The 62034-nt window shown below is 43.1% G+C and overlaps 1 protein-coding gene across 1 annotated transcript; it reads left to right on the top strand.

The window, feature by feature from the left end:
• The first annotated feature begins 12601 nt into the window (after nt 1–12601).
• slc7a10a (solute carrier family 7 member 10a) lies at nt 12602–53346 on the top strand. Its single transcript, XM_080729290.1, has 11 exons — nt 12602–12793; nt 26822–27026; nt 29713–29864; nt 45767–45892; nt 46405–46558; nt 47053–47176; nt 47380–47483; nt 47615–47711; nt 48201–48350; nt 48574–48751; nt 49218–53346. Exons 1-11 carry the CDS (start codon nt 12685–12687, stop codon nt 49319–49321), a joined length of 1503 nt encoding a protein of 500 aa, XP_080585416.1. The 5' UTR covers nt 12602–12684; the 3' UTR covers nt 49322–53346.
• Nucleotides 53347–62034: the final 8688 nt, after the last annotated feature.

Below are 62034 nucleotides of genomic sequence, written 5' to 3'. Positions count from 1 at the left end.
ACTCATTCAGAGAAGAAGGAAACCTGTTCCTAGTACTGCTTGCTCCCATCATGCACTGCTACACCAGCCTAAACTCATTCCATTAATGCAGTTCATATACTAGAACTGCTTCCAGGAACACACACTCTCTTATACATGTGCACAGTCTGCACACACACGCACGCACGCACGCACGCACGCACACACACACACACACACACACACACACACACACACACACACACACACACACACACACACACACACACACACACACACACACACACACACACACACACACACACACACACACAAAATACACTCTTTCTATCCCTCTCTTCATCACTGTCGGTTAATGAATGATGCTGGGAATTGAGCTTATGTCAGATTAATGCCTCCCTCTCCGTGCCTCCCTCTCTCCATCTCTCTCCTTTCCTTTCCACTCTCCTCCTCTCCCACCTCTCATCTCTCCGTTACTTCTCTTCTCCCTCCCTATTGGAGTTTCTTTTTTGTGTGATGTCTTAAGCCCATGCTGTATCTACAGGACTTATTCTTGTCCTGTAAATGAAGAATAGCGTTAGTTTATGCAGGACACGTGAGTCTCGCCCGCCTCAGCTGTAATCAGCTGTCAGTCAGACAGCTGATTACTACATCTCATCTTTTCGACACCCGACTCTAACCCTCACCCTAACCTTAACCTCCGTGGAGTGAATCGCTAACCCTCCGGTCAAGATGATGGGTGTTCGCAAAAGCGAGATTTCCCCTCCTACTCATTCACAGATCTTCTAATCATTACATCACTCTGTCTGTCTAATCCAATCAGATCTAGGGGAGGCTTTAAATACGGCTTGCATTCACTATAGCTGCTCGTCTTTCATCCGAAGCTTCGGACCTGCTGCTGCTTAGCTACCTCCTCCACTCCAGCCTCCACCTTTTGATCAGAGTCTGGCATAGGCTAAATTTTATGTCTGCTGATTCAAGCTAATATGTCAATGTATTGCTATTGTAGTACTATTGAATCCCTACATGGGGGTTTTGCTTAGCAAGCATGCGTGTACAAAATTCAGGGAACATCTCCGAACGCAGAGCCCTACAGTCTTACTGTATTCCATTTGTTGCAATAAATGGTTAAATCTACCTTGACGTCAGTGTTCCTGACTAAACTGTATCTTACATGCTGTGCTGCCCTTTTATGACAGAATTTCCCTCGTGTCACGGGATCAATACAGGTCTTTTATTTGATCTCCTGCTGCATGGAGAACGTTTGAATGTCAGGGTGACAGTGACAGGAGGATAGAAGGATAGCAATGATAGAACAGTAGAGAAAGTTCAGATATGGGTGTACATGAATGGAGATGATGAATGCAGAATAATTTACAACAGAAACAAGAGCATGTGTTTTACTGTAAAGGAGCTCAACCACTTCCATAAAGACATGAATAATAGATAACAAAGACAGTGTTGACTTACAGAGACAAAGATCAGCTTCTTGGGCACTAAAATGAATTAAGAAACATTACTTACTTTATTATACTTTCTCTTAAACATCTATTGGCGTTACAGTAGGGACTAGGTTTCACACCATTTTGGAAGCATTTGTTAAAACTAGTTTAGTCAAAATTATAGCCACACTACAGCAATGTAAAACTATCGGCGCAATGCACTAAATGGTGTACTTATCTTATATTGTAACTCATTCCGTTCAATACAAACTATGTGGAATCTACATGTGCCATTATTGGAGGTAATTCCCCATTGTAAGCCGTTAAACTGCTACTGGCTACTGGCTAGTAAGTGGAACTCTGTTATTTCCAGCAGCTGACTACAGATATCCAACACTGGTGAACCTAGCCTATAAACACTGGAACCCAGCATCCCTATCTAGCGGAAACCTTCGCAAAAATTGCTGATCTACAACCTCACAACATGTTGCAGAGATTTGGTGTTGAGTGAATTTGTGAAAAAAGCTATTCAGGTCCATTTTGCTAAGGGTTTAAGTGATTAACTACAGTCACTGCTTTTAATCCTAGTGCTGCATATGATTTTGACAAGACTGGCAGTCATGTGACTTCATACATTATGTGACACTATCAGGATTCTTTCTGGGTTTATAGACCCTTTCCCTGGAACTTACGGTAATTGCTAGACATACTGTAACCTCTGGCTCTCCTTTCGCATTTCTTTTTTTTTTTTACCATTTGTTTTTGAGCTTTTTTGCCTTTATTGATAGGACAGTAGACTGACAGGAAAGGAGGAGAGAGATGGGGAGAGACATGCAGCAAAGGTCGTCGGGAACGGGACTTGAACACACGACACGCTGTCAGGCATCAGAGCCCATGTGGTATGTGCCAGGCCAACGGGCGCCCCTCTTTTCGCAATTTCTTGACAAGATTATATGAATTCTTTCAGGCTGTGCCCCACTTTGAAAACCTGTGCTATAGGAAGCAGCTTGGGCCCAAGTTCATTTTCTGTCAGCTATTGATATTGGCAAACATTGCAACAGGAACTAAACGTATATTGTGATAGGCTGCTAATTGAGCAGTCGTAACAGCAGTTCCAGCTCTTGTGGTTTGTAAGACACATGAAAGAGGTACTTGTTTTCAAGCTCAGCCAGTCTCTCTGCTTGTTCTTCAGTCAACAGGAAAACCTGCTGCTTCTGCTTTGTTTCAACAACGTACTGTAGGTAATTTTGACAAAAGGTCAGCTATTTGCTGGCAACAACCAGTCTTCACCTCCGCCTCGGCCATTATTCAATCAATAATGGGACACCTGATGGCATCCTGCTTGTACACAATAAAATACTCTGTGTTAATTTGACTATAACAAACAATGCACCCAAATGGGGTCTAGTTGGTTTGTTTTTTCATATAAAATAATAGCGGATTTCACTGTGTACCATGGCAAAGATTAGAAACAAGGAAGGATCCCCATTCATGACCTTTTCCCTCTACAGACACCATATCTCCTTGCCACAAATAGTTGATCTACAAGTTGTGATGTGTTGAGAGTTTGTAGATCTGTTATTTTCGCCAAATGTTCGCCCGCAGTAGGCATGCTACAGTTCAAATTAAAGGGCAGGGTATATCCGCAACACAGCCCTGCTAGTCCTGTCCTCTGCACGTACCACTACTCTGAATCCCTCCATCTCATCCTCCCTTCACCTCATCCTCCCTCCTTACTCTATACTCCTGCCTCCTATCCTCCCTTCCCCTCCTCTCACCCCAAGCCTGCCTTCTATCCTCGTGCCCTCCGCCGCCTCCTCTCCTCCCGTGTCCTCTCTTCCTTCCTCCTCTCCTCCCCTCCTGTGCTCTCTTCGGCCCCCCCAACTGCCCCTTCACACTGCGGCCTGTGTTTCAGTCAGCCCGCCTTCCTGCCCCCTCCCTCCCCCAACAAACAATAACAACAACAACAACCAAGCCTCCCGTGTCTTTGTTGGGGGTCTTTTTAAGTTGGGGGAGACAGGGAATTGAGGTTGGGATGGAGGGTGGCTGGAGGGTTGGGGAGTGTAGCAGGGGGTGTGGGGAGATTTCCAAGTTGGGGGCCCTTGCTTTCCTCTCTTTTCTGTTAATTGTCGGTTGGTTGGGCAGAGAAAAGGCACTGCCAGCCTGCCACGACTTAACGACCTGACTCCTTCTACCGCAGAGGAAGTGGTAGGAGTGCGTGTGTGTGTGTGCGTGTGTGTGTGTGTGTGTGTGTGTGTGTGTGTGTGTGTGTGTGTGTGTGTGTGTGTGAGAGAGAGCGCGAGAGAGGCCCCTTAACTCTTGTGCTGCCTTTTGTGCTTCTCCTCTTTTTCTCTTGCTGTATCTCTACTTCTCCATCTACTTTTCTCCCTTCCGGTCTCTTTCTATCTCTCCTTGATTCTCAAGACGCCTGGACTAAACTCTACCCTCGTTAACTCTTAATCGACCAGGCTAGTTGACTAAGAGCACTGTCAGAAACAACTCGACAGTCATACCTGTTGCCAACTTAGCGCCACAATAACATTTTAAAATGCACCTGGGAATGCAAACCCTGTCACGCCAACATGTCTTGTTACATCCATCTGTTCCTGAGATGTGGCAGATTATGTCATTTTGACCTTGTGACCTTGACCTTTTCACGCCAAATTCTCATCATCTCTTCGGGGCAGCTCACTGATTATTCTTCAACAATTTTCACTAAAATCCACCCATCTGTTCAAAGTTCTGACATTGACCTCGATTGTGACTTTGACCCAGGGACGTGTTGGGCCCCTGATTCAGCCCGGGAAAAGGAATTGGAGAGGCCCTGGCCCTCATTGTGCATGGCTATTAGCAGTGCGCCAGATCTTTTTTTTGTGTGATTGCAAAACTTGTCTATGTCCGTGGCCCATTTGGTTTATTTCTTCTCAATGAAAAATATAGTCTATATAAATATTTTCTTTGTTGAGTACCTAATTGTGTTGGGATGACTTTCTCATTAATATGTTGCAGGAGATTTGTGGTACTGTACATGGTACATGATTGCATCAGATGAGAACAAGACAGCTAGAAGTAATATTTGATAATAACCTGAATTCCCTGAGAATAGCAAAACGTGTGTTTAATCCTTTGTTGGAGAAACCTATGTTTTGGACAATGGATTCATATGGTGGTCAGACAATGAAACAACTAAAGTCAATGGGACCGCAGTGAAAAATTGTGCAGGTAAAGATCAAAAACAGATCTGTTCAGAAGGATCTATTTGCTACAAAAGCAAAGGAGGGGCAGCACTGGTAAACCCTTCATAGAAAGTGTTTGAAAGTGTCCAAAAATAACAATATGCTGTAGTAACACTCCATAATCATATTCAGTGGAAACCACTGACCACAGCCTAGTGTCCACATACAATCACCATCAGACCTCCAGCTTATAAATCTGCTCACCTCTGATTAAAGTTAGGAGACATTGCATGAAAGCAGACGTGACACTGCATTTCTTTAAATCCTGCCATGCCCTTTATCATTGTCTAATCACTGGTCATGTATGTCACGTACAGTACAGTACAGTACAGTACAGTACAGTACAGTACATGACCTTTCTATTTCCATTGTTCCACAAATCTTGTACCACAACTCTGCAAGGTCTAGACAAGTAGACTGTCTCATCATGATAGAAGATTTCTCATTAAGATATCACCCCAATGGAAAGAAACCACAACTGTCGAAGCTACTGTACCAAAAAATTGTCCTCACCTCAGCTAACCTCTGACAAGCCAGCAATCTCTACAATAAGTATATGACACGCAGCCACTCACCTCTGCAGCCGTCCTAAATGGCCCTTTGGCTCATGTAATGTGCGATAAGGTACTAAATGTACAGATACGACCCAAATATTGAAATCCCAAATACGTAATAGACTTTCACCATGCCATATTTAGTAAACCATGCCTTTCACCATGCCAAGTAAATAAATAAATAAATACGTAATGATGAGAAACATTTCTGAAAATGTGTTGTGAGCTTGTACATTGGCTTTCAAAACAATGGCTTATTATGTTTCGTTGTGGCTCAGTGGTTAATGCAGACATACTATCATTGTAAGATGTGTAGCACATTGGCATAGACAATAAGGAGTTTATTAAGTATTTTTTGTAAAAGAAAAAAAATCACTTTTTATATTAAATATTTTATTTTTTATTTTATTTATTTAATTTTATTTTAATTGCTGGCCTGGACTGGACGGGAATGGACCGGCCGTTCGGGAGTTGTCCCGCTTTTCCCAATGGCCAGCACGTCCCTGCTTTGACCTGACGATGTGGCAGAAACAGTGGGACAAATGGCAAATGTTGACAAAGGTTTGATATTACACACAAGACTCAATGTCTGATTGAATACATACAGTATTCCTAGTAATTTCTTATTTGATCATCCAGTTACGCACACAGGCCCACTCCAGAGGCCCTCACGCGCACCACACTGTTGTGCCTGATGTGTCGTTTTGCCAAGGCATTTTTAAAGTGCCTCTGTTTGACCACCCCTTTATCCCTGCACTGTTTTTTTTAAAGATTTGATTTTGTGCATTTATGTCTTTATTGATAGGACAGTAGACTGACAGGAAATGGGGGGAGAGACAGGGAGTGACGTGCGGCAAAGGTCGTCTGGATCGGGAATCGAACCGGCGCCGCCGCCAGGCATCCATATCTATGTGGCAATGCCTAAATGGTATGCGCCCGGACCAGTAGGCCACCCCATCCCTGCATTATTTGAAATAAATCGACATTCAGCCACATAAAGAAACATACTGTACTTAACCTAAGATGTTCGGCAGATTGGGTTATATAACTCTGTGGTGCAACAAACATACAAACATACAACAAAAAGCTGGCTTTCTTGAGTTACAGTTTTTATTTTTTTCACATGTTACTTCCATGATGGGGGAGGCGACCAACTGAGTGGCAGCGACCGCAACCAGGTGTCGGGTTACACCTCACAGGTGGAGAGATGAAAATAATGAGAGCTGGAGGGACAATGAAAGGAGAGAATAGGTGTTCTCACGTTCGTTCCCCCCAGGGATAGTCAGTGACATGTTGTTGTTAGCACTGTTTTTCTCCTGGAGGGGAGGGGGACACTTGAATTATTTCAGTAGAAGAGAGAGGGAGGATGCGGGGGTTGGGTAATCAGAACCAGGTGAACCTGTTCACATGATCTGTGATAATATTATTCACTGCACTGGCCTGCTCACTGTGACCAACAGTAAAAGTGGTCATGCTGGTCAGCTCCCAGTGGCCACAAGACTGTGGTGTTGTTTGGCTGCTCTCATGTGTATACAGTAACTGCATGAATGGTAAGCAACCAAGGTCAGCTTAGACCACCTTTTTCCACACAAGTACAATATACACTCAAAAGACACAGATGGCTTGATATTTGGGGATGTTGTAATCGATTGCAAGTGAGAGAGAGAGTCACACACACACACACACACACACACACACACACACACACACACACACACACACACACACACACACACACACACACACACACACACACACACACACACACACACACACACACACACACACACACACACACACACACACACACACACACAATAATGAATAACCAGTAAAATGCCTTGGATTGCCTTGGATTTTAAGCAATGATGATCATCTGTGGGCCCAGAAAGCACCTGTAGAGGACACATTTGATTTTTAATTAACGTATACATTTAATTTGAGTAAATTGTCAATGACCACGAGCCCAGTTCCCCCAAGGCCCCCTGAGAGACAAGGGCCCTTGACAACGGCCCCACCGGCCCAATGGTTAATCCAGCCCTGAATTCGGCAAAAAGACATCTACTTGAATAGAGAGTTGTTGTTTCTGACACCAGCAGTGGGGAAACAGCAAAACTAGCGGCCATTCATCATGTGAACTGTCTCTTCCTATACGTATGGCCTCAACTCCACTGCCTGGTACAGAAGATGTGTCAACCATGCAAAGCACCAGGACTGAACGTCTAAACCCAGAGGAGGAGATGAGGCCCAGAGGATCATCAATGATCCCAGTCACCGGAGCGAAGAACTGTTCACTCCGATACTGTCTGGTGAGTCGTAACGTAGCATCGGTTGCCATTGCGTTGATTTAGGGACAGCTGCTCTCCTCATGCCATAAAACCTTTAACTCATAAATTCCCCATACACCCAACTTGGGCACGTACCAAACTACAGATGTTCTATGGTCACTCCTCAATTGTCAGCTGCATCACAAATGACAACAAGAAGGGGGACAGAGCCCTGGTAGACTTTTGAGAGTATGTTGTGTCAACAGGGGGCAAGTGGCTTCGTAGCCTCAGAGCCACTGGCAGTAGATTCTTCCCTTGGACAATTAGCCATATGAGCAAACAGGCCATCACACAAATTGCCTGGACTGGACTGACAGTACATACTGTAGAGTAGACCCTATAAAAGAGTGTCTTCTCCTTTGCCATGGTATGTGGAAACTGAACAAGCTGTTGAGGAAGGCTAGATCTATAATTGGAGTTGGACTGTACAATCAAACTGCAGTAATGCCAGTGGCCTTCGCCCAGTGCTATCTTAGGGGGAGTGAGTAGTTGTGTACAACTGTTGACATGGCAAGAGCTGTTGGTCTGCCTCTACTTACAGTTCAGTTAGACCAGGGGTGGGCAACTTTGATGATGGAGAGGGCCACTATATTTTCACATTCACTCCAGAGCCTGAGGGCCACATTGGATGTACAGTCAAAAATAGCAGATCTACAAGATCAAAACGCGCCGGATTGCGACACGTTTTATGTTAACATATTGCCACAGGGAGGAGGCCAGGGAGGTGGATGGAATTTGAATGCAGATGCTGTACAACTGTGACAGCTGAACATGGACTGCTTAAAAGAACCGCCTGAGTTGCACTGTAAGAATGAAGGTGTGTGTGAGTTAGCTTTAGCGAATGATAATATAGAGAGGTTGAACGTGGAGAGACAGACTAACTTGTGTCAGATGTATGTATGAATTAACTTGTTAGCCTTCCGTGGCCGTGCCTACCTGAACTATCGCTACGCTGGATTATATGGACACACAAGTTCCTGCTTTGGACCACACAATCGTGACCAGGAACTACGGTAGTAGTGATGGACTATTTGAAGTGGCCAGAGGCATATGGGTTTCAAGACCAGAGTGGTAAATGCCACACCAGTAACCTCGTTCACCGGATTTTCTCATCTTATAAGGAGAAAAGCCTGTAACGACCTTACGCGGATAATGTCTGTAGGGCTGGACTTCCATAATGTTCTTCCCACGGAAGCAGTTTTTTTCTCCCTGACCAGTTACAACACATCGACATATTTTCCTTGGGCGGTACTTCCTGTATACTTCCGCCATTCTCACCCAGAGTGCCACAGCAGCACAACTGGCGGGTGCAAGGGCTGAGCTTCGGGTGGGGGGGCAAACCCCTGACCAGGGACACCAACCTCTATTTTCTATCAGGACTGCACGGGCCCCTGGCACGTTGGGCGGGCCGACCAGGTGTAATACGTGTCCAGCTTGATTGGTTGAAGAGGGTTCCAAAATGACATGATCGCTGTCCGTGGTGCTGAACTACCACCATGTGCATGTGTGCACTGTCGTGCACGATTTGTGCTCAGCAGGCACTCAGGCAAACATTGTAATTTTAGTTAGTTATTTGTTTCCCTTTGTTTATCGGTTTTTAATTCATCAAACTACATTAAATAAAGAATGGTCTAAATAGCATTTCATTCACTTATACGGCCCAGAGTATTACAGGTTAGGAGAGTAACATCACGCTTTGATCTCGCCGCAGACAGGAAGTGTCGCTGGTGACATTCCTACAGCTCTTCAGCCCCGTCCACCTCCATTTTATTTCACTCGCTGGTAAGTAGACTAAATCACAACTTTTTCACCCTTTTAACGCATTCACGGGCCTCTCCAAGGTAGGCAACATTATTATTTCACGTAATCGGCTCTTGTTAATGTTTAATGTAAGAAATTTGACTTTATTGACTTTAAAATTGACTTAAATTAACTTGGAGAGGCCCGTGAATGCGTTAAAAGGGGGAAAAGACGTGATTTAGTCTACTTACCAGCGAGTGAAAATGCCTTGGTTACAATGGAGTTGGACGAGGCTGAAGAGCAGCAGGAATATCACCAGACTCCAGTAGGCTAAATAGTGACGTCACGTCCGCCTTCCACGCTTACAATGGGAGTCGACATAAGTGTCAGAACTCTCTTTTTCTATACGGGTCTGATATGGCCTACGTACATGTTTTGCCATGATGTTTCAAATACTTTGAATTTGTGTGAGAAATTTGTAATAAGGCGTGTGCAAGCCCTGCTTATGTGGAGGCATGCGTTTGTTTGTGGAAAGCGACGTAATATCAAGCTTTTAAGGGTTACAGCACCACACCATAATGCAACCTTATAGTGCTTTCCTGTATGGTCAATTTGGTTCCTACCTAATTGACCCCCCAAGACCCCCCAATACCCCCCAAGACCCCCTCAAGGACCTCTTAGGTACCTTGGAAACCACATTTTTTTTACTGGATTACCCTACTGCCTCTGGCTTCTCTACTTTGCTTGCTTGTTCTGACTGGCCCCTGGTTTTGACCTGTTTTGTGTCTTGGATCAGTTTAAGTAGACTCTTGCCTGTTCTATTCTGTGTTTGAGTTCTTTTATAAACCCTGGCACTGGACAATGTACAGTGTTGGCCAAGTAGTCAGGCATGGTTTACAGGTGCAGCTGGTAGGGGGTCATGGGGTGATCATACTTCAGGAAGGCTGGCACCTTACTGGCTCACAGTTTGTGTGTGCCTGACTGCACAAAGTTGTAAGCATGCTTGATTACTGTGGTTGCCAACCAGACTATTAGTAGCCTGGTTTAACCAGACAATATCCACGCTGCGAGGATATAGGCTGGGGCTCAGCGATTTAGAATATAATTCCATGAGCGGTTACAAAAACGATTCTAACGGACTCTATTGGCTAAAAATAAATCACAAGAAATAATGATAAACGAGTTATTCCTTTCCTTAAAATTTTACTTTCACGCTTTCGCTACCCCCTCCCCTCCACCTCCCCGGGTCCTCGCGACGCACACAGAACAGCAGAGCACACTCACAGCCCCTCCCTTGTGTTAACATGGGTGGATAGAGTTTAGCTGTGCTAGGCTAGACTATTAGTACTTGTCCGAATTATTAGTACTTGTCCGACTTTCTTTATTCCATCTTCCATCTTTCCAGATAAACTTCATTTTGCAGCGCTACTCCTCCTACAGTTTTGGTAGCACGCAATATATGTTATATATTTGAATTTATATTAATTTACCAGTAAGATGCTTAAGGGCGAAAAGCGACCTTGCCCGCGCAGGACGAAATTCGCACAGGACAGAATTTATTTGCAAGCGTGACTCGAGTTGCGGTTGGTTGGACCAAGTTGGACAAAATGTGGACAAAATATTATTTTCCCAAATATGGATATGACTGACGTCTGATATCATAGATGTCTTACAGACCACATGAGACTCACACAATATGTCCATATATGGGCATTCCAAGCTATGGGCTTAATATTGATGACATCAGGGATCTCCATATGGGCATACTAGCCTTACATTAAGACACTCCTTGCTGAGACGTTGGGGCAACAGCAGGTTCGTCTTAGCGACTTGTCAGACAGTTCGGGGAGATGGTCAGCAAAAGTGGAATAGCGGCTCTACACATGCACAAATGAGAAATATAGAACTCCGTAGTAGTAAATGTTTGCGACTGAGTAGGAAGCCTTGTTTAATGGGTTAGGGTTAGGTGTTGCAACCAACATTGTAGCAAACGTGGAAAAGCAGTACACTTGGTAAAAACTATTTTTATTTAAAAATACGGACTAATACATTAAACAATGCTACTCAGTCGCAAAAAAAATTCAGAACTACAACGAAGTCCTATATTTCGCATTTGTGCATGTGTAGAGCCGCTATTCCAGTTTTGCCGACCATCCCCCCGAACTGTCTGACAAGTCAGTAAAGACGGCTCTGCCGTTGCCCCAACGTCACAATGCGAAAGTCCCGGCAGGATCATCTTAAAGGCTATGGACATACAAGGGACAAGGATGGAATGTGATGTCACAAGGTAATGGAGTTTGCATGTTCTCCCCATGTCTCCTAGGGTAGATGCCCTCACAAAAACATGCAGTAGTCCTGGTTTCTATACTACCTCCCCCTAGCCAGCCAGGTGCTCCCCAATTCCCCTGGCGTGGCAGGGGGAGAGCGGAAACCAGGACTACAGGTTAGTTAGTTGGCACTGGGTGAGAAAATGGGTTGCAAAAAAAAAAAAAGAAAAAAACTGACATGGAAGCCAAATGGGAAAACACTGATTCAACCAGTATGTCCATACATGGGCATTCCAAGATAACTTAATAGGGACATGGACTGACACAGAGATCTCCATATGGCCAGTGAATACATTTCTCCCATTGACTTGGATGGGGAAAATTCAAATGGTTAAGAAGAGTGACTCACCACAGCAACCACACTTGCAATTTCCCAGAATCTTTCTAATTTCAATCTGTCATTTTACTATAGTAGGCTACTAAACAGAACACACAGGTTATGTTAGATTAACATATAGGCCAATCATCAGGCCTGGATGAAACAATTATATTCACCAGAATTCACCTGGCAGTCAACAGTTTACAGAAACATACATAGGCCTACTTGCAGGGAAGAGATGTAGAAAAGTCTGAGTGTCTAATCAATGGCAGGTGTGGGGCATCATGTGGCAGGTGCGGGACTGGGGAAATCCCCAAATCAAGTATAGGCTGGGGTTGCCAAGATCAGTTGGATCGTTTTCTACACATTTTCTTCACAAACACAGCGCACGTGTTATGGCTATGAACAACTTCAATTTTAATGTATTCCAGTACCATTGGTGTAATACTAGCCAACTAGGCTACTGGACTGAGAGGAGAGAAAGAGAGGAGAGAGAGAGAGAGAGAGAGAGAGAGAGAGAGAGAGAGAGAGAGAGAGAGAGAGGTAGAAGCAGAGAGAGGGAGGGAGTGAGAGGAAGAGAGGAAGAGAGAAAAAAGCGGGGAGAAACAGAGTGAGTGTGTGAGAAAGAGAGAGAGAGAGGCACAAAGTCAGTCAGAGAGAGAGAGAGAGAGGGAAAGAGGGATCAGTCCTCCAGTAGTCTGTCAGATGGACTAACAGCAACAGGAGGAGAAGCAGGGGAGAGTCGCCACGCACAACAACCATGACGGCCACGGAGAACGAGAAAAGCCCAGGCTCTTCTTCACCGGGGAACGACAGAGTCGCGTTAAAAAAGGAAATAGGACTGATGAGCGCCTGCGCTATCATCATAGGTGAGTTTTATGTATCCATAATAATGACGATCTACAGCTAGGATGATATGATCATAACTTAGTTAGAGTCACTTTATTATTACCAAGCACGCATGAAGATCATTAAGGTGTTTTATTTTGGTATAATATAATATTAGGCCTTGCAATGCGATTATTAGCGTACTGTGTAGGAAACAGCGTGCATGGTCTCAAGGACATAGCGTACATGATACATAAATCACTCCAGAAGTGACTCCAGTTCAGTGAAGACTCTTCTACTTTTATCGGGGACCGTGCAAAAGACCTGTACACGTACTGTAGACCTACACATGCAGCCTTCAGGCGAGCGCAGTGGAGAAGTTTTAGGTTAAGCATAGTGGGTGAATGTCGCTACTGTACTCTGTCCAGTGGTGTAACTACATGTACTCACTGTAATTAAGTACAATTTTAATTTGAAAACTTGAAATGGGACATTGTGATTGTGCATATATGAGTAGGTCTACTTTTACTTTTGGTAGGCTACTTCAAGTACATTTTGATGCCAATACTTTTGTTTTTGTAGTATCACTCAATTTAAGTAGTATAAAGTACTGCAGAGTATTTCTTGCAGTGTTGATACTTTTACAAAATGCTTTTTTTTTTTTACCACTAGCATAGCAGGAAATGTGAACGGTGAATATAGCTACTGTACTCTTTCCTGTGGATGTTGGTGTCGCGCGTGACAAAGCGCCCACACACAGCTTATAGTTCTAAGATAGCCTACGTTTTAAAAATAGTGCTGACTTTTTGTGAGTTGTGAGGAGACTATCAACAGCCTAAAAACACAACATGCATTCATCAATGCTTCTTCCGTCTATAAACGACTGATTCAAGCATGGACTGATAGCGTATTATTTTAAGTTATGAAGTCTAGCGGATTTCATCCACATGTGCTGCCATAGCTCATGATGACGTAGCTGCTACAGTATGTGGAATGGATGAAAATGAAAACCGCTGGCTGGGTTGCATCATTTTCAAGGGGGAGCTCTGATTACAGTATAGGCAATGTCAACGTGGCTGAACTTTGTGATGTTTGGAGATGGCTACACATAAAATGTTATCATTATTATATTCTTAATGTATGTGTGTGCGTGTGCGTGCGCACGCAGGCAGGCTATAAAATGAAAATCTCTGCATAAATGTATTTTATGAAGTTTTCCATGGCACCTTAATTTCCTTGCCATTTGTCTTATTCTATTTTTTTTAATTTTGTCATGGTGTTTTGTGTCATGTGGCCCAGGTTGACAACAACTGGGTCAATTAAATTACCAGGCTAAATACAGACCACAGAAAGCACAACTACAAAAGCACACTTAAAAGTATGCAATTTCTTACCAAAGGCACTGAACTGTTCGTTAAAGAGGAATTAGAACCATATTATCCAAATTATATAGACTACTCCCAGAGTGGTCTATAACTTGTCCCCTACTTTCACAGAAAATATATAAAATGTTATTTTTGCAGAATGTCCGTTGATCGCTCAAGAATAAAGATCGTAGGGTTCATGTGGTTGCCACAGTTTTAGCCTTGGTTTTAGCATTGCCTCCTGCCAGTGCCAACATGTTGGAACACTGGTTGCTGAGGTCTGTACCCCAACATCTAGAGAGAGATATGACAGTAACCTTGAGTCACTCATGGATAATGTGCAGGAGAAGGTTTATGGCAGGGTTCTATACTTGGACCCCTCCTTTTCCCCTTCTGCTCACCAGATGTTGTTGATTTACAAACTCAGATCTACAGACTCACCGCTAGGGTTCATGTGGTTAATTATTTAATTAATATCAAACTGAGTGTATGATTGGCTGACTGGCTGGTTGGCCCGATTGACTGGTTAAGTTGAATGGATGATAAATCATCTAACTAGAAGCAGTATGTCCCATATCCCACACATTCCATACACATTTCACATTCCAGTAAAGGTGAAGTGACAATGGAATTCTCCCTACAGACAAATGGGGTTTTGTTTACCGTCATAAATAATCTCACTCAAATATGCACAGTATGATGTTGTTGGAGCCCTATGATAAAAAGAAATTCATATATTTCAATGTCCCAAAATATTGTCACTGTCGGCTGTCGGGCAGAAACCTTGTATCCAAGTTTCAAATTTGTACGTTATTTTGTAAAGTTCTGTCCCATGCAAGGCAAACCTGGACTTGTCCCTTGGCATACAGCTGAACTCGACTTGCTCAGTACCATCATAGTGACCAAAAGTTCCATCATAAACGTAAATCTGTAATTGGTACTGGACTGTGTTTTATAGGGTTATAGCATCAGAAACAGTAGGTGAAATAAATTGCAGTCATCTCTAGATATATTCTAGTCTAGGATCCATTTTTTTTCCTATGTGGGGATTTAATAGGGCATAATCTAATTTCTTACCAGGCTTTAACCCATTGGGCCCGCTGCCACAGTCCCTGTATAACATCATGAAGGACCTGGCTCCTGACCAATAAAGGTTTTAATCTCATTGCATAGATCCTGCCATGAATACATCTATTCTATCCTACTATAGAGGACATCCTAGTGCTGGGGTTTTTTGTTGAATTTGTAATGGTTTTGTTGGCTTGCACATCTGTTCGATTTTATATTTGATTTGAGATCTATGTGATATTATCTTTATTCACATTGTGTGTCCTATTTTGGGGCATGTATAGTACTACTGCCATATGTTGTGCAGTGGGCAGGTGAATTGACAATTTCCTGATGCTCACTGCTGTTTACCGCCTGACCGTCTCAGTCCCCACAGTAGTTGAGTATGTTTGTAGTTAAGCCTTTTAACACACATAGAATGCAAGGTGTGGGTGTGGGTGTGTGTGTGTGTGTGTGTGTGTGTGTGTGTGTGTGTGTGTGTGTGTGTGTGTGTGTGTGTGTGTGTGTGTGTGTGTGTGTGTGTGTGTGTGTGTGTGTGTGTGTGTGTGTGTGTGTGTGTGTGTGTGTGTGTGTGTGTGTGTGTGTGTGTGTGTGTGTGTGTGTGTGTGTGTGTGTGTGTGTGATCAGAGGGTAAGGTGTGAGAGGTGTTTGGGCAGCAGAACAAGACAAACAGGTCAATGCTAGTACTGAGACCAGATCAAACAACTGCTGCAGGTTGGCATTCGGGGTCAGGTGATAATGGATACTTTGGTGATTGCAACTGATGCCCAAGTTCATTGATTAAATGGTTATTTCTGTATTGAACTAATAGTAACTCAGTGCATTACAATACTGAATCTTTTAGTGATCTTTTGCCTGCTTTAGATTTACACTTATTAATTCAAAGAATGGTATAAAAGTTCAACACAAAGAAAGAAGTTTGGGGAGATAGTCTTTAGTAGTGACATTGATGCAAGGACATTGGCTTATGCAGAGAGCGCCTTGTTGGTTTCGCAGTTTACTGTCAGAACCGGCACAGCTTGTCCGTATACGGGTAACACCTGACACTGTGGTTCCCCTGACACATCACTGTGACATCACAGTGATGTCAGATACTCAGAGCAGGGATAACCCCTGACACTGTGGTTCCTCTAACACATCACAGGTGACATCACAATGGTGTGGCTGGTTCAGACAAGGATCTCCATGTATGGGCATAAAAGGGGTTGTATGTTGTGATGTCATGGGAACCACTCTTAACTCATTGAGTGCCAGCCTATCACCACTAGAGGGCGCCCAGTGACCAGAGAATAATAGAGATATGCTGGTAATGCATGCCCAAGCCCTGGAGCCATGACTTGCCTGAACACTTTCCTTTGTGCATGTACAGGAAGAGGATGAAGTTAGCTTGAAGTTAGCTATTGGCTACCAAGCATTTTAGAAGCCTTATTTTCGTCAACTTAGCCATGATTAAACCTTGCACACCTCATGCATGGGAAAAAAACAGAGAAGAATGAGCTCTAAAAAATCCAATGCAATCCTGGATTGCATTGGAGTGGATTTGTGCAGTTTGTTCACAGCTTTCAAACAAAAAAATCAGATTGGAAATCCGTTCAGGCATTCTTGAGATAATCGCCATTATGTTTTACATGTAATGTAAACAAAAATGGCTGCCCTGTATGTTAGATGGGGTTGTATGGGGGTGGAACATGCAAAATCGCGATTGAAATCATGTTCACCAGATTTGATGGGGTCCAAAAAAAAAAAAAAAAATTAAAAAAAAATTTTTTCAAAAAAAAAAACTTTTTTTTTTTTTTTTTTTTTTAAAGCCGAACTTGTTCGGGATCGGCACTCTACGATACGCTAATAAAGCCGAACTAGTTCGGGATTGGCACTCAAAGAGTTAACAGGATCCCTTTTATGCCCATATATGGAGATCCCTGATGTCATCAATATTAAGCCCATATCTAACAGGACTTCATATGGGAATGCCCATATATGGAGGAAGACAGACCATTATCAGTGTGGCTGGTACAGACAGGGATCTCCATGTATGGGCATAAAAGGTATTGTATGTTTGATGTCAGATATGATAGACGTCATAGGACTTTCACATAATGAATAACTGGGTAAGCATATTTGGGGTCTTACAGCATACTGTATCTCCATATACAGTACATGGATCTCCATATATGGGTACCAGGGGTCTCCATATATGGGTAACTGGTCCGATATACATCACTGGCCAGACGGCCAAGACATGGCGCGACCTCGCCCTTGTCGCCCTGAGGCATCTTACTAGTAGATATATATGACTGCTTGTCCAAATACCTTGGCAGCTCATCGGACAAAAATGTACAATGGGGGCAGTTAAAATAAATTGCAAGCAACAATACAACATGCAAGAAAAGTATTTCTGCTAAGTTTATTTGATTGATGAATGTGGCCTTACATAGAGAAACATAACTCAGGAGCACAGTGCCAGACAATTAATTGCTTTTATTTCACATTTAGTTATTTTTCAACTTAAATCATTTTATAATTTCAGGTGCTGTAGATTTGACTCTGCAACATTGGTTTGCCCTAGGGAGAAATTACATTTCTTACATGACACTGTGAAAATGTGTTTGCTATTGCAAACTTTAAGAGCAGGTCACTGCTCTTAAAGTTAAAACAATAATTTGATTGGTCATGACTGAATCCACTTGCAAAACACCCACTGACATTATATGATTTTCTTTTGTTGATCTACCCTTCACCAGTCTGTTACCCCGTCTCACCCACCAAATTATTAACTGATCTTCATGGTTGTTTGCCTCCTCCAAAATAAGGCCCTATGTGTTTGTGGAAAATTTCACGGAAACATGGCTGCATGGAATGACATGGCAATAAAGTCATGAAAGGTGAGCAGTTGTCCCAAGATTTCCTGATGATATAAAAAACAAAACAAAACAAACAAACTGTAAAGTAGCTTCTATCCTATCATAAACATGTTAGTCATGATGCAATAAACAAACCACATGGACAGCACACCTCCTTCTACATGCATGGATTGGTGAATGGTTCAGCACCACCGCCATTGGACAGCGACAGGCCATGGCATGCTGTGACCCAGCACAATGCCTTTTTTACACAGGGTTAAAACAGTATAATGTTGACTGACTGTCTCAGTCTCCATAGAGGCAGTGTGTTTGTTCTATCTCTTTAGTTTATTCCATTTGTTCTCATCGTGGTGTTCATTGCATTATCGTCTGCACTGCATGCAATCTTACACAAATGAATTCTATTTGTGTTGTCATCTTATTGTCTAATCAGGCTTTTGGGAACACCCAGGACAGTTTTTGAATTTCTTCATTCAGTATTTAGATCTTTGATATTCATTTCCCCCCATTTTCCCCCTTCCAGGACATTCCTATCCACCTGTTTCCGTGAGAATTTACTGTAGCATTATTTGCGGGACACTTCCAGTTAACAGCAGACATACAAGCTCGCGTCGCAGATGCAACCATTGTGAGCTTTGTAGATCACTCTCGGCTGCAGCGCCGGAAGCCGCCTGCACATACTGCGCAATGCACGATGGGATGTTGGAAAGTTGTGGATACAAACCCATTATAACTTCAAACTCCATTTTAACTAGGGATGTTCCTAGCGACTAATTTCACTGACGTGTACACGACAATTTTGAAACCGAATATTCGGATATCCGAAAATTAATTGATGAATTTATTTATTGACATTAACACGCATAAAATAGCCAAAATTTAGCACATTTCAATCTATTAGGCTAAACCTCATTTGAAAAAGATATCAAGAGCATATGAAAGCCTTTTAATAATGTTTATACTATTGGAATCTGCTCCAAAATAATTGATTACATCACCAGTGAAAGTAGGTCAAATACCAATTAACTCCCCATGCAGCGCACCGCACCGCAGCACAGCTGCTGACTGGACTCGTCTCGTGAAGCGACCTGCTCATCTCTCATCAATGTTACGTTTAACCATATGGCATTCGCAACCAACTTAGTTATGATTGAGACTACTTTCTCCATGTTCTCACCTCAAAATGGATTATTCTTCAGATGAGCGGATCACACTGATGCAGCAGGCAATAGCCTACTCAAGCCGAGGTATTAACGAGTGATTCACATCCAGTCGCCTTTATTGGATTTGATTTCTCCATCAAAGCACTCAGACAAACTTCTCATCGTAGCATGTTTAACTCATTCCCTGCCAGGCCCGATAGTCCCGAGATTATTCCAATGTCTTTCCCCGCCAGGCCCGATAGTCCCGAGAATTTAAAAAAAGAAAAAAAAAAAAAAATTCAATTTTTTTTTTTGACCCCCAAAAATGGAGTAGGCATGATAGCAATCGCGAAATTGCATGTTTAACCCCCATAGCAACCCCATCTTTCAAGCATGGCAGCCATTTTGGCAGCCATCTTTGTTAAACATAGTGGCTGTTATCTCATGAATGCCTGAACGGATTTCCATTCGGATTTTTTTGTTTGAAAGCTGTGAGCAATGTGGACACACGTGGTGCATTATCTAGGCATGGGTGTGCATGATCCGTGCACACCCAATTACATGGAAGTCTATGGAGACGAATGGCAGGTGGGAGTACGGAGGTATGTTAAAATGGCGGTCAATGTGTTAAGAGTAATGAATGATGAATAATGCTGCTCAATCACTCAATGTAGGACTACTCATGTTGAAGCAGCAGAAAGACAGACAGCCTGCTGCTGCTGCTGCAGCATTCAGTGTGCACCCGCTAAGGGTCATCTTGAGTCGTGACCACTTACCAGTGTGACAGTCAGGCTCCGCAAATCACCCATGGTAATTCTTAAGTTGCTTATTTTACTTGTTAAAGCAACCTTTTATTATAAAGAAATGACATTAATATGGGTGCAAGATGCAAATGTTGAATAAAGTTCATATCTCAATAATTAAAAATATATTTAATAGAATAACCGAATTTTATTTACAAACCGAATAGTGGGATCAGCCCCGTTTAGTCGGATAACCGAATAATCGCGCACATCCCTAATTTTAACCTTGATAAATTTAATTAAAACACCTTTCCTTTTTTTCTGGTGACTCCTGACACCCTCCGAATACGTGAGCAGGCCGTGTTTTTTCGATAACATTTTTCATTGATTTCTATCCACGAGTTTCCTACGCCCCATAGTGCATTGCGCAAACGTCTGCTCCGAGGTTCCGCCGCCGATTTACAAGCTCACAACGGGTTGCATCTGCGACGCGACGTGAGCTTGTATGTCTGCTGTTAAACCCGGAAGTTTGGTCCTGATAGTCTCCAGTAAACTCCCGCGGAAACTTGTGGATACATTTTTGGGGTAAATGAAAATTATTAAATACAAAAACTAAATGAAAAAAGTTGTCGAAAAAACATGGCCTGCTCACGTATTTGGAGGGTGTTAGGAGTCACCAGAAAAAAGGACAGTTGTTTTCATTGAATCTATCATGGTTAAAATGTAGTTTGAAGTTATAATGGGTTTGTCCAGGAAGGTCCTGGAAGGGGGCAAAATGGGGGAAATGAATATCAAATATCTAAATACTGAATGAAGGAATTCAAAAACTGTCCTGGGTGTTCCCAAAAGCCTGATTAGACGATAAAATGACAAAGTATTTTTGAAAGTGAACTATCCCTTTAACTTCAAGTAAGCAACACAAGGTCAAGTTGATTTCAGGGTAAAAAATAAGTATCACAAGGCAAGCTCAGATTGATTCGAAGAATCCAAATTTTAATTAAATCAAATTACACATATGTTACCATGCGTTATAGTGTTAAAGAACATTTATTTTCTTTCACTGAAAAAATCTCTAGCCCTAAGACCTGGGGTGCCCCCGTGCTAGCTCTGCTACTGGCCAGTACCATGCAATGGAAAAGCGCTGTTAAGATGGAAAATGATCCAGCTGTATTTTGGAATGTCTGTCTATGTGTAAAGTGCGTGTGTTGGCATTCACGGTTATCTGATAAGAGATTCATTGGGGATTTCAATTGATGCCAAGGTGTAATTGATTAAAGATAATGTTCAATGTTTTTTTTCCGACTGTCATCTGCTCTTGGCAGTCTGTTTGAGGTGCTGTAGATTTGTTGATCTTGACAAATCGTGATATTTCTTCCATGGCACTGTTAAAATCAGTACACAGTCTATAGTGGCGTTTCCATAAAGCTACTTTTTGCGCATTAACGGCTTTTTCGCAAAATCTTTTTATGGAAACACTTCAAAATGCGAATAAACTTTCATTATCCGCAAAATAAATTATCCGCTTGGAGGAGGAGGATTTTGAGGCTTAATCGAATAAACTAAGTGAATGGAAACGGGTCAGACAATAAATGCGAATAAAATATGACGTTCTGGTCCATATCGTCCTCCTATAACACTTTCCCCCGCCCCGCCGCTTAATTAACGTCCATTGTATAGCGTTAGCCCACAAAACAAACCGGTTGTTACACACGGAGTGACCCTTCGTCATCACACCGCGTTGCGCGTGGAAAAAGTGGCCGTACAAGCTCGCATCTGCGACGCTGCAGGATGCAGTCTGCCCGGAGGACTCAACCAGGCGGGGGGGCGGCCGCCTCGGCTCGGGGACTCGGGGCGCCCCGGCCGGGGTCGCTTGCTCTGTGCTCCCGCCGGCCGCACTTTCTCCGCGGCGGTGCGTCGCGACTGACTCTGGGTCGGGAATCGGGATGCGTGTGCAGCGAGTCACAGCATCTCTCGTCTCTCGGTCTGAAAAATTCAGCCCCATCCCAGCTATGTGCACTGTGTGCAAGCCCGCGGGAAGTGTTTACAGCAGGTCGGTCAGACGGACCCAGGCAGGATCTCCCAAGAATCGCATTTCACCAGTTTAATGGAAACGGGCTAAATTCGCTTCGTCTTAAAGCGCATTTCTGATAATTCGCTTCCCTAACTCGAATAAGTTTATGGAAACGCCATGGAGACTATGGCATCTTGGACCTTCAAAGAGAATAATTCATTGCAACTTAAGTGTTAAACTAGCCTGGCCTCAAGCCATGCTAACTGCAGGGCTCCACTAGAAAGACGGCATTGTGCCGGCGTCAGACGGCGTAAAAAAATCAACTGGGGCGAATTGGGTGTCCAACGCCGGCACCGAACGCAGCTCAACGTCGCTAATGGAGCACACTTCCTTGATTAAAAAGTTAACAATCCCAGTGCTGACGCGACGCCCGATGGCTGCAGTGGAGCCCTGGCGTTAGGGATGATACAGACTAGTACCTGTTTACAATTACCAAATTGTTTTGATAGTGACATGTTGTAGTAGTAGTAGTAGTAGTAGTAGTAGTAGTAGTAGTAGTAGTAGTAGTAGTAGGTGACTAGTGTAGCAATTGAAATCAAGCATTATAAAACAATAATGTACAGACTAGTGAAAGTCTTTTTTTGGAGAGTTATATTGAAGGCTGGGAAGCCTGGGATAATACGAAGGGTGAAATCATGTCCCTTGTCAATGCTAAACTATAAATAGCCTGGGTGTGGATAATATCACGTTTGTCTTCATATTACATTTCTTCTTGCCTTCCAATATTTATATGAATACAAAATGTCCTGTCCCTGTCTCTAAATCAACGATTCATTGAGTACTACAAAGAGGTAGACAATGTTCTGTTGTCCATTATATTCTATTATCTATTGTATTGTAGTGATGTGAGTAGTGTGTAATAATGTAACGTGAGCACAGAGATCATACAGTAGTGAGTGGTCAGGCTCATTCATTATGATGCTTCAGTTTGTTACAGCACAAACACAACACATTACATGCACACAATACAACGCCAACACAACACGAACATGCAACACATAACAAACACACACAAACACACGCACACACACACACACACACACACACACACACACACACACACACACACACACACACACACACACACACACACACCGTAGCACTGAGCAGAGCTCACTGATCTTTGAGGCAATTAAAGGCGTTGGTTTTATTGATTGATCATGATTGAATCCACCTACAACACTCCCACTGATGATAGTAATATTCAGCCCGATTTTAAAACATCGCCACAGGTGCTTTTTCTTTGGTCGCAATATGCACTTCTCCGGTCTGGAAAATGACAAAAGTCTGTCACCACGCCTCACCCGCCAAATGATTAACAAATCTTCATGCCAGTTTGCCTTTCCCCGAAAAATAGGGCCCTAGTTTTTGTTCACAAAACACAGGAAAATGGCTGCACTGAATGAAATGATGCTGTCAAGAAAGGTCAGCAGTTATCCCTAGATTACCTGATGACCTGAAAGAGAGTTCAGCCAAGTGGAGGCAGGTTCGGTGCATCACAGGCATCACAAGAAGACACCGGGGATACACATTATATTAATTATGAATCACTTGTCTTTTAATTGTAATATTTCTTTTTTTCTAAAGATGTTTTTATTTTGTATATTTTTCTACCAAATTATTTTTATTTTTGTAAAACATTTATTAACTCTGTTTATAGGTAAGGGCTTAAATATGGCTTCTCTGTGAGGTTACAGCAGGTCCCAGAATGTTTAATCATGACCTTATCTTTTTCACCAGTTTACCTCAGCGACAAGTCAAGGTCAAGTACTCATTTACAAAGCTAACACTGGCTGCTGCTGCTCAGTGCTCACACACTAGACAACATAATAGTAATAACACCCAGTCTGCAGCACCAAGCGTCTACTAAACTCTGACTCCTCTGTCTTGATGGTTATTGGTTAATCATTTGATTTGCCGTCATTATGAAAATACAGCTCAGTGAATTAAAGCAAATTAGTTAACACTTCTGGTGCCAACCCAGAGTTTCCCGAGTTTGTATAGGTACCATCCCTGTGCCAACCCCGAGTTTCCCGAGTTTGGGACTTTTTTGAAGATTTTTTTTTTGCATGTTTAACCCCCATACCAACCCATTCTTTCAAACATGGCAGCCATGTTTGTTTACATCTGAAGAAAACATAATGGCTGCTAAATCATGAATGCCTGAACGGATTTCCAAGCGGATTTTTTTGTTTGAAAGCTGTGAACAGCGTGCACACATGTGGTGCATGATCTAGGCATGGGCGTGCACGATCCGTGCACTATGAATTACATGGAAGTCTATGGAGACTATGGCATCTTGGACCTTCAAAGAGAATAATTCATTGCAACTTAAGTGTTAAACTAGCCTGGCCTCAAGCCATGCTAACTCCAGGGCTCCACTAGAAAGACGGCATTGTGCCGGCGTCAGACGGCGTAAAAAAATCAACTGGGGCGAATTGGGTGTCCAACGCCGGCACCGAACGCAGCTCAACGTCGCTAATGGAGCACACTTCCTTGATTAAAAAGTTAACAATCCCAGTGCTGACGCGACGCCCGATGGCTGCAGTGGAGCCCTGGCGTTAGGGATGATACAGACTAGTACCTGTTTACAATTACCAAATTGTTTTGATAGTGACATGTAGTAGTAGTAGTAGTAGTAGTAGTAGTAGTAGTAGTAGTAGTAGTAGTAGTAGTAGTAGTAGTAGTAGTAGTAGTAGTAGGTGACTAGTGTAGTAATTGAAATCAAGCATTATAAAACAATAATGTACAGACTAGTGAAAGTCTTTTTTTGGAGAGTTATATTGAAGGCTGGGAAGCCTGGGATAATACAAAGGGTGAAATCATGTCCCTTGTCAATGCTAAACTATAAATAGCCTGGGTGTGGATAATATCACTTTTGTCTTCATATTAATTTTCTTCTTGCCTTCCAATATTTATATATGAATACAAAATGTCCTGTCCCTGCCTCTAAATCAACGATTCATTGAGTACTACAAAGAGGTTGACAATGTTCCATTATATTCTATTATCTATTGTATTGTAATGATGTGAGTAATGTGTAATAATTTAATGTGAGCACAGAGATCATACAGTAGTGAGTGGTCAGGCTCGTTCATTATGATGCTTCAGTTTGTTACAGCACAAACACAACACATTACATGCACACAATACGACGCCAACACAACACGAACATGCAACACATAACAAACACACACACACACACACGCACACACACACAGCACAGGCCTTTATGTAACTGCTCATCTCTTCAACCAGGCCCCCAAAATCGGTACTGACAACTACTATCCAGGGCCTCCTCTCTCTCTCACTCTCTGTGTCTTTGTCTCTCTGTCTTTCTGCCCTCCCCCTCTCTCTATATGCATCTCCGTGCGTGCATCATTATGACAATCAGTAAGCAATGATGCTGTGTCCAGTGCTTGCTGTAATTTTACAGTGAAATGGCCATGGCCTGTTTCAGTGATGCAATTGTTGTCTCACATTGTCACAGTACATTTTCTTTTACTGTTCTTTTGCATTTTTTAATGATGTTACTGTAGTCTTTGTGGCGAGGTATGATTGACCTGCAGGGGCAGTAAAATTGGGCTTATGTCACATTCTCAACTTATCCAAACTTGTTGCTGCAACTGCTATAACTGATAGATAACTGTTTGATGTTTGTGGGTTTCTCCATTCCTGTCCAGTTTATCTTGTGTGTCTTTTACCATTGATCTGTTAATTTCAGAAGTGCTACACACTCCATGGCTCTGTAGTACAGTGGAGCAAGAGAGAGACACGAAAGCGATTGGACAGAGATGGTATGGAGAGAGATGGGCAGAGAGAGAATAGAGGGGGTAGGCAGTGGCACTGGGCAGAGAGAGCCAGGACGGAGAGATTAGAGAGAAACAGGAGGACACAGAGATTAAAAAGCGACAGGACACAGGACCGATGTCATGATACAGGTCATGGGAGAAAGCAAATGTTTGTAAAGTGTGAACCACCAGAGTCCTGTGGGAGACTGTTGTTTTCACAGGTGTTGTCCCAGACAGAATACCAAGCTAAGCCTAGTTTTCCCCATAATCTGGGCCGACCAGGGCTAATGCTAGGCAGGACCTACATTACAGTACACAACACATGTATCCAGTGTAGTAGTCCATGTCTAATTGTCTTCCTCCGCTTTACACTTTATTTTGCCCCGTTAGCAGCACTGCTCTAAGGGTGATGATGTCGGTAATCTGTCTGTCTCTCTCTCTCCAACACTTTGGTCCCAAACAAGACACCTTGAACACTACTGGCAGGATTGCCATGTAACAAACATGCTGGTGGATGAACCCCACTGATATTTCTAGAGAGGCTTTTGATGTTTTTAGGATCACAGGAATAATGTGTGGTGTGGTGTGGTTCTGCTGTCAAATTCCACATCAAATCACTCCAGATTGCTTTAGAAGGTCAGGTGTCTTTTTAAAACATACAACAGTATCATAAGCTAAGTTAAAATGACGTGGTGCTGGAAAAAGTACACTCCAGATGTATTATATATGAAATGCTCCTAGGTTTTTATCATTTGTGTGCATAAAGCTACATGTTTGCTTTTTGCTAAGAAGAGATAACGCTGCAGACAGACAAGCAAAGAGAGGAGAGAGCGAGAGGAGGGTGACGAGTGACACAAATTATGTCACACTCCGGCTTGTGCCAGATTTAAACCATAATATGATAAGCTCAGTCCCTATGTGGTCCATGCACATAATGAATAATAAAAACGGTGCTTTACAAAAAATACAAGATAGTAAATGCTTTTTTGTACATCAACGTCTTAAATGTGGCCTTGTATGTCTCTCCAGGAAACATCATTGGCTCTGGGATCTTCATCTCTCCTAAAGGAGTCTTGGAGCATGCTGGCTCTGTGGGTCTGTCTCTGATAGTGTGGGTTCTGGGCGGTGGCATCTGTGCCCTGGGCTCCATGTGTTATGCTGAGCTGGGAGTCACCATTCCCAAGTCAGGGGGAGATTATTCCTACGTCACTGAGATCTTTGGAGGCCTGGTAGGGTAAGTACTACTACTATCCATTTACACCATCATATCGGTGCTGTCGGGCAAAAGAAAACTATTTTCACTACTTCTTAAAAACATATATTTTTTCTAATTTTGGGTATTTCTTTGATTTAAAAAAATATATAATTATTTATGAATTTTCTTGAGATTGTGTGATTTTCTTTTGTAATTTATTTTAAATCTTTTGAAATTCTATTAATTAAAACTAAAATGGGCCCGACTCACTATTTTGGGTAACAAAACCCAGTATATTATATACTAGTATAGTATGGTATAGTACAATCACTACTGGACAGTAAGCTTAGTAGACAGAACACATTGCTGTTGGTGGCCAGTGCCACACAGACTGAAACTCAACCCTGTGACATTTCTAAGCGCTAGAGCCACCCTGCTACATTACATGAAGGACTGACCCTTTAGGAAACTATTATTTGGACCCCTCTGGACCAGCTTAGACCAGCCAGGGCTGGCTGTTGATGGTGTAGGACAGTCATTCAGTTTCCCAAGCTGTGGGCTGGGGCCCATTGATGGGCTGTGAGGACTTTGCATGTGGGCTCCCAAATAATTAGCAAAACATTAAGATTTTGATTATAACATAAATTACAAAAATGTATGTCAGGGCTTCCTGCAGGAAAAAGCCTTGACCAGGGGGGGATCTCATGGCGCACGCGCAAAGCGCGTGCGCCGAAATTTTTTGATAATTAATTAATGAATTCGAGTAATTAATTCATTTAATTTTTAATATTAATTCTTATTTTTGCCCTATAAAAAACACATGAATGTGCCCATGATGACGGAAAACACAACTACATGCTATCATCCACATTTATTCAACATTGAATAACTACGTTTTTCACAGGACAGTGTAACTTGTTTTTTTCCCCCAGGTTAATCAACCAGCACTCGTGCCATATAAATAGAAGTCTACAGCACAGTAAAAAAACAACAACATTGGTGTAAAGTAACTAAGTAGATTTACTTAAGTAGCCTACTGTACTTATACTGTACAAAGGAGATTTTCAGGTATTTGTACTTTACTTGTGTCGTTGTGAGTAAATGAGAAGAGCTCTCTCTCTCTCTCTCTCTCTCTCTCTCTCTCTCTCTCTCTCTCTCTCTCTTTCTCTCTCTCTCTCTCTCTCGACGCAATCTACGACTCGCTGTGCAGCTGTGTCACTGTCAAGTTGACCTAGGCTAGGCTCGCCTCTTTTTTCTGGCCGGGCGGGGCGCCTGGCCTGTAAAGTGCTGCAGGAAACCCTGTATGTAAAAAGAATAGGATCTTCAACTATACTGCGTTAGTTCCACTGATCCGAGCTGGAACGCAATTAAACTAGAAAGATGCAATCCTGGGAAATTGCAAGTGTCGTTGCCGTTTTTGCATTTTCCCATTCAAGTCCATGGGGAAAATTAATTCACAAATAAATTATCTCAACAACAACGTATCTCTTAGCAAAATGCAAGCACACGATTCCCGATGAAGCTGGTCGTTTTGACATATGACTCGATTGTGTGCCGCTAAAACTGTGCGAAAAAAAGAAAATAAAGTTGGACAAATACTATAGACTGGTTGCTAGGGCAACCACACAAAATATAATAATAATCTGAAACTGCATGTGGGACAGAGATTTTCAATTCATTCCTGTTGTAAAGGTTGAGAACAACTCATGTAGGAGTTAAGACCCTTTCAACATCTTACCTGCAAAATCTCTCTCTCTCTCTCTCTTTCTCTCTCTCTCTCTCTCTCTCTCTCTCTCTCTCTCTCTCTCTCTCTCTCTCTCTCTCTCTCTCTCTATACAGTCTCACTCTCAATGTAAACATCCCAAGAGCAGACCACTCGCCCTATTAGAACTATGTACTGACTGTATGACTCATAGAGTCGAGTAACTCTGGCAGGCTCATGAAGCCATATCGTGAATAGCGACCATACATAAGGCACAATTCTTATGGTCTCACAAGATTGATTAAACAGGCCCCGCTTTAAGAACCACATAATCAGTTTATCTATTAGCACATAGATTGACAAAACACAGAATGAAGGCAAACACATAACATAAACCACATTGGTACTCATGCACTCCAACTCGGTCCATTAATCATGAGGTCACAGGTTCATATCAGTGACTCTGCCAACAGCCATGTGCCCAGCTGCACTGCTCAAATTAATAATGAGGCTTTGTTCATACAGTACATGGAATGCAGCCTCCGCTACTGTCACATAGACGGCGACACCCAGGACATGATGGATAAAACACAACAAAGATTTAATGTTTGGAACAAATACTGCCAAGAGAGACAACATTAGCCACTTCCAGTTCCAACCCGGCATCCCCATAATAGGTGAAAATCATGAACCGTCATACGGTGAAGTATGAATCAGGTGGTGGTCATTACATTTTTAGGATCATTAATATTCAGTCACTTTTAATGAACCACTTAATTCCTATAGGTGGAGCAAGTACAGGTGTCTGTACTTGCTCCCCTCCTTTTTTCCCCGCTACACAAAATATGTTTGCCAAAAATGTTCAGATCTACAAGCTACACCTTGTGAGCTTGTACATTGGTTATTGGCTATTTTCGCATTATGTCATGTCCAGAATAGGGATGCTTGGCTTCATGTGGTTACTTATAAATGGTATGCTTGGTACACAGTAAGATGGTGGGTGTTGATTTGACTGTGTTGCAGGTTTCTGCTGCTATGGTGTGGTGTGCTGATCATGTATCCTACCACACTGGCTGTCATCGCTCTGACCTTCTCCAACTACGTCCTCCAACCCGCCTTCCAGAACTGCATACCTCCCTACGTGGCCACCAGAGTCCTCGCTACCGTCTGTATCTGTGAGTCACACACACAGACAGACAGACAGACTGACAGACACCCTTGACCAAGGTTTTTAACCCAAGGTTGGAGCCAGAAAAGGCTCTGTCCCTTAAATGCGGTTTTTGGTCCGGTGACATCGTGTCAGGTGACCCTCCGGTTACCCTGGAAATAATTGGCGACCCATAAGCTAGTCGATTCCCTGGACCAGTAAGGACAAGTGGGGAAGTAAGTGAATGGCAATGACTTGCCCCTTTCCCCAACAGTGCTGAAGTGCCCTTGAGCAAGGCATAACCTCCGACTACTCCAGTGGAGCTATTCAGTGTAAGACTGTGGTTGTACTGGTCAGCTCCCAGGGTTGGAGCTATTCAGTGCCTAACAGTATAAGACTGTGGTTGTACTGGTCAGCTCCCAGGGTTGGAGCTATTCAGTGGCTAACAGTATAAGACTGTGGTTGTACTGGTCAGCTCCCAGGTTTGGAGCTATTCAGTGGCTAACAGTATAAGACTGTGGTTGTACTGGTCAGCTCCCAGGTTTGTGTGCAGGATGTTACTGAACATGAACGTCTGTGCTGCTCAGCAACTTGCCCTGGGTAAATGAAGCACAAAAAAAGAAAACATCTTCTCAAACCCCCGTAGCCCTACGCACAATTCCCAGATCACGACGAGCCTATAAAGTATCAGGGACAGAGCTGTAAACAGATTAGAGTTGATCGAGTTCATAAGGTGTGGTTGTGATAGTCTGGTGCATTTATATAACCACGGCATCATTGTTATATCCAACACCATTAATGCACATAATTTGAAGATGGGAGATAATCTGATAAGAAAGGCTGTTGCTGGCATGAGATGTCACTCTTCTTTTTCCTGGTTAATGTTACAGCTGGTTTGGTAACCTTTATGTTAAAACATTAATATTTTTTTTGAACAGTGACCAGTATTAGGTTTTTATCCCTACTAGGTTAGCTATCCATTATCTATGCCTGTGTGACCATCATTTGAAACCGAACACTTTGAGTTGACTAAGGACATTCTTAGTTGAGGATGGCCCTGCACTGTGCTTCCAGTGGCCAACAGGAGAGACTGGTTATACTGGAGTGTGGTCTGCTCCCAGTAGCCAAGACTGAGGTTATAAACATGCTGGCTGCAGTCTTGATGTGTTCAAAGAGACAATGGGAAGCTCAGTATAGACATCTATGTATTTTGTGTGTGCGTGTGCGTGCGTGCGTGCGTGTGTGTGTATGTGTGTGTGAGATGTACAGGTTGGTGGTGGCCTCAGAATGTTGACTGGTTTGGTAGTCTACACCAGCCTGGCACGGCCATCCCGAGCTATACGTCATCACAAATGTGATTCCTCTCTCTGTCTGGGGTCCCTCCCATAGAGTCTCATTACGAGAAATTATTTTCTAATTTCCAATCAAATGGCTGCATTTGGAGAGACCCGCCTCACACTGCTCCTTATTGGTTGAGCTGCTGCTGCACCTCTCACATTTTGAAAACAAACATGGCAGCCACCATGTCCGAAGCGAGTTCACAAATCGCAAATAAATGCTGCATTAAGCGAAGTTATCTGAAATCAATGGCAAATCAGAACTTAAAAAAGAACAACAGGGTTAGCACTTTTGGAATTTCTATCTGGAAAAGACGTATTTGCGATGTTTTGATGCGCTGATGGCTACGGACTGGATGAAGGAATCTGTCTGTCAAAGTGAGTAACTACGTCATCGTAATGAGTTGTCTATGGCCGGGTCCCAGACTCTCCCCTCAGGAGGGTCTGGCTGTTGCGAGGCTAAGTCTACACACCACATCACCTTCACACTCACTAATACTCTGTGTCTATAAGGATACATGTGCATGGGTAGATTTATCCATATGTATGTATGCATGCATGAATATGTCCGTTTGCATGCATGGCTGTATGTGTATGTGCATGCGTGCGCGTTTGTGTGAATTTTCATAATGCAGATGTCAGGACAGAATGGAGACCAGATCATTGGAACTCATCACTTGACGTGTGTGTGTGTGTGTGTGTGTGTGTGTGTGTGTGTGTGTGTGTGTGTGTGTGTGTGTGTGTGTGTGTGTGTGTGTGTGTGTGTGTGTGTGTGTGTGTGTGTGTGTGTGTGTGTGTGTGTGTGTGTGTGTGTGTGTGTGTGTGTGTGTGTGTGTGTGTGTGTCAGACTACATAATGGTGCCAGCCTTTGTGCCTGCCGCTAATGAGAGGGCGTGTCTCCTTTGTGTATTGTTTTCACAATGGTTGCCGTGACGCCTACTGTCACTGAGTGACAGGCGAATGGGGAAGTGGGTGGGACAGAGGGCGGGACCAGCCCAGCGATTTAATGGCGGAGAATCCCATTCGACAGCTGACATTCGTTTTGACAGTTTGTTGCCGCTATTGGGTCCTTGGTACCCCCTTACACACAAACACACACACACCTCATGTCACGTGTTGACGGATCCTTTCACCATGGAATATGTCCCAGATGTTAAGGCGATATACGTACTTATTAGAGACTTGCAACCTCTTCAGTTACAGTAGTCGGTCTGCTTTACTTTGACTTGACCAGTGTACACCACTGTTTCCCAAACACATTTTTATGGTTCACAAGTAATTTATCTGTTGTAATATTTCAAAACATTTTCTAATTTTTTCCCCCATTTTTCACAATTAAAAAAAAATCTAAATAGTGAAAATGGCTGATCTACAAGCTCACAACGCAGACACATCTCTTTTGGTTCTCAAGCTAAAACGTTTAAGAACCAATGGTGTACCGGTACACAAGTTACTGTAAGAGTGCATAGTGTTAAAAGATTGCTTAGTGTTAGAATATATCATTTCCCAGACTCTCTAGAATAATTTACAAAGTGCAAGGTGTAATGCAGACTACTCTCTTTGGAGTGAACAGGAAGGGCTGTCAGTGTTGCTCAATGATGTTTTGCTTTTGACAAAACAAACACATTTATCCTTAATTTTCCATTATTTACTGCATTATTAATTATTTGCTATATTCTATTTTACCATTTTGGTCCTGCCTTTGCCAATCTTGTCCAATTTGACAAGATGTCATATTGACCGTCCACATTTCCCTAGAGGACCTGCCACAATGGAAAATAATATTTTATTATGTATTTCAGCTTCAACCATTTAAAAACAAACATTCTCTGTCTGTCTCTTTCTCTGTCAGACACCAACAAAGCAGCTGTGTGACTTCTCATTCACTCTGCCCTCCAGGAATTGGCTAGACTGAGATTACATGGCTTAATGTTTTCCTCTGCTTGTGAATGTCCCCTGCTGAACGTACTTTATGACTGTCACCTGAAGTGACCCCAAAAACATGACACAGTTTGCCTGTGTGTGCGTGTGCATGCGTGCGTGCATGTGAGTGGATGAGGCCTGTCCTGTCCAGTTCTTACTGACCTGTGTGTGCACAGCGGTCTGAATCCGTTTATGTGCATGTGTATATTTCTAAGAATAGGACCAGTGTGACTGAAGAGCACCGGCTCAGTCACATGACTGAACACACCCACTTTATGGACTGTGTGCGCGTGTGTGCCCTTAAAGGAGTAGTTCACTGCCAAAATGACTTTTTTTCTATTGATTAGTCAAGCCATGGAGACCTGAGTTCAATAATATGTTTTTGTATTTGTTGCATTCCTAAGACAAAAATGTGATTATTGTAAATTTACCCCCATTGATTCTGGATGGGGAACCAAATGCCTGGATGGGGACCCAAATAAGGCCCTGGATGGGGACCCAAATAAATGCATTGTGTCAGAATCAATGGGGGTAAATTTAGGGTCAAGGGTCAAGTACATTTGACCTCCATTGATTCTGACTCTGAGCTTGTGTCCCATCCAGGGCCCTTCATTTGGGTCCCCATCCAGAATCATTGGGGGTAAACTTACTATAATCAAATCTTTTGTCTTAGGAATATGACAAATACAAAGAAATATTATTGAACTCAAGTCTCCATGGTTTGACTAATCAATAGAAAAAAAAGTCATTTTGGCGGTGAACTACTCCTTTAAGAACAACTTTGTGGTGTTTTTAGATACCTCCACTATATATCTCAGATGCAAATATTGTATTTTTACCGCACTACAGCTTTAGTTAATGTGCAGATTATTAACACATCTGGTGCCAACCCCGAGTTTCCCGAGTTTGAAAAGGTACCACCCCTGTGCCAACCCTGAGTTTCCCGAGTTTGGGCCGTTTTTGAAGATTATTATTTTTATTTATTTTTTTCAATTTATTTTTTCCAAAAATGTTTTTTGGACCTCTAGGCATGATCGCGATCGTGAAATTGCATGTTTAACCCCCATACCAACCCATTCTTTCAAACGTGGCAGCCATGTTTGCTTACATCTGAAGAAAACATAATGGCTTATAAATCATGAATGCCTGAACGGATTTCCAAGCAGATTTTTTTGTTTGAAAGCTGTGAACAGTGTGCACACACGTGGTGCATCATCTAGGCATGGGCGTGCACGATCCGTGCACTATAAATTACATGGAAGTCTATGGAGACCATGGCATCGCGGGACATTGAAGAGAAAAAATCACTGCAACATAAGTGTTAATAGTGATATCTATTTAATGATAGATTATTAGGTATTTATTATAGGCTAGGGCACTCAGCAGCAGGTTAATCAGCCCCACCTTTACCAGCTGCAACATTAAAGTAATAAACACATGGTTGCAATGGCTGCAATCCAATAATGACTTTCTAAAATGGGACATTACGTACATCTTGATGCCATTTTCCTCATGCAATGAGGATTTTAAGCCTGGTGTATTGTGAACTTGTATATTGGCTCTTTTGGCACTCGACACTGTTGTACAACGGATCATAAATATGTATGTCAACATTATGTTGCTATATTTACTTTAAAACAATCTGATTACGTATTCCCCTCGTGTTAGACAGGGAAAGGGCTATAAAAACCTAATTAAAGGGTGTACCAAACTTTTCTCAGTTGATTCTTATGTATTTTTTCCTGTAGAATCCATTTCTGCAGTGTACATTTGTGTGTTGTGCATAATTAATGTTAGTATATTGACTCAAATATGATACACCCTTTAATCAGGTTTTTACAGCTTTTGTGTGTGTGTGTGTGTGTGTGTGTGTGTGTGTGTGTGTGTGTGTGTGTGTGTGTGTGTGTGTGTGTGTGTGTGTGTGTGTGTGTGTGTGTGTGTGTGTGTGTGTGTGTGTGTGTGTGTGTGTGTGTGTGTGTGTGTGTGTGTGTGTGTGTGTGTGTGTGTGTGTGTGTGTGTGTGTGTGTGTGTGTGTGTGGGAGTGATTTGTTGATGACTGTGCTCTGCTGATAAAAGCCAGTGTGCTCTCAATGTACTGTACAACCTCCTCTCACCAGACATTCAGACTCTGTCCTCTGACTACACAGCTCTGGTTGTCAATAGTAGTTAGACTAGAGTCATGACCCATAAGGGTCCATTTGCTTCCAATTGTATAATCTTGGCGTTGCAAACCAGTAAAGGGTCAATTTGTCTCCTAACTATCAATCATTTGGAACCTTCTCAAAGACTCCTGGGGGTCCCTGGAGCCACTGGGAACCACTGGCCTATAGGATGGGTTATGCTGTGGTGTTATTTATTTATTTAGCTATTTTTATCCCTTTTCTCTCAAAGCGTCTGTTGTGGTCGGGGAAGGACTAGACTAGGAGTGTAGTTTCAGGAGCAGGTAGCCATCGTGGCTCTGGAGTAATAGGTTGTCACAGCCCATTATTATTATTTATTATTTCTGAAGTAATGTTCTGGGACAAATGGACCCCCCCCCAGACCCTCTACTGATAGTGCTGAAAACACCTTTCCAGCACGACAGGCAGGAGATGTGCGAGCTTCGTAGTAGATAGAAATGCTCATTACGGACATCCTGAATATTATGTAGCTATAGTAGACATGAGAGGACCAGTGTCCAAAAATGCAGGCGATGTGGTCAGGAAGACCTTGTTTGATGTGGCGGTGGCCAGCAGAAGCAGAGTAGAGGTGAGGTGGTATTCCGGACATGGTCAGGTTGAGGTGAAGGTGGAACCAAAAAAGCCGGTAGCGATTATTCCAGCTTAATTGATGAACAGTGATTTCTGAGGTGAAGCAGTGTGGGAGCAACTTTTAAGAGGAACTTCAGTACCACTGTTGTATATTTGATGTTTGTACAAAAGAAGCTGCTACTCTTATTATTGTACCACTTCAACTTTGTTTTTTTACAACAAGGGTTCATATTTTAGATTGTAATTAGAGAAAAGAAAAAGTGAGTGTTAAAATATTTTCATTTGCTTCGTTCTATTGTCTTATCGTGTTTACCGTGTTAAAATGTGGGGCATGCGTAGTTGCGTACGCATGGGGGCATGCGTACAAGTGGCTAAATATGTCTTTTTAGACACAATAAGCCAGCAGTTTCTTTATTACTATTTACAGTAACACTTCTAGCTCCCATAAGTCACATCCAACCATGAAAGGTTGCGTTGTATCTTGGGAATGGGCTTATTCTGTGTGAAATTACATATTTAGCCTCTTGTACGCATTTCCCCAACCACTGAAATAAGAATCTCTAAAACAATAGAAAGAAGTAAATGAAATCATTTTAACACTCATCTTTTATATTCTTTAATTACAATCTCAAATATGAACCCTTGTTGTAAAAAACTAAAGTTGTCCTTTAAATGCTTCATTTGAAAATCAAATAAACAAAGTAAAAAAAGAGGAACTTCAAATGTTTCATGAGGATGGAGTCGAGCTTGAACGAAGGATGCGTCCCGTTTTGTGCTTGCCAGCCAGTATGAGGTGGGTGGGCGAAGTGTGGTGGTTTGTTTGCCGGTGTGAGAAGATTGACGTGCGGTGGTGCGCTTGCCAGTGTGACAGGGAGGAGTTATATACACCCGCTAGAGTGAGTGGGTGGAGTTTTATACCCGGGAGGAGCAATATTATGTTTGCCCCTGAGGTACGCTGTGCAGGCAGCAGATAGTGCTAACCTTGCTGTGTGAATGGTCAACGGGAAGCCAAAGTGATGTGCCTGAGTAGCAGTCACTTACACCCCTTAGTCTCTCATGTCCTCATCTGTGAACCACATTGCTACGTAATTCAATTCTAAACAGACCACCATTCTTTTTTTAATTGGGGATATACAGTATGGTGAGTTAGTGCAGGCACAACACATGCTGTACCACATCAAGTTGCTGGTTAGGGCCTGTCCTATAAAGAGGTCTCACTGCACACACATTATTTCAATGAAGTTAGGGGTTCAGTGTCTTGCTCAAGGACACTTCGACACTAACCCAGGGGAAGCCTGGGATCGAACCGGAGCCACTGCCGCCCCATTACAATGTTAATGGACCTACAATTACCCAATACCTGGAATTAACAACAATAAATAATAATTTGGTCCACAATCCTTTGTGATATTTGTCACTGTTTTACTGTATATTTGCATATACAGTGAAATGTCGTATCGGCATTTAACCTAAGGTATCAGGAGGAGAGGGGGCGCTACAGGGACAGCGCTGCGGGGAGCAGTTAGGGGTTAATTGTCTTGCTCAGGGGCACTTGGACAGGCAGACTGGGGCTGGTACGAGGCCCAGGGACATTCTTTTTCCCAGGAATAGGATCAAATCCCATCAGAGACTCCCCTTGTTTGTCTCCCATGCACCGTCTCTCCCTTAAACTGACACTCAGCTTGAATTTACATGTTGTTTCACTTCATTAATCAGTCTGAAAGTGCTCTCATTACAGCCGCTTTCCAAGATGGCCGTTGCCAAAGACGAAGTCCTCAACAATTTGTTCCCCTAACCAACATTTTTAAATCGTGGGCAAGCCACTAACCTGCTAATGAAGTAACTCTAGCCAGTAACAACATTTGAAAAGTCACCAATTTTGGTGTAACACTGAACTCTGTGATTAATGTCCTATTTCAGGGACTGAATAGACAGACACTCAGCCTGAATTTCAATTTTGTCTAACTTCATTATTCCTTGGAGTCTTTTCAAAACAGCTTCAATAGCAACATCAATTATATCCGCTAATGTTAGTGCCACCATTGTTGTTTAGAACTGTCTCCTAATTGCCATGCAATGTTTCCCTCTCAGCTTTCCTAATGTTTGTCTCAACAAAGAAAAATTGACTGCTTTCTTGGCCTTTTTAATAAAAAGAGAGAAGAGCATAATATGTACTTCATAAATTCCCATAAAAACGGTTTGGCCTGAAGCCCTTTCCTTCTGAACTGCTCTCCTCTAGAACACGTGGGTTTTATAATCATGTTCATGCTTGTGGCTTTGAAGCTGGAATTCCTCAGTAGTATTCTGTCACAGTGATTACTACCACTTTCTCCCTCTGGCACTGAGTCATATACTAACTATATTTATGTACACAGAGAGAGAGAGAGAGATGACTCATAGCTTTGATGTTATACAACAGTGTGTCAGGACTTTACTTTGGTGTTTTCTCAATTGTGTCTTCAAGTTGCCTAAAATGTAGCTCAAATTGCTTTTAGAATGAAGTAGATCACATATACAGTAAGCAAACTGACAAAAAGCTGAGTATGAGACGTTAGAGAGAGAAGATTTAAGGTTGGGTTTGATCCTAGACTAGCAGAAAAACCACTATTACACCACATAGGAGGTGGAGGTCTTAACCACCGTGGGTCTACAATAGGGGGTCCTCGGAGTTTCTTTGCGTATTTGGAACTTCTTTACCACTTTAACCACTTGTACCCTAGAATCTCTATTCATGTGTGCTTGTAGATCAGCTATCTCCTTGGCCTGAAAAACATTGAAGACCCAACATTGAATATTATTTCAAAACATTTTCAAATGATTTTTGAAATTTTCATGAATAAAAAATGCAATGATTTGCAATGATGCAATGATTATTTCATTAATAAATCAAATAAAAATCAAAGGCATTTCATAAATTACAAAACATATGTAGCCGATCTAAAAGCTAGTGTGCTTGTAGGTCTGCTGTTTTCACTAGTTTGGGTCATGGGGAAACGTCTAATTTCTCTTTTGGGTCTCGAGCTAAAAGGTTTGTGAACTACCGAGTCTCAGATCCTGTCAACATTATGCTCCCAACACAGTTAGAACTACCTGCCTGTTGGCAGTGCAATCTACAAGATGTGTGTTCCAGTTGGCACAAGGCCTGTGCTGTGGACCTTTGTACCGGCACTTCACTGGGGCCAGTGTCCACTAAGAGGTTAGAGAAACATCCGTTTGACTGGATGTTCACTCGTTTGAACCCCCAGACTGTGTGCAAAACTTAAGTCAAGTCATTTACTTAATTAAGAAAGAGCTGTTGTACGAAAAAAAAAAAGAAAAAAGAAGTGGACAAAGTGCTCTACTGTACATCCATAAGTCTTAGTTATGGACCATAACTAAGACTATTCCAATGTTATCACACTAAATGTCATAGTATTATCAATACTTGTATACTGGCATGTCTAAATGTATTAATTCTATTAGCTGCAGTTTTGATTATTACATCACATTACACATTACATCACATCAGCCGTTTAGCCAGATGACAGCAAACCCACAATAATGGTTTAGGGTCAGGTGGTGTGTCCATTACCCCTGTAATCTCACTAACAACCCCAGGTGCCACCCATTATCCTAAAGTAGGATTGGCTTTCTGCCCAGACAGGCATTTAATTAATTATCTTAAAATTAAATAAAAGACCCTCTAATGTGTAAATTAGATATAGGTAGTTAATTAACATAAGTGTGGGTGCACTGCACATGCACGTGTGTGCTCATGCTTGTACTTAAAAATAAGTCAGTGCCCCACCTGGGCCACCCTAGTCAAAGAAAGTCTTGAAACCACTGGTAAAAGACTTTGTTTGCACGGGGCAGCTCTCAGTGTACATGTGTGAACTCACTGTACTGTAACTGTAACTGTATCAATATTAAACTGGGTGAGATTAGAAAAAGTTCTAAGTTCTATGTCAACTTTCCCTGGATAAATAAACTGAGAAAAGCGCAAACATTTTCAGCCACAGGAATTTGTGCTTTCCATTGCTAATAATGTATTTCATCCATCTAACTCTAAGACTGGAGAAAGTTACATTTGATAAATGGCACCACTAAAAGAAACCCAATTTTCTTTTCAAAATTTGAAAAGGTAGTGGATATTCTGAAGACAAGTACATTTTCTTTATTTTGTTTCCCCCACATGATGATCCAATGCCTAGTGAAATATAGATATATATATATATATTAAAAATAGTAAATCTACAAGCTCACAATACCTCGACACATTAAGTTTATAAATCTGCTATTTTTTTAATTTATTTCCCAGAAAATCTGGGGGGAAAAAAAGACAGAAAAAGAAAAAAGAAAAAAGATATTTACACACGAGTCGCGACCCATAACGTTTGGGAACCATTGCCCCCGCCCAGAGCAGGGCTTTGCAACTCTCCCTCAGATCAGTAAATCTCTGGTGGATTGTGTTGTTGAGCCTCCATTAAGGACAAAGGCAGTGATTAGTTTAGTATTCTAGTGCGGAGTGGCCCTTACATGCAGGGGCCCTGTCACTCTCCCTGATTTACCTGCTGCTGTCACAGCCTCAATGACCAGCGACACACCTCCTTCCTTCCTGCCCTGACAGAGAGAGAGTGGAGGGGTAGGGGGGATTGTGGGGGGGTTCCGAGAAAGAGAGGGAACGGAAATGCACATTACACCCTCTCAACCAGGCTACTACTATAAAACTGTGTGTGTGTGTGTGTGTGTGTGTGTGTGTGTGTGTGTGTGTGTGTGTGTGTGTGTGTGTGTGTGTGTGTGTGTGTGTGTGTGTGTGTGTGTGTGTGTGTGTGTGTGTGTGTGTGTGTGTGTGTGTGTGTGTGTGTGTGTGTGTGTGTGTGTGTGTGTGTGTGGGTGGCAGCATCGGGAGAGGGCGGCAAGGGGGATCACAGAGCTGTGCCCGGTGCCACCAAAACTCTTCTGCCAAAAGTTTAGTTTCCTCCCCCTCCTCTTCCTCCTCCCCTGGGTCTCCAAAAGGAGGGAAGGTCTGTCTTGCTGCCTGCTTGCCTGTCTGTCTTTCTGCCTCAGCCTGTCTGTCTCTCTGTCCGTCTGTCTCTCTGTCCGTCTGTCTGTCGGAATGTGTGGCTCAGTCAGTGCAGACTGAGTGGTTAACCTGTTAAAACCAGTCAAAGCATCTTGTGTCATTTTAGTAAAAAGAAAATTAATATAGCATCATAATAATTGTAACCACTTTTATTGCTTTGGCTACTCAAACATAGCAGATCTGCAAGCTCATAGTGCATCACTGCATGCCACGCTATGAGCTTGTAGATCTTTGTTCAAATCTTGAATACATATCATTTTGGGAGCACCACTTAATATAACCAGTAAGACTCCCTAATCGGGAGATAAGCGACCGTAGGTGGCTTATCTCCACAAATAGGGCAAAAATTTGTTTTTCCAAGATCTTCCTGATCCATGTTGATGACATGAGTGTAGACATGCTGTGTACTGATATTTGTGATTTTAGGGCAAAAACTGTAGGAGCAGTGTCCAAAAATGTGTTTTAAAAATCGGCCTGAAGGTGGCGCTAGAATAGGGCCATGTGAGAAATGAGGGGTGGGGTCTCCGCGTTGCCTTGGCGGACGAATAGGTACCGGCCCCGGCTCTCCCGGACGCTCCTAGGCCGAGTTACGGCATTTTATGTGCGCTGCAGTGGCAGGGGGTCCTCCACTGGGGGCGCCACCACTTTTGCATCCGTTCTGGAGCACCAGGAGTGGGTGGTCCCCGGGAATTCCCCGTGAGCAGCCCCGTTGGGGTGGTCATTTGGTCATTTTTGCACATTTGGTCATTTTTTACATCTGGGGGTGGGGCTCCGGGGGTCCTTGGAGGTTGTAGTTTGGCAGGCAAGGAGTGTGTGTGTAAAATCTGGCATGGATCGGGTCAACGGGTGCGGAGATATAAGCAGGGAAAAAGTGTGACGTGTGACGTGTGAGCACATTTGGTCATTTTTTACATCTGGGGGTCCCCCAGGGACCTGGGGGTCCCTGGGGCTCCGGGGGTCCTTGGAGGTTGTAGTTTGGCAGTCAAGGAGTGTGTGTGCAAAATTTGGCATGGATGGGGGCAACGGTTGTGGAGATATGAGCAGGGCAAAAGTGTGACGTGTGACTGACTCACTCACTCACTCACTCACTCACTCACAGACAGCCGGTGGAGGTTTTGGTAGTAAATGCGACCTACGGTCGCAACAATTTAGGTTTTTCAGAAAAGTGTTAGGATTTAGAAGACATTTTTAGAATGGGGTGACAGAAGTCCCTCGACAGTCATGTCAGTGAAACCTTGTTGAAGTGATCTGACAGGTCCTCAGAGGGAGAGAAGAGACAATGAGAGAGAGAGAGATTAAATTAGACTGCAGTTGCATAAGAACAGACCACAAGACCCATGACATGTATGTTACATGTGACATTGACACGCACACATGCGCGCACACACACACACAAGCGTGCACGCGCACAGACACACACACACACACACACACACACACACACACACACACACACACACACACACACACACACACACACACACACACACGTGTGCATGCACACACACCAGACACACATAAATTACACATGACAAGTTACACATTCACATACTGGACACAGGAAGAAGGAAACAGGACATGTGCTCCATCATAAACCTGTTCTCATCTGACAGATAGGACAGGTGGATGGAGAGAGTGACAACAAGCTCCACTGTCCCAGAGTGACAAACAGCAGGAAACAGCAGGAAATGTTGTTCCTTCCTAAACTCTGTTTGCTCTTTCTCTGCCTCGCTCATGGCAGTCTGCAGTCGTGTTCTGTTTCTGTGAAAGACGTAAACATGCCGTGAGCACGTGGCGATTCCAGACTCCTTCAAGCAGCAGACACAGCACTACTTTGGACCAATCCATTTCTCCTCTTCGCCCTAACCCTGAATCACATTGAGATCATTCCGCTCTGAGTTTCTGTTGTTTGACTGTGTAATGCGTGTGCGTGCGCGTGTGTGTGTACTGTAGATAGCATTAGTAGGAGAGACGTGGACCACCTGGCCTGCTGCATGCTGTAGTGATTAGGGGCCCTGACCAGGACCCAAGCCTGGGTTTAAAAATACTGGGCTCATGACTACCCCAGCCCCCACCACACCTTACTCTCAAACACTACTACAAGCTGGAGTTGCAGGCTAACACATAGCCTAAAGCATACAACTAATGAGCGTTTAGTTGTACTGTATGCTTTAGTTGTAGTTTTTTGTTTATTTAACAGGGGTCATGCAGTACATAGCTGTTGGGCCAGAATTAGCTGTACTGTGTAAAGCCATTTTGTATCTGCAGCCACTGTGTGCAGCCTATAGCAAAGAGAAATCACCAAAATACACCATATGTAATATTTTATACTTTAATCTGTTACAAAATGGAAGAAATAGCTACAAGGTCGCGTTGTGACAAGCACTGTGAGCTTGTAGGTCTGCTATTTCCACTATTTCTGAGAATGTTTCAAAATGTACATAACCTTTTCAACATGGAAAGATTTATGACGATTATGTAAAATGAATTGTGACTATCTCAAATAATTGCAATTAGGCGATTATGTAATAACTGTGACAAGCCTATATACTGTACATACAGTGCTGGCTTTGTTGTTGGAGCTAAACAGGATGGTGTGGAGGTGAGCACATCATGGCTAACCCTTTCCACCCGTCCAACACACATTCATCCTCCCAGTACTCCCAGACTGACGGACTGGGTCAGTCCTTTGTGCCGGCTGCCAAGAAAGGTTAAGAACCACTAGTAATAGGAGAAGCCATGTGGTACTGTGTGTTCTGTACACAAACAGATAAGGAATTTACTATCTGCTCTTCGTGTTTTATTTGGCCACACACACACACATACACAGTACACAAACACAAACACATGAAACTCAATGAACATAAACATTGAAAGCTGTTGTGCACCAGGGGTGGTAAAAAAGACCCTTGGGCCCAGCTTTGCTGCTGGGTCTGCTCTGCTGCTTCCCTTGAGTTTCGTATCGCTGTTAAAATGTATCGTTACACCTCTAGTTTACTTACGTCTTACGTTCTGGACCAGAGTAAGTACCATAGACAATCCATAGTAATAAGAACCTTACCTGATTTGAAGTAGAAACCCAATAATTTTTGATGATCGCCTTGCCTAGGCTCTTCAAATGCAATATTGTAATGATTCCATAACGTTTATACCGAAGGCAGAGACATGGCTTTATTGTTCGACTGATGGATCTGAAACGTATTGATAACTGACTCTTCACTTGGTGAGTGGGGCCAGAAGCAGCCCTAGCAGCAGCAGTGTTTTATTTTTAAACATGGGATGTTCAACTATTTTTTCTTTTCTAAACTTTTTTTCTCCCTCTGCTTTTCAGCAACCCCCTTACGTTTCTTTCGGTGACATTATGTCTTATCTCATGTCCTCTGCGTTCGTGACTGTCTGACTGAGATTTGAGTTTGAATTAGACAGAGCCAACGTGCAGTGAAAACACACAGGTAGGGGGGGGTGAGAGCCGCTCTTCCCGCGTCGAGCAAGTGATATGATAGGGCCATCACGTAGCCCTCCCTGGACCTCCCCCTTTTTTAATGGGCCACTTCTGGAGTGTAAGCGGCCTTGTGGCCTAATTTGAGCCTTTTCTTTTTCGTTCGCAGCCTTGCGGCACAAATAGCAGTTCGCGGGCCGTTCTGTGGCCCACTGGGGACAGGTCACCGGTGTCCCCCATGCGAGATGCGTCCCTACTCAGAGTTACAGACCTGTTGTTGAGAAACTGTGCTCTAAACGGTTCTCTCTGCCAGGATCGTGTGTGTGTGTGTGTGTGTGTGTGTGTGTGTGTGTGTGTGTGTGTGTGTGTGTGTGTGTGTGTGTGTGTGTGTGTGTGTGTGTGTGTGTGTGTGTGTGTGTGTGTGTGTGTGTGTGTGTGTGTGTGTGTGTGTGTGTGTGTGTGTGTGTGTGTGTGTGTGTGTGTGTGTGTGTGTGTGTGTGTGTGTGCGTGCAACATCCCACATCTAGCATGCTACTATAAAGATGAAAATGTAATTAGACTAATGGAAACACCTGCCACTCAATTAACCTTGGCACTGCGCCCATGAGTCACTCCCCCTATCTCCACCCATAGCAGAGGCCAAATCACACCTCCCTTGTCCCACCACACCCCCACAATGTAATGTCTTCAATGGTAGTTATGGACATAACAGTCTCTCTCTCGCTCTCTCTCTCTTAGACACCATCCCGTATCTTTTGAGCGGTGTCACTCACACGCACAGTGACATGCATCAATGTAAAACAACACTTAGTTCACTCACACCTCGACAACGTTTACAAACTCTATAGTGTCACACCAGGGTGATTTAACAAAGGAAGGAGCATACCAATAGACCATCGTCTGACCAGTTGACTCCTGTAGAGTAGGTGTTAAGCGATGTGTGCGTCCCCCCAAACATTAAATCACCAATACAACACTGCTCAAAGTAGAGTTCTAATGACAAGGTGATGTAAAACCAACTAAGAGAAACAGACCAGTAGACCCTTTGTGACCTGTACACTGTACTGTATGGGCTGTATGAATGCATGTAATTATGGCTGCAGTATAAAGTATATAGTATACTGTACATCATGGAAACTGGGAACTTTCAACTGCCATCAAAACTCAACAGTCACATCCTTCCTGTTGCTCTAGCCATGTGAATCAACACCACCACAGCTTTAACACAAGTCCATGCTGAAGCTTTGATCTGAGCATCATTAGCCGTTTGTACAATGTTATCACCCCTGTGTCGTCATAGGTGAAAATAATAAGGCTGACCCAAGTGAAGACCAATCTGTTTCTTACGGTGCATTACATACAAATATGTATTCTGTGTGTGTGTGTGTGTGTGTGTGTGCGTGTGCGTGTGTGTGTCAGTGTTTCTGACCTGGGTGAACTGTCGCAGTGTGCGCTGGGCCACCAAGATTCAGGACGTGTTCACTGTGGCGAAGTTACTGGCCCTGTGTCTCATCATAATAGTGGGACTGGTTCAGATCTGTAGAGGTAAACTACTCAACTACACACGCAGGCACGCACGCAGGCACGCACGCACGCACGCACGCACGCACGCACGCACGCACGCACGCACACACGCACACACACACACACACACACACACACACACACACACACACAGTTCTGACTAGGGTAAAGTTGGTAATACCAACTGGCACTGGCAGATCACACTCTGTCCTGTGACAAAGTACAAATATAGTACAATAAGTGATTCATATAAACCTAACAAAGAATGAGTAAATAATCTTAATATAACAAAAGGCAAGATAAAGCCTGAATATCTAGTAGAAAGGTTTTATGCACAACAAACAAGAATGTTTAAATGTGGTACTGAAGTAGGAACTTATTCATGACAATGTTGCCACCTGCTGGCCATTAATGGTCTTTACACGAAGGTGGAAAAAGGGCATATCACTTCTCATAGCCTCTACTGGTTTTGTTACTTACTATGAAGATGTTTAATTCAAATTAACAAAGTTTATAATCTGTCTGTCATTTAGGATACTATGATGCGTTGCGTCCCAGTGTAGCGTTCCAGTTCAAAACTGATCCCTCAGTACCAGAGATCGCTCTGGCCTTCCTACAGGCCTCCTTCGCCTTCAGTGGCTGGAACTTCTTAAACTATGTTACGGAGGAGGTGGTAGAACCCAGGAAGTAAGAACACACACACACACACACACACACACACACACACACACACACACACACACACACACACACACACACACACACACACACACACACACACACACACACACTTTCCTTTGTCTCTTTCCCTCACTCACATCTCTCTCTCTCTCTCTCTCTCTCTCTCTCTCTCTCTCTCTCTCTCTCTCTCTCTCTCTCTCTCTCTCTCTCTCTCTCTCTCACACACACACATGCACACACTAAAGATGTAGATTACAAACATGTTTTCTTATATCAGTGGTAGTCAAACTGGAGTCTGGGGATCCCCAGGGGTCCTTGGGGGGACTCCACATGGTCCCTGGCTAAATTTGTCTCCATGCAACACGTTGTGAGCTGATATTTTCAGATGGGGTTCCGCAGACAAATACATAATTTGGCGGTCCTTGACATGAAAACCACTTGTGATATGTTATTATGATATTATACTGTATGTTATAGTTATGTGATGTTGTTTTGTCCAGGAACCTACCTCGTGCCATCTATATCTCCATCCCCTTGGTAACACTGGTTTATACACTGACCAACATCGCCTACTTCTCCTCCATGAGCCCAGAGGAACTGCTAGCATCTAATGCAGTAGCTGTGGTCTGTATCTATCTATCTGTATCTATCTGTATCTATATGTCTGTGTCTATCTATCTGTATCTATATGTCTGTCTGTCTGTCTGTCTGTCTGTCTGTCTGTCTGTATCTATCTATCTGTATCTATCTATCTGGCTGTCTGTCTGTGATGTTGATCAGACATTAGTAGATTATTTTGTTGTTATTTATTATTATTATTATTACAGACATTTGGAGAGAAGTTACTTGGAATGTTCAAGTGGGTGATGCCCATCTCAGTGGCTCTATCTACCTTCGGAGGCATCAATGGATACCTGTTCACCTCTTCCAGGTAAAACACACACACACACACACACACACACACACACACACATACACACACACACACACACACACACACACACACACACACACACTAAACACATTTGTTATCATTTTAACCCTACCATGTATGCGTGTTAGGTTGTGTTTTTCAGGGGCTAGAGAAGGACACTTGCCCTACCTGTTAGCCATGATCCACCTCAAGAACTGCACCCCTATCCCCGCCCTGCTTGTCTGCGTGAGTACTGCGCCAAGTAGTCAACTAAAGTAACCTCACAAGAAAGAGAGTGGGTCTGCAGTCCTGACCTGCAGTGTGTGTGTGTGTGTGTGTGTGTGGGGGGGGGGGGGGGGGCACAGGTGCCTTATGCCACACAAATCGGGTTGATGGTTTACTTCCCTGTTGGGGGTTGAGGGCGGGCGGGGACACACCCGTCCATAGACACTGTACAAATGAAACCAGTGTAGTTCCATTTGTACACTTGAACTTGAAAGAATGTGAGCATAACTCGATAAACAATAAAAGAAACTTGCCGGTTGCACGGCCAAGTGTTGCCAAAAGTGGAATAATGCCAGCGCTCACAGAATGTCCTTCGGGTACTTAGGTTATTAGACACAAACGTGTTTTGGCGCCATGCCTTCCTCAACGTAATCCATTTGTAGACTTGTCAGAGTTAAATGAACACTCAGGGTTTTACCTTTGGGTTTGTCTCTCTCTGTGTCCACACAGTGCTCAGCGACTATACTGATCCTGTCTATAGGGGATACACACAACCTCATCAACTATGTGTCTTTTATCAACTACTTGTCATACGGAGTCACCATCGCCGGCCTGCTCTACCTCCGTTATAAAAAACCCAACATGATGCGACCCATCAAGGTAACGCACTGCATGCACGCGTGTGTGTGTGTGCATGTGTGTGTATTTTCCACATTTTGTCACTTTTCAGTAGATCTGCTACTTTTGATACTTTTGTGACACTGTATGAAGTAGGGCATTCATTTACGAAAGAACGTTAAAATATGGAGATACAAGGTTTCTGCCCAACAGCAACGATTCCTAAAGCCCCGTTGTCCTCCTCCTCATCCTCTCTGTTTTTAAGGTGAACCTGTTGATTCCTATCAGCTACATGCTGTTCTGGGCCGTTCTGCTGGGCTTCAGTTTGTACTCTGAGCCTGTGGTGTGTGGCCTGGGCATGGTCATCATGCTTACTGGTGTACCAGTCTATTTTGTGGGAGTATACTGGCAAAACAAACCCAAATGGTTCTATAGGGTGGTCGGTGAGTAAGTCTTTATTATCAATAACCTTTTTTAAATAAAAATAACTGCATTTCTACAGCAAGGCCCTGCATTGCTGTCTAATGTTTTGTCCTAAATAATATTTTCCCCCTATAATTTAACAGATTTATAACCTTGATTCCTTACAAAAATGTTGATATTCATCTGCCCAGAATGAACCCCTCTCCTGAATAGGGCATAGCAGTGGGGGCCATTTTTTGGGGTCAAACTAACAAATGATATTTATTTAATATAATATAATTAAATATTCAAATATATTTTGACACAGAATCAAATGTTATATGCTGATGATGCACCAGGTTAACAGATGGCTTGGTTCCAGGCTTAAAATAATTTATACAAATCTCTATGGGAAAAAGTAATGGGTTTTCAGTCTGTAGAACCACAAAATGGACGCCACTGCTATGCCCCGTTAACCCCCTCTCCTCTTGTTGTGTGTTGTTTCAGAGCGGGTGACGTACGTTGGACAGAAGGTATGTTATGTAGTTTTCCCTCAGCAGGACCCCTTGGATTCAGAAACCGAGCCACTGACCGACACCAAACACGACTGACAGCCATGTTTCATCTCTTTTCTATTGGAAGTTCGGCTTGGTTTTGATTTTTTCTTTTTTTTAGGTGTGGGCAGTACACACCCGTAGTTGTTGTTGTTTCTTTTGACAAGACAGTCAAAACTCTTTTTTTTTTTACATTTATGTTTCAAACTATTGAAACATTGGACAGGCTACAACAACCAGACAAGCACCAGACAAGGCTCCAGTCCACGTGTCTCCAGTGTCAGGAGTGCTTAACCACTGCACCACCTGTGGACAACTGCTTTATTTTGGGTGGTTTTTCTTTCCTGCGGTGCTGAGCTCCAAGCCCCCCAGTCTGAAGGAATGAATCTGTCCATATTATGAGACTTTATGGGTCATGGACCCTCAGCCATGTCACACTTATTTTGTTTCATTTGACTGCTTGTTGGTCTTCTGTTCTCTGTGATATGCACCTTTCATGTGTCTTCTCTCAATTAACCATTTAGTTTTTTTCATAATTTAGCTAAATCTTTGTGCCTTATTGCCTTCCAGAGTGTTGAGAGTTGTGTACGTGAAATAGGGATGCAACAGTATTATATTCCTAGTGATTATACTTTTTCGATTAATCTAATAATCGAGAAGCACGCTTTTATTTTGTTTTTTATACACCCATGCATCGACTTAAAAAAAATATTAATAGATTTTTTATTTTATAATCGACTAAATTGATTAGTCTGAATAACCACTTTTTGTCACGCAAAAAAGAGAGAAAGAAATCCCCCCCCCACAGAATCGATAAAGTCGATTAGTTCGATTAACTGTTGCACCCCTAATGTGAAGTGTGTGTGTTATCGTTGGGTTCAGGGTGTGTCGGGGCTATCAGATGATGTAACAATTCTAGCCTATGCAGGATGAGGTACAGTAGGAAAGGGGGATAATTGTCTTTTTGTTTAGTTTTTTGACAGCACTTAACATCTATTCAACTGCTCACTATGTCCTGCCACTGACAGCATCAGGTCTGCTGTCACTGATCAATCTTGTGACATTAATATGTTCTGTCTGCCCAGCTGAGCTGGCAGCACACTCTTCTGTACTTACTGCACTTCCCCCACCTGCCTTAGCAATATTACAATCTAACAACTACCCTTTGTGTTCTCTCTGGTTCTAAACAATAAGCTGTTTATCAAAAGACACAAGTCAAGTCAAAACTGTATTGTGCAGCATCTGTCATACAGTACACAGGAAAACTCTTATATCACAGCAATAATCAAATGTTTATATACTGTGTACAGTATACATAATGATAAAGATAAAGGATAATGAAGAAGGCAAGGACATCACTCTAAATGTATTATTTATTGCCACAATAAATAGTGCTGTCCTTGGCTTCTTTATCAATGTTAAGTCCTTTTAAAGGAAATGTTCACCCCAAAAATGAAACATTTGATATCAATAACTCGCCCTGTGTTGCCTTGAATTACAGGAGACATTTTCTTTTCACTCATACCTCCACGGTGAACGAAGATTCCAAAAACTGAGAAAATGCTTGATGAATTGAAGTTAACAGCGGCCAATGTTAATAACATAAAGCTCTATGAAAATATCCCAGGCGAGCTACTTGTTTGTTTATCCAAGAATTGTAGCGGGGAAAAAAAGGACCACAATAGAAATAAGCTCTCTAGATTTCTTTGTTTAGACAGATATGTACAAATGTATGGTCATGTATGTGCATTTTTGTCAATAAAAGCATCAATAAAAAAAAGGTTTGAGTGAAAATACATGTGTTTTAAACGTGTTGGACATACGACTGGATACATGACTCTTGGATTATACTTTACAAGTTGAGTGGGAGTTTATAAACTAATGTTTTGATGTAGTTTTTTGTTGTTAAACCTGGCCCTTGTTAACTTCAGTTCGTCATGTTAAACTTTTTGGATTCTTCGTTCACCATAGACGTGAGAAGAAAGCAAATCTCCAGGAATTCAAGGCAACATGGGGTGAGTAATTGATAGGGAAAACTGTGGGTTCACGTTGTACCTTTCTGTGTATTGTCTATATAGTAGGCATGTTGACTATGCAGACTGATGGCTTTGTAATGAATTGAAGATGTAGCGCTTTTGATGCGTGAGCAGAGATGTGACACTGAAATAGTAAGATTCATACCCTGTAGCTTAGCAACCCCTAACCCTAGATGGTTAAAGTTGATGGATTTTCATTTCAAGGACCCCCACAGATTACTATGCATTATATAGGCCAGGGACCCCCATAACTCAGAGAGTACGTGAATAGATTTGCCCACTCTCTGAGCTCCCAATAATTTAGCTGGGGAACCCCCCTGGAAACCTCTCATGGACCCCTGGGGGTCCCCGGACCCCAGTTTGAGAACCACCTCAGTAGATATTGTATGTGGATAGACAGACAGATACAGTTTTTCTGGTGCAGTGGAATGGAGGCTAGGGAAGCCCCGGTTTGATTGCCAGTGCAGACAATTCCCAAATGTGAAGCTGAAATACCCCTAAGCCAGGACACCTTACCCCTATGCAATATGTGTAGCATCCTGCTCCTGTATTGGAAACTAGCTATACACAGTATAATGTACAATAATGCAACAGGGAGTTGCTATATTTGTCCTTATAAAAGGAAACCATACTTACACACGCATACACATAAACACTCATTGAAATGCCTGCAGAGCCCATCAGCATGTTGGAGTAGGGACTGGATTGGTGTCTAAATGTCTATGGATAGGAGTGGAGGAAGAGCTAGAGCAAGAGCAGTGGTTCCCAAACAAGTCCAGGTGTGCCTTTTTGAGACAACCACCAATTATTACAGCATTGTTTATTTTAAATTCACTGAGTTCACAATACAGAGTCAAATGATATACCAGCATTTCCCCAAAAACATTTTATTTGCCATTAGTAATAAGAAAAAGGAAAAAAGTACACAGTGATAACATGTTAAAGAGTCTATGCAGATACTGTACGAATACAAGTGTGCCTTGACATTTCGTTTGAAAACCACTGAGTCGAGAGCTAGTGTCTCAGGAAGGAATAGAACCTACTGGCTTGGAATTAGGGGTTGAAGCTGGGGCCAAGAGTAGTCCAGGGACTAGGAGTGGATGGACAAGGGATTGGGGCTATGTGGAATAGAGGTTGAGGACAGGGACTACATGTTGAGACTCAGGAATTTGACATTCCTAGCCTTGGTCTCAATGTGGAAATGTTCTCAAATGGGTCTGGATGAGACGGTCATGGCTGTCAACCAGCAGATTCTTGTTAGAATTAATGTATTCTGTGTGGGACAAAATTACACCATGTTTTACTGCGTAAACTTTACCACAGGATCTGTTGATGTGTCACTGCTGTTGCATGGCCACTGGTGTTGAGCACTTTAATTTCTGCTTGGATTCACACTAGCAACGCTCCATTCACCAACACAATTGTGTTGTGAGTTGTGACCAAGAGAGTTGAATACATAGTCTTATCCAGTCTGTCACCTGGAAAGATCAAGTTCAACTGGTCAATTGAGTTTTCAATAAGGATTACATTAACATCCACTGGCTATAAGAAAAATAATTAAAGAACCATGCATGTGGACCAAGGTTAATACTGTTCCATCAATCTGGGTCCACATGGATGTTATTTAAATATGTGGCTTGCAGTGAATCTCAGAGCTGAAAAAATTAATGTCATATATTCTTTAGAATATGTCTAGATATATTATCCAATAAATAGCCTAAGAAAAGAAATAGTATTGTATACACGTACTGTCTGTAAACTATATACGGTATATGACTTGTATTTCTTGAGTGATGCTTCTCTGTTCACTGTGTGTACACACACGCACACCATCATCCCAGTTCTGTAAATACTCTAATCTGTAAAGATTGTGAACCAGCATCGGGGATTCTTGAGAAAACCCATTCCTCAGACCTGTTGTGATAAAATATACATACTGTATGTATGGACGGTGTACCTTTTTTTGTGAACTGATGTTTTGTAAAAAAGAGCTTAAAGATGTAAAAGGATAACAAGATAATAGGTCAATAAATATAATTCTCAGATGATTGTGAAAGAAATGATAATCTTTGGTCCTCTTGTTTTGGATAAACCAGCTTGTGTGTGTGTGTGTGTCAGTGTCATAGGTAGAAACCTTGTATCCATCTTTTTATGTTTGTTTTTTCCAGTGGTGGAAAAAGTAAAAGTATCAATAATGCATTGTAGAAATACTAGTTTCTACAAGTAAAAGTCTGGAATTCAAAATTTACTTGAGTAAAAGTACAAAAGTATTAATATCAATTGGTATCAATAGGTACCATAATTCAAATCTACAAAGTAACTAAAGTGTCCAATAAAATGTAGTGGAGTAAAAGTAAAATATGTGTCTCTGAGATGTAGTGGAGTAGAAGTAAAAGTATTGGAAATATTCAAGTAAAGTACAAATACCTCAAAATTGTACTTAAGTACAGTGAATCTACTCGGTTACTTTCCACCACTGTTTTATAAACATTTAACCAGTGAAAAGTCCTATCAAACTTTGATTACAGATATTTTTTGTGTTCAATCTGTGTTTTGAGATATTTTAGTATTTCAGCATGACTAGTGATGCATTTTGCATCATATGATGCAGCATGATGCATAAGATCATGGTTTTCCCAGAGGTGAAGTGGGCCTTTAATGATACATTTAATCAATCTGAATTGTAGCCATCAGAGGAAGGGAACTACATGAAATGTTTAGTGCAGCCAGTAGTTGCTGCATATCCATACTATTAGGGGTAGAGAAACCGCCATTAGAAAACAGAGGTTCCCAGTTCGATCCCGGGCTCCCCCAGAGTTAGTGTCAAAGAGTCCTTGAGCAAGACTCTGAACCCTAGATGCTCCCGGTGAGCAGGTTGGTGCCTTCATGGTTTCCTCTGCCATTGGTGTATGAATATGTGTGAATGGGTGAATGTGTAAGGCGCCTTGGCTAAAATCGCTATATAATTGGACCATTTTACCATTATACTGTAGTAGTGGTAGACAGTAGTAGTATAGCTTTGTTCCAACCTAGTTCAGGGCTTACACTAGCTCTCTGGGTCAGTAGGCTACAAACGTGTTAATATGAACAACACTCCAGGATAAAACAAACCACAGGCTAAGGATAGTTGTTTATGTTATCCCAGAGCTAAGCACAGATAAGTGCATTATAGTTTCTAGTAGATCATTATCACATACAATTGGTTATAATGTTTTGATCACACACAGAGGAAACGAATGCCCAAGTCATTCACTCATTTATCCACTTATTCCATATACGGTACTTTGTTGACCAGAGTCCCTCAGGGTTCTATAATTGGCCCCTCCTTTTCCCCCTCTACACCAAATCTCAAATAGCCGATCTACAAGCTTGCAACCAGCTGGGGTATTTGCACAGAATGTTACACAAGCTCAGAAAAGGGACACCGGGGTTCATGTAGTTAAAGTAAATAATTGAACCATAGCAGATCAACTATCAAAGAGATTCATGTTTATTAAAAGCAGGCACAAGAATTCAGAACCGATCAGCTGCATTTACAGGCTTTCAAGTGGCAATTAAGAACCTCCCAAACGCATGGCAACAGTGAAATGAGTCATTATGCAGTGTCTTTCTCACAGCACAAAATATACAGACAGATCCCAAAACAAGATAAATTATTTTATACAAACATGAGTACTAACTCTCTTAAGTCTGTCAGCACAAGGATCAACACGTCTCACAGCAGAGTGGGGGAGACATTCTGCCCTCCAAAGGAGAGAATTAGGAACGGTCTGAGAAAAGATTTATTTCAAGTTTCCCTCCCCTACCACCAAATATGTTTGGACAGAAAATATACCATATCACTTAGCAGTGACACATTGAACCATTTTTTAGATGATACAAAATCTAAACACCAAAATCTATCCATGACCTTAGACCTTTAAAACTGATAGGCCACGTCAAAGGACAGTTACCAGAAAACCCATTGCAGTGCATCTCACAGATGCTCTGCAATATAGTTCCAATAATAACTCATTATTATTCAAACAAAACAGTACAAAGATACTCAGATATTCAGAACACGATTGTGTTTTAAACCTATAATATTTGGCCAGAGAAACAATTCAGAAAAAAAAGTATTTGGGGCACTGATTGAAAACATAATAGTATAACTTGACAAGTATATCCAACAAATATAACAGAATGAATGTTATGTCTTACACACTCTATACACATTTGGCAAACTATCACACGTGAAATGTATGTGAAATATATATTATTCTTTCAGTCTAGGCCAATTACAATGGATGTAGTCTTTTAATCTCTTCTAGCATTATGACCAGATCTTAGCATTCTGACTGTTAATCAGTACAACTTCAATTCTACAGAACATTCAGAAACATTGAAAAATAGAGATGGAGTGAGATGGCCCACAAAATACAAGAAAGAACTTGACACATTTCTTACAATGAAAGAGATCTAATCTCACTCTAAATCTAATTTCTTCTCTCTCCCAGCAGTAAGTGACCATCATGGATGGACATTGGAATACTGTGACTCTTGAACTCCGTCAATAGACCTGTGTATAGACAGGTCAACACAGCCAGGGGGACTCCTGTTGTGGCCAAAGACGTTATGATCATGTGCCCTATGCAGTGCATGTGTTGGGCTAACGGGTGTCCACTGTCCAGCACATGCCCTGCATGTGACAATGTGTTGTGATGAAACCGCCAACAGTCTGTCAACCCAAGATAGCAGATTCATGTCATTGGTCAGTAAAGGATGAGCAACCTCTTGCATCCTGTCAAAACACCTAAGCATCTGGTGTGAATTGACGTCAGCTTTAGACAAGTTTTGGTAAAGTATGTTGGTTTTCCGTGTAAAAGATGCAATCTAGCCTAGAATCCAGACTGACATGAGAACTTCCCCTCTTTAATAGTGAAAAGTCCAAAAGATGAACAAAGTAAGACCGACAGGCTTTTTCAGGCAAGGTAAAACGAATGTTTACGTATGTAAACTAGGTTTTATGAATGAAAGTGAACCTGTAACCACATGACTACACACCCTCGGATCAGGAGCATTATACCAAATTAATCACAGCTGTGGGTGCCACCACACCCTATAAGTGTGTCTGGCACCCACACACTCTTCCTCTTTCTATCGACTGGGAAGGCATGACAGGGCCAGCCTTCACCGCCGAGTGACAATGAAGGGTTACAGGTTCACTTTCATTCATAAAACCTAGTTTACATACGTAAACATTCGTTTTATTTCATTTCAAGTGAACCTGTAACCACATGACTACAGTATACCAAATTAGTCACGAGGAGAGTGAAGTGGCCAAACCTACAGGTCAAAGGCCATACAGGAGGAGTAAAACTCATCACAGTAATACAGCAGAACACAACCAATTGAGTTCAAGCATTTTATTGTAACAACTGAAAGATATGTTAAACAAAATTCTCCAGTTTAATAGCATTAAACTTAAATATACCAAAAAGGTAATGCACATGCTGGAGCACAAGCCAAGGTGGCTCAAGTGTAACTGTATTTAAACATAAACTTAAGCATCTGCTACTACCCCCAGTACAGATGAGGCGAGAGCAGAGGAGGCCAGATTCAGACGATAGAATCTGGCAAAGGTAGAGGAGGATGCCCAGCCAGCCGCATTACACACATCCTCCAGGGATGCACCTCGAAACAGTGCCCATGAAGTAGCCATGCCTCTCACAGAGTGTGCCACCAGTCCAGAAGGGGGGTCTGCCCCTGCATGTTCATAAGCCAGGGAGATCAGATTGACTATCCAATGGGCCAAACGTTGCTTTGAAATGGGTCTGCCCAACGTGGTTCCACCGTAGGAAACAAAAAGTCCGTCTGAAAAACGTAGGGACTTAGTGCGTTCAACATAGGACTTGAGGGCCCTCACAGGACACAAGCTATGATGCTTTTCAGCCTCCGCAGAGAGATGTGGAGGAGGACAGAATGCCTCTAGCACCAAAGGTCTGGAAACATAATTCCTAGGCAAGACCTTAGGCTGGAAGGCCGGGTTTGGCATGAGGCGGACCAACCTGCCATCTTCCCCAAACCTGAAACAAGCTGGATCCACAGAGAGAGCGCTCAACTCGCCCACCCGTTTGGCAGAGGCAAGGGCCAACAGGAAGACTGTCTTCATACTGAGAAGCTGAAGGCTAAGACTGGATAGTGGCTCAAAGGGGTGCTCACAAAGAGCCCTGAGAACCACCTGGAGGTCCCAGGAGGGCAGTAGAGGCTTCTGGGATGGACGACTCCGTCTCACGCTCTTCAGAAATCGTGTTGCCAGGGGATGCGCTCCCGGGGACACACCATCACACTTCTCATGAACAGTAGAGATTGCGGCAAGATAGCCCCTCATAGTAGACTCCGCCCGGCCCAGGGCAAAGAGATGCTGGAGGAAGGACAGAATGACCGATATGTGACAGGCCAAGGGATCCTCCCGCTGAGCACGACACCAGTCCTTAAACACCTTCCACTTGCAACTATATTGCAGCTGAGTGGAGGGAGCCCGCGAGGCTTGCAAGGTCTTTACCACCTCCCTTTCTAGGCCAAGTGAATGCAAATGCTGCCGCTCAAGAGCCACACATGAAGTGTCAGTATCAGGGGCTCCAGGTGACGCATCCTGTCCTGTACCCGGGGCAGTGTGAGCTGGCCGATCGTAAGAAGCCACAGGCAGGTCTTCATTATGCCGTGGACCCATGTCATCCATGGTCCCTGTGGCAAGTTCACCTGGGCACACAGTAACCTCACGCTCATGAAAAGAGCCAGCAGTAGAGGAAGTGCGGGAAACAGCATGAAATGTAGTTTCAGCTGGGGTCATGAAAGGAGCAGGACATTCGTCCTCAGCAGCATTGGTGGGCTGCGTATCGACAGCCATAGAGCCAAGTGAGAGCCTTCCCTTATGGCAGAGAGGACCTGGAGTGTCTTTAGCCCGTCCCTGGGCAGACAGAATGCTTGGTGTCCAAAACAAAATTGGAGCAGGAATGTGTGCAACCGATTCAATGGCGCAGCTGGGGCAGCAGCTCCCAAATCTAGCAAGGCCGAAACATTTTCGGACAGAATAACAGAAAGAAACGTTGTACTGACAAGATAAACGTTGTACTGACGCCAAGCACTGAGGTGGGTGGCAAAAGCAGGCGCCAGTTGACTCGTACCGTCAGGGGCGCTGGCGGGGCTTGGCAGACCCACCCTTGGTGTTTCGCCGAAACTGAGGTGGGGAGTGCTGAGGGACCCGTGGGGAATACCCGCGCCTCACGGCTCCAGAACCCTGGGTGGAGCTGTGCTCTGCAAAACGAGTCCGCTGAAAGCCCCCACGCCTCTCCTGAGGCCCCCGGGCCACTGGCCTGGACTGCCCAGGCTGGCGCAAGGACTGAGTCCGCTGCCTGACCTTCTGGGTCTCATCCAGCGCAGTCTCTGCTGCAGGCCCGAACACTTCCCCAGGTGTTATTGAGGACTCCATGACAGCATCTTGGTCTGCCTCTTCTAGTCCAGACTGGCTCAGCCAAATCCAACGCCGTGCCAGGGTCAGTTGTGCCAAGGAATTACCGAGAACTGTGGCTTGGGTGGTAGCGCCTTGGATCACAGTATCAACAACCTTTTCCAGTTCTGGCAGGAGGTCAGCTGGGTCCTTGGATGCTAGGTCCCGTATCAGAGCCTCCAAGTAAACAAGTAGGAGTGTATTTGTATTAGCCAGCCTAGAGGCCATGGCTGTTGACTGAAAAGCCTTCACCACCAACCCATCAGTGGCCCGGCATTTTGCATTGGGGTGACGAGCAGCCCTACTGCCTCTAGCTTTAGCCCCCGCTATCAGAGCAAAAGTCGGGCCCACTCTGGCTATGCCATCTAGCCCATGCTCGGCAGCACCATGCAGGGTGCTGAGCGCAGAACGGGGTGCAGCAGCCACCCTCGGTCGGGCCCAAGACCTTTGCAGACGCTTGACAAAGTCGGGATACACTGGGAGAGGGGCCTGTCCCCGGTCTCTCGGGTCCCGGTCCAGCGCAGAGGCCCTTGGTGGAGAAGATGGGGGAGGCATGCCAGCAGTCACTGCTGCCCGTGAGAGCAGAGCCTCAATGGAGACCTCACCAAACACAGGATCACCCCGATTCTGCTGGGAGTTGGAACCAGACTCAACCTCCTCTTCCTCGTCATCCACCTGCCCAGAGGAGCCGCCATCAAAGCTGCCGGTCCCGTCCAGGTTACCCGAGGCAGCAAGAGAAACAGCATCAGGATCACGATGCCTAGGCGGAGGAGCCCGTTTTGGCGGATCCAGAAGTTGGCGCTGTTGTGCAGCCATGCAGTCAATGGTCTTACGCATATCATCCAAGTGCCTCTGCATGAGGTCTACTCTTGGGTCATAGGCGGGTCCCTTTTCAACCCGCTTACGCTTCCCACTCGCCTTCCTCCCAACAGTCGGAGTATGCGAACTGGGAGGAGCCGGACTCTGGCCAGGCGGCACACCATCCTCCGGGCCATTGTACTGCTCTTCATCGTCCATTAGGCAGGGGAAAACTGTCTCCCTCTGAATAGTCTGGGGAAACATGCAGCAATGCAACATGAAAATGTCAAGTTTCATTGTTGCAGCAATGCAACATGAAATGCCATGATTCATTATTAAATCATTTAATAATAATAGTCTGAGGAGACACATGCAGCAATGTAACATGAAAATGCCCTAGCCTTGAGTGTAAACAGCAGAGCTAGGCTACCACAAGCCTGCTCCAGTGCTGTGTGAATGCTACAAACAGGCTATGTTTGCAGGGGGAGGAGGAGGGGGAAGGAACATTACACACTTACCAAATAGTAATGTTATTATCCCTCACGCGCAACGAGCGCACAACCATCAACAAACAGGAATGTGTTATGTGTATGACGAACACAATTGTCATCTGCAACAAACAACACAGATGAGACAGCTTCACGGCACGACAAACCAGCGTGTTGAGAGTTTAAACAAACAATACAGACGATGAGATAACCTCATGGCATGCCAAAGGGGTGCCACATAGAAGGCAGCCCATAGCAGGCATCCAGCACCATGAGGAATCAAACAAAGCCAGAGTAAACAGCAGAGCTAGGCTAACACAAGCCTACTTCAGCGCTGTGACATGCTGCTAGTAGACCTCACCAGTAGCAGCAAATGTTACTCACTCACCAGTTACCAACAAACTGGCATTTGAGTTCAAACAAACAACATAGACAATGAGATAACCTCACGGCACGCCAAAGGGGTGCCACATAGAAGGCAGCCCAGGGTAGGCTTCCAGCACCATGAGGAATCAAACAAAGTCAAGAGTAAAAAGCAGAGCTAGGCTATACACAAGCCTATTCAGCGCTATGGAGTGCTGCTAGTAGCAGGAACAAATGTTACTCACTTACCAGTTACGAACAAACTGGCATTGAGTACAAACAAACAATACAGATGAAGACATAACCTCACGGCACGCCAAGGGGGTGCCACACAGAAGGCAGCCCAGAGCAGGCATCAAGCACCGTGAGGAGTCAGTCATACAGGTATAAGCTTACCGACCAGGAGAATAGAAAGAGGAAGAGTGTGTGGGTGCCAGACACACTTATAGGGTGTGGTGGCACCCACAGCTGTGATTAATTTGGTATAATGCTCCTGATCCGAGGGTGTGTAGTCATGTGGTTACAGGTTCACTTGAAATGAAATAAAACCACTCTAAATCAGTGGTTCCCAAACAGTGTGCAGAGGCACGCCGCTGTGCCATGAGACAAGGGAGTATGCTTTTGGATTTTGTAACAACCACACATTAGTAGTGCAATATACATACTGTATACCACTATACAAATATAGATTTGTTTTCTATATACTGGTACTGATATCTAGGTACTGTTGTGTGTGCACTCATTTCCAAGAGGAAAATTCTTAAATATATTTCAATTACTTTCCACCACATATTTTAGACAAGGCATTATAGACAGAAATATTATACTCCATGTTTTGTGGGTTTGTATCTTTCCTTTTTTTTGTGGGTTTGTATCTTTCCTTTGACCAAAGGTGTGCCTTAAAATGTTTACTTACCCATTGGTAAGCTTTGGCTACAACACAACAAGTTGCAAAAACCACGGATATAAAGAGTTGAAAGCGAGAATTACTGTATATAGCCTTATGCTACAGTATATGTCATATGACCTGCACATGACATGACTGTATAATAACGATCTCAAACACAAAGCTTTCACAAATAGTGTCTTGCCATCTACCTCAATGTGGTACAACATTAAAACAGTGACCTGTGGAGTCGGATCATTTAATTAGATCTTCATACAATTCACAGTTTTGGGTTCTGATGGGGCTCTTTCCAGTGTTTTTCTAAAGAACATGTTTCAAAATAGAATAACATGATAGACGATATCTTTTGCAAAGAAAATCCAACAGAGGTATCTTCACACAGTCATTGTGTGAGGTACAGCATAGATAGACAGACAGAGATGGGAGAGAGATTTCTCTAATGGCATATCAGAGAACCAATTGGCTAATACGGTGAACTATTAAATAATCATAATTGATCACGAGGCCATAAATGTAACAGATGGATGCGTTAGATTGTTATCTTGTGGAAAAACAGTTCATAGTAGCATGGCACGCATAGGAACATACAGGAGGTCTCTCCACCAGGACATTTGGCATTTCCATTCATACTGTTCACACTGACACATGGTTATTTACAGGGTTTGATTTGAGAAAACATTAGGGAGAAA

The sequence above is a fragment of the Nannobrachium achirus genome (genome assembly GCF_963921795.1).
Source record: "Nannobrachium achirus genome assembly, chromosome: 7".
Classification (NCBI taxonomy): Eukaryota; Metazoa; Chordata; class Actinopteri; order Myctophiformes; family Myctophidae; genus Nannobrachium; species Nannobrachium achirus.
This window is presented reverse-complemented; position numbering and strand designations above follow the sequence as displayed.

Excerpts from the sequence above, each read along its gene's own strand:
- slc7a10a (XM_080729290.1), top strand. The coding sequence starts at position 12,685 with ATGACGGCCACGGAGAACGAGAAAAGCCCAGGCTCTTCTTCACCGGGG. Across the intron at positions 45,893-46,404 it reads ACTGGTTCAGATCTGTAGAG|GATACTATGATGCGTTGCGT; the intron begins GTAAACTACTCA and ends TCTGTCATTTAG. Across the intron at positions 48,351-48,573 it reads ACATGATGCGACCCATCAAG|GTGAACCTGTTGATTCCTAT; the intron begins GTAACGCACTGC and ends TCTGTTTTTAAG.